General features: G+C 34.4%; 1 protein-coding gene and 1 pseudogene across 3 annotated transcripts; one reads left to right on the plus strand and one right to left on the minus strand.

Annotated features, from left to right (window-relative positions):
- The first annotated feature begins 6,899 nt into the window (after nucleotides 1-6,899).
- On the plus strand, nucleotides 6,900-8,415 carry LOC120207597 (annotated as a pseudogene).
- Nucleotides 8,416-9,709: 1,294 nt separating this feature from the next.
- LOC120206946 (putative transcription elongation factor SPT5 homolog 1) lies at nucleotides 9,710-17,788 on the minus strand. 3 transcript variants are annotated; one of them, XM_039206506.1, is made up of 22 exons: nucleotides 17,378-17,786; nucleotides 15,012-15,247; nucleotides 14,766-14,912; nucleotides 14,511-14,669; nucleotides 14,340-14,423; nucleotides 14,045-14,115; nucleotides 13,600-13,954; nucleotides 13,328-13,483; nucleotides 13,149-13,246; nucleotides 13,019-13,067; nucleotides 12,784-12,936; nucleotides 12,558-12,701; nucleotides 12,374-12,470; nucleotides 12,150-12,263; nucleotides 11,973-12,021; nucleotides 11,779-11,873; nucleotides 11,581-11,659; nucleotides 11,426-11,480; nucleotides 11,208-11,322; nucleotides 10,991-11,131; nucleotides 10,529-10,626; nucleotides 9,710-9,967 (listed from the first exon to the last, which is right to left on the minus strand). In XM_039206506.1, exons 1-22 carry the CDS (start codon nucleotides 17,697-17,699, stop codon nucleotides 9,728-9,730), a joined length of 3,057 nt encoding a protein of 1,018 aa, XP_039062437.1. In that variant the 5' UTR covers nucleotides 17,700-17,786; the 3' UTR covers nucleotides 9,710-9,727. The 3 variants fall into 3 exon arrangements, 2 of the variants coding, with proteins under 2 accessions (XP_039062437.1, XP_039062434.1); XM_039206503.1 differs by having other exon boundaries at nucleotides 12,102-12,263; XR_005524157.1 differs by lacking the exon at nucleotides 9,710-9,967 and having other exon boundaries at nucleotides 11,208-11,318; nucleotides 12,102-12,263; nucleotides 17,378-17,788.
- Between the last annotated feature and the right edge of the window lie 54,301 nt (nucleotides 17,789-72,089).

Consider the following 72,089-nt stretch of genomic DNA (forward strand, 5'->3'; position numbering starts at 1 on the left):
AGACATATAGAAATATATTGTTTTACAAAAGTAAGAGTAGTCGATCTTCCCTGATGCCAAGTCTACTTGTTTACGGTCTGTTGTTATCTGAAAAGGTTAAAATTTAAGGAATAAGCTAAAAAGCCTAGTGTGCTCAATACAACATATAAAAACATACTAATAAAATATATTTCAGTAAAATCGACTTATAAAACATGTTTTAAAAACATGAACACTACCCCCCATCCAATCACTCCGATCACGATAATGCATAGGTTCCCCAGAACCATACACCCACATGCACACCCAATAAGGACTTACCCTGAGCACAAAGCCGAGGAGCATGCGGTAATACTTTCTCCAATAATACCCTCAATGACAATAATAAATATGTATGTATTGGAGTGAAAACGGTAATTAATCCATATTCATAAATCAGGTACAAAATACCTTAACAAAAATCATATCAAAAATATGTGGTAAATCATACATCACATAAACAGTATTCCGAACAAATCAGATATCACATAAACAATATTCCGAACATTGGATATTGTCTCATAAAAATATTTAGTATCCTCTGAAATGTAAAACAGTTCAGATAGATAGTTTAAAACAGTAAGGTAACACTGTCAGGAAACACACCTGTAACAGTCTGAGTAATCGAATAGGAAAGCCTACTACTGAGTCTGTCGATCACGATCAACGGCAGTGCTAGATCCTACAAATCGAAAAAAAATCCATATTGGAATCCTAATATGAATAATATTAACCTTTATTTAAATAATTTATGAAAATCTATGGGTAATTTTCGTAGAACGTGGATCGGGCGGATCTGACGAACGAAAAACATTGGACTTAACTTACCCTCGTTCAGGTGAAACACGAGTTCCTTCATAAAAATATCTTATTGGATCAATTCCATAACCACATCTGAAATAAATAAATAAAAATGTTAAAAATACTAAGCATTTTTGGGTAAACGAGCTCGATTTGCAGCTTTCGGGTCAGAATTTGGCAAAACAGACTTCGGAATCGGACTCAGGACGTTTGATAAACATAAAATATGACTTTTCAAAAATTTTGACTTTTTTCTCAAGGTCAACGGTCAATGGTCAATGCTGGATCGAGTCAAATCAGTTCAGGTCAGCGGGTCGGGTCGGATACGGGTCAGGTCAGCGGTTCAGGTCGGGTCAGCGGGTTTCAAAGCTGTCTACAACGTGGTGGACATTCCCCACGGGCAGGGACAATACGTGGGGGCATGTGCGGTGGTCTAAGGGCTCTTAAAAATTCCACAAAATTTCCTATAGCTATTTTAAGGGATTTTAAGACACTTACCAAGTTCGATTCACAATTTTGAACGACGGAAAGCTCGATTCCGAAACCTCATAAACTTGATATTCCTCACCCCTTCACATGCCGGCGACAACGAAGATAAGAAGGACATTGGTGGACTCAGGACGATGCAAGGAACACGATGGTGTGGGAGGTGTCGAAAACGGAGTAACGATCGGTGACATCGATGATTAAAGATTCCTCTTATATATGAAATTATGCTGGAGAGAGAAAATGTGTTCAACTTTTCCCTTAGATTTGGGGTTATATCAACCCGTGAAAAAAATGGCAAAATTATGACATAGGTCCTCCATCTTTATTTACTTTGTATTTGAATCCGATATTAATCCAAAATTTCACTTTGGTCCCGAATTTATAAAAATTTATTCCTTGAAAAATTTTAGATCCTATTTTGGGGTGTCACATATTGGATGGGTTTAAACATAACATGGAAAAGGTTTCATCATAGTCTATATTATGAACTTGCCAAAAACTTTTAGCGATCAATCTCTCTTTATATGTTTGTATGTTATCATATATGTCGATTTTCATTTTAAAAACTCATTTGCACTCTATGGAATTAACCCCATCAGGTGGGTTAGCCAAGATCCATACTTGGTTTTCTGATATGGAATCCCTATGTTCTCATAGCATCAAGTCATTTCTTAGAGTTTAGGCTCACCACCGCTTCTTGATAAGTCCTAGTTTCATTTTGATTCATAAGTACATTTATTAAATTAAATTAAAATTATGATCAAATTGATAGACTGTATAAATATTGAGGATTGAATATGTCATTGTATAAATGTTTTTAACAGTCAAGTCAATTTTTTTGTTAAATGTTAATGACAAGTGGCTTAGTTGACTACAATTAAATAATTAGATGGTCTGATTGACAAAATTATAATATCGATGATCAAAATGAAAAGAGATAATAATTAAGTGATCATTGATATAGTTTACTCATTTAAAAAAACATATTCTAAAGATTTTAAATTAAAAGCCGGTAATGCGAAATGTGCTCTATGGGGGTGGATTTTGACATATGAAAGATGGAGGAGATGGAGGACGTGAGGGGAAGGCGTGCGGTGCTGCCCAATCTGAACTGCCTGCTACCGCGTGTTTAACCCACTTGCCACCGCGTGTTTAACCCACTTGCCACCGCGTGCTTAACCCATTTCCTTGTCTTGTCCCCACTTTCCTAGAATGTTGCTTCCGGTGTTTTCTTTGGGCAAAAATGCATCTAAAGCCCCTTTACTTTTAAAAAAATCAATATGGCCCGCGAATTACTTTTCACCTGACGTGACCCTCCAACTCATAAAACAAACTCAATGTAGCTCTTTAACCAACCTTTTCCGTTAGGCCTGTAAATGAACTGAACGTTCAGCGAACCGTTCATGAACTGTGCGGCGGGAAGTTCGTTTATGTGTGTTTATTTATTAAATGAACGAACATGAACAAGATTTTGTGTTCGTTTAATTAAATGAACGAACATGAACATAGGTCTCGTTCGTTCATTTACGTTCGTGAACGTTCGGTTATGTTCGTTCGGTTATGTTCGTTTATGTTCGTTCGGTTATGTTCGCTTATGCTCATTCATTTATGTTTAACCCAATCTTCTTAAATCAATTTTGGTGACCAATTTGTAAGTATCTTAAAAATATTAATTAATCTGATATTCTGATGACCAATTCCATAATTAACCCAATTTTATTCGAATATTAAATCCAATATGTTAACCCGTGAGGCACCTCACACCTATATTCATTTCCCCCATTTTTCCCCAAACCCTAGTGTTCACTAGAGAGTGGAGACGATCGCTGAAAGCTTCAAAACAAGTTATATTATAGTGCAATCTGAAGTTTTACAGATATGCTTTCATCTCTTTCTCTGTTTTATTTGACATAATAGTTTATATGTAAAGTTATTGCTGGTATCTTCACATCTAAAACTCAAGAAAACATTATACTTCTTTCTAGAAATAGATGGGAAGATAAAGGTGACAATCGGAAGTATATGAGCATCAGTAAAGAGAAAAATATATAGAATTTTCCAGAAAACAAAACAAAGGTTTCTATGTAATTTCTGCAAAAGAGTGTAATAGCGGAAGTAATGAGTTTTCCAGGAAGAACCCATTAATAAGTAGAAAATACACTTTGACAATGAACTTTTGTTTTCATAGTTTTTGTGTGACATTTAGTTGTGGAGTAGACTTTAGGTACGTTAAAATTTTGAATGGTGGTTTAGCAATAATATCAGTTACGATATGTAGCATCGAAGGGATTTCGGATCTATGTTATTGCCTTGTAGTCCAATTTGTACCGTTCGAAATCTTTATGCTGTTAAATTTTCTACTCTTCCAACGGAAATGACCATTATTAACAAATCTCACTAAAGTCTGACATTGATGTTACAAAACTTTTAGCCGACGAATTTATTAGAATAACGTAGTGGAAAATGATTGTTCATATGTAATCATGGACCACTAAGATAAATGTTATATCGTTAAATTAAAGTCGTGTGAATCATTTAATATCTTTAAAAGATCGATCGAAATATTTGATATCTTCAAACATTTCATCACTGCTAATCAGCTCTTACGCTATTTATCACTGTAGATTTAGTTGATTTGCATTGTCGACTATTTTTCATGAAAGAACAATGGAAGGTAGGGTCTCCAGCATTTATGTTCGTTTATGTTCGTGTTCATTTATGTTTGTGTTCGTTTATGTTCGTGTTCGTTTATTTATTAAATGAACGAACATGAACATACCTCCGTTCGTGGCATTCGGTTCGTTTACAGGCCTATTTTCCGTCGTTGACCATTATGGTGTTGACGTGACGGTCAACGGTACTGACGTGGTTGTTCACGACACTAACATGACGATCCACAGTGACTGATGATGTAGCAGATGAACTAAATTAATTTTTGATCTTGTTCAAGGGTCAAATTATTTAAAATTTAAAATATTAAAAAAATAAATATAAAAATACTAATAATAAATAAAATTACTAAAATAGTAAATATATATTTAAAATTCTAAAAATATTATTAAAAATTAGAAGAAATGAAATATATATCATAAACTATAAAATAATATATTATAATTTATTAAAAATTAAAGTACTTTTAAAAATATATATTATTTATAATATATATAAAACATATTGTCATATCATCGATGCTTATATATTCTTATTGGATTAGTTAAGACTTATAAATTTTGTATTTAAATATAATTAGGAAAAATAATAAGTTTTGTATCAATACACACATTTAATCATACTTTGAACAATCCATTCATAGTACAAAATTTGTAAGTCTTGACTAATCTAGTCAGAGTACTTTGTATAAGTGTTGATATAATTATATGTTAGATGTATGTATTATGTTTTTAAAAATGTTTTCAATTTTTTAATAATTCAAATTTTATCATTTTATATCTTGTGATATATATTTATTTTTTTAATTTTTTGTTTTTTAATATATATATATATATATATTTAATTTTTAGTATTTTTATATGTTACTATTTTTTATTTTTTTGAATATTTGAATTTTTTATATTTTAAATTTTAAATTTGAAATAATTTTATTTTTTTAAATAAGTCCTGAACTTTAAAATAATCAATTTGATCTCAAACAAGATAAAAAAAATTAATTTGTCACGTCATCAGCCACTATGAACCACATCAGCATCTTGAACCGTCACATCAGATCAACGAAGGAAAATGTCGGTCGAAAGATCACATTGGGTTTGTTTTCAGAGTTTGAGGGTCACATTGTGTGAAAAATTAATTCGATGGCCACATTGATTTTTTTTCAAAAGTACAAGGGCCTTAGATGACTTTTTGCCTTTTCTTCTCTTTTCTTTTTACCAACAGTTTTTACTTTCCAAACAATAATTTTTCTTCTATCAGCTAACAGAGATATTCTTTTTATACTTTTCATGAATTTGGTCATATATACTCGAATATTGTCTTTTATGTTTTTTTTTATCAAAAAATTATTCAGAGGATTGTAAATAGAGTTTTTGAACTCAAGAACCCAAATTATAAGGATAATAATATAGTCAGAGGAAGATTGTAACAAGGCTAGAGGGTCCAACATCTCAAAAAAAAATTAATTTCCTTCCATTTTTAAAATTTTAATTAAATTTTAATTTTTTATTTCCTCGATTAAATCTCAATATTTTATTTTTTTTAAAAAACTAATTGATCGATTCCTTCAAATAGACAAGCTAAGATCGACCTTTATATATAGGAAAATTCTAGAATGGATGTCAAATATTGATATTCACCATTAATTTTATAATATAAAATTTACAAATGGACATTAAACTATATCAAATTGATCATTTTAGGCATCAAACTTTCAAAAGTTATATAATAGATATTAAACTTTTGATATTTTTACAAAATGGACACAACACAATTATCTATCATTAAAGAGATGATGTGACATACTAAATTAATATAAAATATCTCATTTGACAATTTAACTATAACAAAAATTTCTTTTACTATTAATTTTAACTAAAATTCTAAATTTTATAATTTGTTTTTGAAATTATAACTTAAAAATATCAAATAATATATCAAAATAAAATTTTAGTTATAATTAAAGGGCCAAATGAGATATTTCCTATTAATATATAGCATGTCATGTCACTGCATTAACAATATTTCACAATCGCTGCCTATTTTTAAATAAGAGTAATCTATGTCAAATACCACTCATCTTTATGCTCGGAATTGAAAATGTCACTGACGTTTTCGATTTTGCCAATTTTAGCACTGACATTTATGTTTCACTTCAATTTTGCCACTCCGTCGTTAATCCGTTAACGGCACGATGACATGGCATGGACGGGTCGTGACGGTGATGATGTGGACGGCTTTTTTAAAGTTATTTAGTCCACGTAGCATCTGTATTACCTGAGAAAAGTTGGAGATTCGCTACCACAAAACTCTCATTTCTTCACCACCACAAAACTCTCCCTCACTCTGCCGTCCATTGTGTACGGTATCATCCGTTGCAAGAAGCTCGACAACCTCGTTGGCGATTCGCTCTCTGAAGACGAAAATCTTATAGCGTACCTTCTTATCTTCTTAATTTTCTTTGGTTTCTTCTTGCTTTGCCTCGTACGCTTTGTTTCCAGTATAATTTTTTAGTTGGTGTTGAACATCTCTGAGGGGGAATCAGTGGAGAAGCTCCTCAAAGATGAAACAAGGGTTTTCGTTTCTCTGTCGTTAATACCATAGTCTTCAAAGCTTCCACTGGTAAAGAATCCGCTCTCGGCAGACGAGGTGCTCATCCGGTTTTTCGGCATCGTTTTCCTTTTTCTGCATCGTTGTTTTTTCTTTACCGTGTTGGGAGGCACTGGAGGTGGAGTTAAATCATCATAGTTTTCAAAGGTATTGTAGAATTTGCGACGGGGCATTTGTTATCTTCGTAAACTTTCGCTATAACGTGACATATGTCTTTTTTTCCAGTGGAACTCCAATGTCGACGGCTATGATGATTCAATACGGCCACTCCAGTGGAAAGTACCTAAGTAACAACGAAGACCATCGGATCTGCCATGACTAAAGAGATCGGCGGCGAAAACAGCGTAACCCCAAGTGAAAAAACTTAGGCAAATCTTCTGAAAGAGCCAGCCGGTGTCAGAGCAATAGCCGTGGGTCATGTAGACGGAGGTTTGATGAGTTGAATGAGAAAAATGTTGTCTTGTGGAATGCAATGCTCGGAGGTTTGGTGCAAAATGGGTGCGCATACACCGATGAGGTCCTCGTGTTGTTTTCTCAGATGAATCGATCTGATTCTCACCCTGATGAGTTCACCTATACAAGTATCTTGAGTTCATGTGCTACCTTAGGATGTCTGGAAATAGGTCGCCAATTTCATGGGTTTATTATAAAGAACAAATTTGCATCAAATTTGTTTGTGGCAAATGCATTGGTTGATATGTATGCAAAATCTGGTGCTTTAGAGGATGCAAGGAAGCAATTTGAGATCATAAAAGATAGAGATAACGTTTCTTGGAATACAATTATTGTTGGATACATGCAAGATTAGAATTAGCTTGAGGCTTTTAGAATGTTTCGAAGAATGATTTTATATGGGATTGTTCCCGATGAAGTTTCCTTGACTGGTATACTCAGTGCTTGTACAAATGTTCAGAGTCTTGAGGAAGGGAAGCAAGTCCATTTTCTTGCAGTCAAATCTAGTTTAGATAAGAGCCTCTATGCAATAAGTTCCCTTATTGACATGTATGCCAAATCTGGGGCCATTGGGGATGCAGACAAAGTCCTTTATGATATGCCTCAATGGAGCGTGGTCTCCATGAACTCTATGATTGTTGGATATGAACCAAATGATTTAGATCGAGCAGTTATCCTACTAAAAGATATGCAGGTGGATGGATTGAAACCATCTGAAGTAACATACACTAGCCTTTTAGATGCCTGTAATGAACCTCATAAGTTGAACGTCGGAAGGAAAATCCACTATCTTTTAGATGCCTCAATGTATGCCAATTCTTGGGGGTTTCTCTCCTGTGCATGTACCTGAACTCCCTTAGAGATACAGATGCAGGAAATCTGTTTGAAGAGTTCAAAAACCGGGAAAGTGCCGTTGTATGGACTGCTTTAATTTCAGGTCATACGCAAAATGACTGCAATGAGGAGGCCTTACGCTTCTTCCGAGATATGCGTAGCTGCAATGTATTGCCCGGCCAAGCTACATTTGTTAGTGTCCTTAGAGCATTTGCTGTTTTATCTTCTTTGCAAGTAGGCAGACAGATCCATGCACTAGTTTATAATACCGATTATGTTTCAGACGAGTTAACAACTAGTGCCCTTGTAGATATGAATGCTAAATGCGGTGAAGTAAAATGTTCTGTGCAAGTTTTCAATGAAATGAATAGCAAGAACGGTATTAGTTGCTGGAACTCGATGATATTCGGGTTTGCCAAAAACAGTTATGCTGAAGATGCATTGAAAATATTTTTTGAGATGAAGCAAACACATGGAATGCCTGATGAAGCAACAATTTTATTTGGGGTTCAAACATTGTTAATTGGAGTTTTAAAATTTTAAAACTTTTATAGAAATTATAACAAAAAAAATATAATGTAGTTGAATGGTTAAGTATTCAATTTAATTTTAAGGGGTTTGGGGTTCAAATCCCTTTAGTTGCATAATATTTCAATAATTTTTTCAAGCAAAACGACGTCGTTTTGCTTGAATCAAAAATAGTTGTGTTGAAACGACGTTGTTTTTGTAAGGCATCCATGTCATCACCGTCACGGCCCGTCCATGCCACGTCATCGTGTCGTTAACGGATTAACAACGGAGTGGCAAAATTGAAGTGAAACATAAACGTCAGTGCTAAAATTGGCAAAATTAAAACGTCAGTGGTATTTTCGATCCCGAGCATAAAGATGAGTGGTATTTGACATAGATTACCCTTTAAATAAAATTCAAAGTTTGATGTCTATTTTATAACTTTTAAAAATCCATTGACAAATTAAATCATTTTAATAATTTTAATGACCATTTATAAATTTTACTATATTTTTATATTAGTAATGCATATCGTGCACATCATTAGTAATATACATCGACGTATGTCACTCACTCTAAATTATTTATTAGGTGAGAAGTTAATAAAACACCAAATAAGAAAATAACATCAACAAAAGATCGCTTGCTAAGTAATCTAAATAAAAGGCAATCTAATAAGTAAACTTTATTTTTTTAAATAGCATTCAAAATAAATTACTGCATTCAAAATAAATTACTATATTCAAGATTGAGAGAAATTGATTCCCTTAATCCTTTAATATAATAACATTTTAAATCTCAGTTGAAATAATAATTAATTAAAATTTATCTCTCAAATATTAAATTTAAATACTAAATAAATCTTAGATAATTTGTTCTTTTTGAATTAATCACTGATACATGATCTATCGACTATGGACAAACCTTCATGGAATCAAGAGGAGCCTTGATTCTCGTCATTTTTTTAAAAATATTAATTAATTAATATATATATATATAAATAAAGAAAAATCTACCAAGCCCCTCAATTAAAAAAATATTTATGGAAAATAGAAAATAATTAAATCTCCGCTTTAATAAATTTTTAATTTTGCCCATGCTACTAACCTATCCAAATCAAATTTTACAGAGACACACTATGGAGATGACCATCTTAATCCAATTTACTCCATTTGCAAACGTCAAAATTCAAACCTCTAACCTTGCTTTAAGAATCTAGTAATTCATCTCACTAATATTATTAATAAGAAATAATGAAATAAATGATGATTTACCCCAAGAAATAAGACACTAAAACAAGAATCATAATGTACATTGTCTTTTTTAATAGAGTTAAAGAGGTGGTTTAGTGCAATTTTGCAAGTATAACCAAGTCTAATATCTTGACATCAAGACTGTCATCTATCCTAACAATGCCATCCGTGCCATCCACGCCAATTAGCTTACCGGTAGCACCGCGAAGTGAGCCACCCATGATTTTGATCTTGTCCGATTTCCTTGGTGGCACTATCTCCATCTCACTTGGCATTGCGATTACACTATCACCACTTTCATGTGACCCCAAGGCTACCTTACATGGCCCATCCTGCATCATCATCCATCAATCCATATTATAAAAATAATATTCAATAACGGATAGCCATGCTTATAATCCCAACTCAGATGAATATTAGATACAACTATATGATAACTCGACTTGGATAACAATCACGGATGAACCGAAAGGAAAACAAGTGAGGCCAATCGCCCCCTTAAAAATTTCAAATTCTTAGATATTTACTTTGTATTTTTTATTGATAATATGTTTTTGCCTCCTACAATTTTTATAAGTAACCCTATCCTAAAATATTTTAAGTTAGCCTCCCAAACATAAAATCTTGCTTTTATCCCTAGACCGAAGGGCGGTGGCTGGGAGCATCACTCCCCATGAATATTTCTAATTATCATATATTTTAGATATTTTAATTGTATTTCTATTAATAATCGTCCCCTAAAATTTTATAAGTTCGTTCCCTCCTAAAATTTTATAAGTTCGCCTCCACATAAAATTTTGCGTCGGTTGTGTTCCATCCATGGTTTGAGGTTTCAACAAGAACTTTGTCCAATCAAGAAGAAAAAATGATCACCAAATTGAAATAAGACATACCGGAAACACCTCTTGGATGATTCCAAGAGTCTCGTCTCCAGATTTACGAACGTTGACCAAAATATCTGGCATGAACCATGGTCCTTCAGTGTCAGCACCTGCAGATAGGTGGATGTTAATTTGGATTTAGGGTAATTATAGTTCACCTTTTCTTTTATTTTCTTACACATGTAGAACCGTAAAGAAGATGATAACTCCAGATAAAAATCCCTACAGAAGTACCCGGGACCTAGTTTATTCAGTAAAAACTATTCAAAAATGCAATAATGGATCCAAAATTCTTAACAGAAACAATTAAAAAAATCCTCCAAGATAAGCTCATCAGCAATTGGAACCAATGTCTTTAATATAAGATTAATAAATGGATCTTATGAGAATTTAAATTCCTTAAATTATCTGCTAGCCAGTTTGAATGAAGATAGTTCACTTCTCTGAAAATGAAGAACCGAATAGAAATAGCACCTATTACTGGAGACATCATATCAAGACCAGTTCCTGGTGTCATTGGCTGCCCTCCAGGTGTACCCGGAATATAGGATCCCGAGCTTGGTGTCATTGGTTGCCCACTTGGTGTTGATGGCATATAAGGACTTGGAGCGTTGGCTGCACCAAACATAGAAATGAGTCGTACCAAAAAAAACACAAACATTCAAATAGGAAAAAACGGATAAAACAGTACCATAAGCTGAACTGCTATCTCTTGGTGTTCCAGTCTCGGTGTAATTACCGCCAGGAGTACCAGCCCAACCAGAACCAGGAGTAGGTGCTTCATATGCCCTTGAAGGACTTCCTGGCTGAAAGGAACATCGTTCCAGTTACTTTACATATCTGAATAAATATAATAAGAAGAAACATAGCTATTTCGCAGATAGCACTTAATTCTGCAAGAATCCTAACCTGATACTGAGGACTGGTTCCCCAAGAGGCAGGGTTTCCTTCTTCCCAATTATCCCTAATTTGCAGTCATCATAACAAAACAATGAATCAAATAACAGCATGAAAGTAAATCATTAATTTGGGATTCTCCAGATGACTGGAATCTACTCAGAGACATGGGTGGACTCATCGGTGCATAAGGATTCCAGGCCCTGTCACGCATAGGTGTTCTCATGCCATCATGGATTGGTGTTGCTGCAGATGACATAAAAGTAACTATATTATTATTATTATCAGTAACTTACTAAATAACATCGTCAATTAAAAGGTAAGTATCCAAAATAAAAGCATAAGAAAAATGCAATAAAAAATACCTCCAGGATCCCTCATAGGAGTCATGTATGGATGTAAAGGAGTTCGTGAAGGGTGCATAGGTGTTTCACTTCCCATACCATACCGGGATGTATCACTGGTGAAACAAAATAAAACATATAATGTCAGAGAGATATAGCAACATGTTTTTCATAGTCCGATAAAAACCAAGGAATTTTGAAGAAACCAAATTTACCGGTAGGGTGTTGAAATAACCACATTATCAGATATAAAATTGCAATCGACTGCAGACAGGAAACAAGTTCTATAAGCCATATATACCAAACTGAAGGAGAGAACATTTTAAACATTAATCTGGACTTGCCTGTAACGACTTTCATTTGAGACTCTAACTCAACTCGAACTGATTGACCTTTAATATCTACGACACGTCCACGGTAACCCTTATAAGGACCCTGGCGAATTTTCACAGTAGTACCAACCAAAGCATCATGGCCTCGTCTTCCACCTCTGTGCCTACCTCCGGCTGTTTGAAAGAGGCAAAAGTTAATAGACCCCAAGAAAATAACAATTCAAAGAAATTCGATAACCATAAAATTTTGATAAACAAGGATAGTAAGACAGTCAGCAACATACAATCGAATGGAGGACCTCCTCCCCTAGAAAATCTCCTCGGTGAAGGTGGTACACGGGGTTGAGCCTTGAAGCCACCAAATCTTGACAAAGAACCACCCTAAAATATTGAATCAAATATGCTACAATGAGAATGGTTCGAGTTATACATGAAATAACAATGAAAAGAACAGCAGAAAAGGCTTACATTTCTGTCACCATTAGAACGTGATCCTCCCACTAAACAACAAGAATCGGCTTTAGCACATATAAAGCCAGCATGCTCAAGGTGATGTCGATCATACACGAACAATACTCCTTTATATATGTGCTCTACAGGGCCTTGTTTCCCCTGATATGATACAGGAAAACAGTTTGTAAACTAAAAATACGTAAAATAACTAATAGGATAAATCAAATTCGAAAAATCTTACTTTGCAAGGTCCTTCAAGGATCCTAACCACATCTTTCACAGAAACAGTATTCCTGTATTTGTCTTGCACATTAAATTTCTTCTCAAGCTTGCATTTGATTTCCCTTAATTTTACAAGAGAAACCTCTGGTCTTTCTGGGACACCCTTAAGAACCTAAAAGAAAAATGTACAACACTAAGGGCATATTCTAAAAAGGAGCACTCAATACCATGTCATTCAAAAGTGGTTTATATACCTGAAATGCTTCACTTTCTACACGTATAATTACACCAAAGCTATTGTTACTGCAACAAAAGAATGAATGTGTCAGACTCGCAAATTTATTTAAAAGACTGAATAAAATATTTCAGCAAGAAGCTACTTACTCTAGTAGCACAAGGTCATGAAGCTCATACTCTCCAATTTTTGTAATACCAGTAGTTACTTCAGAGCTCTCAATAACATCATCAGCAAAAACACGGATCTAATAAAACAAAATGCCAATTATTTTTCAACTATGATAATCCTGAGATCAAAACCAGACTCAAAAGGATACTTCACTCGCATGTTCTTTGGTTGTATCAGATAAAATGATGAGCACATGTTGCTCAACCTTGACAACCATGCCAGTTGCACCTTCCTTTGTCCCAGACACAACCTTCACGTGATTCCCAGGCTCAAAGTACTTGCACAGCTCTTTCTCATTAACAGCAAGAGTTTTCTGCAAAAGATCATCAAAAGCTAAGAATGTCCTGGCATTTGGCAATACTGAACTTGCAAGCACACCAGCAATCAAAATATTAGTTCAAAGAAAACAAATAGTGACTGAATTCTTACTGGAAGGCCTTTCATTTCTGGTCTGATATGGACATTCTCTTCCTCAACCTTTTCAACCCATCCCTTTAAATTTTTTAAATCCCCCTTGACAACAATAACTGCGTCACCCTTCATGAAGTGGCCTTTCTTCCTGTTTGAGAACAAAGTTGACAAGCAGACCATTTCACCTCCACTTGTGCTAGGTGTCCGAAACTTTTCGAGTTCATCGAAAGTTGGTTTTATGTTTTGAGCACTAATTGACTTCATAGACACTGTTTTGTACAAGAACCCATCTTTAAATAACATGCCACCAATATTCTCAAAGTAAGCACCAGTAACCGGATCTCGCCTGCGCTCTACACGAATATGGAGTTCCCTACGAAAAAAATTAAGGAATATATGCTAACATGAACCAAATACATGTGTATAAAATTTTACATTAGAGGTTGGAATCATTTGAGACTACCTAACTTCATCAACATTCATAAAACGAGGAGGAGGGACAAAGGCTTTCTTCTGTGCAACTTCTCTTCCTTCCTGAATGAAATAGTAAATGAGTAGATCAAGGACAACAAAACAAGGAAAGAGAACTAAATAGTTAATACCATATCAGTTTACTTCTGTACTAACTGTGCAATTCTTAGATAGACAGCAAAACTTCTATGGCTGAATAAGAATATTAAAATAAAATTCAATTGAAAGGTATTAGCATTCACAGTCTATGAGATAAACACCTTGAGTGAAAGTAATCCATTTCATACCAATTTATTCGCAAGAGCCTGTAAGTCAATCCTAGGAATCAATTTCACAGTGACTCTCTGCCGCACATTATCCACGTCAACTACCTACAAAATGGAAATTAGGATTTAGGAGTCAGACTATAAAAGTTGAAAAAGAACTACTCGCGGAAGCGGCAAGGGCAAAACTCATACTTGAGCAAGATCACCCTTATATGTTCCAATCTTCATTCTGACCCAGGTATCTCTTGAAAGATCAATCGCTTTGCTTTCAACTGATAAAACATCAGTCATTTCTCTAATTGGAACAAGCATTATCTTTGTTGCAAATATATTACGTAGACCTTTGACAGCCTGCAGAAGATCAAAGTTGGTCAACAAATATATGTTTAGATATTTAAAGCTAAGCCAATCGTGAAAAATAAAGCCAAAGCGGCAACAATCGCATACCTGTCGCACATGGGCTTCCTTGTCTGCTTCAACATAAATGTAATTTTTTAGGTGATCAAGAGCAATAACAGACCTGATTTGCATTTCAGTTCCTTTATCAATGAATTTCTGCATGAGGCAAACAGCAGTCTCTCGTTCACGACCAATCTAGCACATAAAGATTACCTTAGTTAAATTCCATGAAACCATTTCTGTCCAACAGCAGAACTCCAAAACTTAAGTTGCACAGAAAAAACATTAGCATACCGCACATTTCACCATCCATAGCTTTGGATCTCTTACTGATGGTAAAAGTGCTTGCTGTTCCACATCAGTTGTCTCCTCATCATAATCTGTGTGACTTGATCTTGCATACCTTGCCTGAATGCTTCTCTCAAGAGCTTCAACATCTTCTTGTTCATCCTCTCTCAGTAATGGGCGACGGTGCATCCTTCTACCGACATCTTCGTCAGGTATATCAGCTCCATTGTCAACCAAGAAATCTGCATTTCCAGTTGTCAAATATATCAGTAATAGCTTGCCATGGAACTATCCCATACAGGTTTACCGTTCATTTAGATGTGCTGATATGAAATGCCTCTCCAGCCAAACCAAGTGGCATTTATCTTTTTGGATAATTGAAAGAAATATTGCTTTAGAAAAGCATTTTTAAAGGCAATGAAATAAAGTTCAATATATAAAAAAGTCCAAACTATACCTTTTTTTCTTATTTAGGTGCCTAATTTTTTTCGGTCAATGTAGGTGTCAACATTTTTTACGTTAATATTTTAAGTGTATGGTCCGTCACAATCGATAAATAAATCTATTAAAAATTAGTCAACTAATCAGTTTTTGACAGGTGGCCTAACTTTTTATTTCCTTCAACTCTAAAAAAATAAAATTAATAAATTTTCGAAAATCCCAACTTGTCTTATTTTTCAGAAAATATCCCAAATTCATAAAACTCCAAAATATCCCTTAATTCCGCCGCCAACCACCATCACCGTCAGTGATCATCCACTCACCCGTCGACTATCACCTGTCGATTAGGATGGATGTGTGTCTTAGAATTTAGGGTTTAGATTTAGGGATTTAGGTTTAGGGATTTTGGGGATTAAGGTTGTAGGTGACAGCCAGCGACAGGTAAGTAGGCAGCCAGCAGGGGCGGCAGCGGCAGGAGACGGCCGACAAGTGGGTTGATGCTTTGGGTTTAAGGATTTTGGGATTTTTTTTTTTTGATATTTTAGAGAATTTTTGGAGTTTTTTCAAAAATAATAAAAATTTTAATTTTTTTAAATAAAATTTTTAAAAATTTATATATGACATCATGTGTTACATTTTTAGTGGTTGACGGCATTTTTTTTAACAGCCGTGATGGACTAGGCACTTAAAATAATAACGTCGAAAACAATAGACATATACATTGAATGGAAATAGGTTTACTAAATGAAAAAGAGATATAGGTTGAGTAATTTTTTTATATTAAGCCAAGAAGAATGATATAAACCATGAGATATGGATGCATGGATTTCACTCATCATTTCTCTACAAGCTTTCGCTACTGCATGAGCTTATAATAACCAATCAACTTTAGGTGAAATTGACATATTTGTTAACCAAAAGATTCTCGAACACAATTTGCTAAAAACTAAGAAGTTCAACAGGGGAGGAAAAATAAAGTAAACCAAGAAATTCAATGGAATAATTTGAATATTCCAAATCAAGAAAAATTCTTAGAATTTGCAGAGGAACTGGTGCTAAGTATCCAACAGAGGTACAATTTACAGCAACAGAACTGCCCACAGAAGCGAATCAAGAATTACAGAAAAATTATTTCTTTTTCAACCTGCCTAGCATACAAATAGGGAAGGAGAAAGAAGGTAAGCTCAGAAATTTCAATTGAATAATTTAAACTCCAAAACGAAGAAAAATTCTAACAATTTTGCAGAGGAGGTGCTAGGTATCCCAACCCATGATTACATGGATATTAGAATGACATACAATCAACTAAAGAGAATACTGTTATTTAAACAAACTTAGAAGGTAAAGAGGCCTTTCAATAGATGTGAAGAGTGATATACAAAATGGATTCCAAAGACATTCAAAGAGAAAAAAGGTTCGAATACTCAATCTAAAATTTAAGCCTTTCGAGACTTCCGGATCTAAAAAAACTGATGCTATATCATTATATGTCAACAATAACGATTTTCAATTACATTTAACAGCTGCAAACATTACAGTAACATCTGCAACATATGATTCTGAAATTGTCAAAAGTTACTAATATAAATGCCACATACATAAATTTTGGCAATGTTCAGCAAAAAAGGAAAAAAAAGGGAAAAAAAAGCGGGAAAAGAATCTATATTCAATCCTAAATAGTAAAATATTATGAGGATTCTTGAACCAGAATTGAGATAAAGAGACCTTTATTAAAAGAGCATGTAATTGCAACCTCCAAAAATACCATAGTGAACTAGCTTAAGCATTGAAAGATTAAAATAATTTCTAAAAATGAACTAAACTTCATTTAACTGAACATAAACTCGGATTCGAGCACACTAATTTTTTTCACTTCAATAGCAATTTCGATCTCAATAAGACTAAAATCAAAAGAAAGCAGAGGAAGTTACCGTCTTCGCCCTCCTCTTCTTCCTCTTCCTCATCGCTATCCACCTGTGCTTCAAGATCAAAAAACTGAGAGCCAAAACGCGGAGCCCTGCTATGCTTTTTGCCGCCGCCAACGTAAACCTCATCGTCTTCGTCTTCCTCGTCGTCCTCCTCCGCCAAGTCATCGATGAAATCAGATCTGCGTCGCTTCTTACTTGAACCAGCTTGACCTCTCCCTACATCTTCATCCTCGTCGTAATCCTCGTCGTCCATCAACTGCTCCTCCTCGTCTTCGTACTCTTCGTCATCAACATCATCATCTTCCTCATCTCTTCGTCTGGCCATCGCAGTTACTCAATCAGTGCTCTGAGATTTCCTTTTGTTGATGACTTGAGAGTTCTGAAATGTTGAAGGAAGGGAGAAATGGAACCCTAGATACGAAGGGGTAAGCTTATTATTTTTTGTTCATTTCATAAAAAAATATAATTAATCAGACACGGTAGAACTTGTTATACTTTTATTTTTCGTTTTTTACAGATAAACGGGAAGGAGACAGGTTTTTTTACTTTGGCCCCGACAAGCGATGTATTATATATTTTAGTTAAGTCATTATACTTTTTAAAAAATTTAAAATTTATGTATATATTTTAAAATATTTGTAAAATATTAAATTAATTTTGTTATCCGTTTATACATTATTCATAAGTTGTAAAATTAATTTTGATTTTTTTAATTTTATTATTTATTTTTTATAAAAATGACTAATTTTATTAAATATATAGAATATTCAAATTACAATAAAGGTTACAACCACAATCGTAAATTAACATATAATAAAGATATTTTCCTAAACACAATAAAACTAGTCACTTAGGTTTATGTAAGGACCATAAGGAAAAGTTTAAAAAACTTAACCAAATAAACTCGAACAAAAGGTAAATACGAATAAATCTAACTGCATCTACAAACAAACCACAAAATGGATAGAGATATTTAAAGACCACCGAAAAATCGCAAATCAAAATCGAACGACGTAAAAATACTATCCACGAACGTAAATCGTATATCCAATTCAAGGGTCCAAATCAAGGAAAATCAACATGATAATAAATAAGTGTCATCTCGACCAATCGTGACGATTTCAAATTCAATCATAAAAAAATGATAAACAAAATAAACGGTCAAATGATAGAAAATATGTCATAAAGCCAGAGAAAAATTGTGCCATAAAGACAGAAAAAAGTGTCATAAATGTATAATTATTAAAAATTAAAAAAAACAAAGATACGCCATAATAAGCTGTAGACACTCATTTTCGTCTGAAGTTTTTTTAATATATAATAATATAGTATAATTTTTAAAAACATTTTCAAAAAACGTATAACATATAATTTTTAAAAAACGGTTATTGAAAACATATAATATATTTTTTAAAAAAATCGGTTTTTGAAAAATATATATATTATATAGTTTTGAAAACAGTTTTGAAAAACATATATTATATAGTTTTGGAAATGATTTTTGAATATATATATTATATAGTTTTGAAAACATTTTGGAAATATATATATAATAAATAGTTTTTGAAAACATGTTTTTGAAAATATATATAATAATTTTTGAAAAATAATTTTTGAAAACATATATATTATATAGTTTCGAAAATAATTTTTTAAAACATATATCATATATAGTTTTAAAAATTATTTTTTATTATTATATATTATATTAATTTATTATTTTAATAATCAATATCTTTCGTAGTTTTTTTGGTTTTTCAGGTCTAATAAATCCAAAGTCCAAAATGAGTCCAGCGAAGGTAAGGGTCCAAGTCAGGGTCTGCCTGACCCAGTAGGCCAAGATCGGGTAAAGCCCGAATACCCAGCAAGTCACTAAACCGGGCAAACAAGAGACCTGATGTATGTTAGGGTTTCATCTTCAAGAGCAGCACCGCCGGCCACAACAGAAATCAACCGAAACGTCCGGCCGAAGAACCTAGGACTGCATCATCCCGAGGTTTTTGGTCAACCCACAAACAACCACGAACATCGCGCAACCGTGGTAACAAATTCGTCATTTACGGGATCACAACGACTGGCCATGGGGTTATAAAAACCCCGGCCAAAAGCAGTAAAGAACCCACAACATAACCAAATAGAGCAACCAACACAAATCAATCAACAAGGAAAATCACAGAGCAAACACAATAACGAGATAAAACCACAAATACAAGCAACTAAACCACCAAGCAAAAGCAAAGCAAGAAACAACAACAAAAAATACGGATAAAGAGTGTAAAATAAAAACAGTAACCTTCGGTGAGAGTCGGAAGAGGAAGGGTCACTAGAAAAAGAAGAGGTTTTTTCGCCAAAAAAATAATAAAAAAAAACCATAACTTTTAGGCTAGATATGCTCCGATCTAGAGGTTATCGCGTTGTTTCGAGGTCATATTCGATATCGGGGGGTCAAGAGGAAGTTTGGGGGTAAGTTTGGTTTTTTTGGCCACCGGAGACGGTGGCCTAGCGACGGTTGGAGCGGTGGAGCTTCGTCGGAGTGGTGGCCGACCATCGAGCCTGGTTGAAGAATTGAGAGGTTTTTTTTAGGGGTTTATTTTTTTTTTGTTTGGTTTAAAAATGATATTTTTAAGGTTTTTTTGGCTATTTTTAGACGAGGAACATTTGTGCAAATAGGAGATAGTTAAATTATTTCTGTAATCTCTTAACTTTTGATGTGTAATTCATTTTGGTCACCTGTTATAAATTATCCTTTAAATTTTGAATTATTTCGATTTGATCCTCGATTATACTTCCTGTATTTTGCAATTTAATCTCCTAACCTTTTATTTTTCTCTTGCAGCTCATTTTTAGAATTAATTTGATCTATGAATTTTAATTCATTTCAAGTTGATCCTTTATTTAATTTTTCTTATTTGTATCTTGATTAAAATTTAATATTTTTTTATTTTGTTCTATTTTTATTTTCCCACTTTTTTTGTTTCATTTTGTTTTATTTTTATTTTCTCTTTTAATATTTTTAATATTTTATTATTTTTTCCTGAAATTTAATATTTTCTTCTTTTGTTTTATTTTAACATTTTTATATATAACATTTTTATTTTATTTTTTTAATATTTCCTTCTTGATTTATTTATTTATATTATTTTATTTGTTCCTTTTTATTTAATTTTTATTTGATATTTCTTTTATTTTACTATCTAACATCTTTTTGACTTTTTCAGTAGTAATTTCAATCGATCAAAGGTAAGTAATTTGAATTGAATTTTTAAATGTCGATTTAAATTTTAATTTCCGCAATTAAGACAACCGACAAATTAAAACGGTACCGAAAGGGCAGTTCAAGGGTGATAATCCTTCCTTGACTATAACCGACTCTCGAATCTAACATATTTCTGGTAAAGAGCAGATCAGGTAAGATGGTGTCCGATCAACCTAAATATTTTTTAAATGATCGGTGGTGGCTCTAACATGTTTTATTCAAGTCGAAGCCCAATTCCGGCCCCACCCGAAAGATGGTTGCTACAGCTTGGCGACTCTACTATGGACAGGTAATTAAGTCAGGTCATAATTAATTTTCGGTTGTCTTTTAAGGGACAAAACAAGTTTAAATTTTAATTTATTTATTCGATTCATATTGTTTATCTTTGATTATTTCTTTCAAATAAATAGTTGCACTAACGTTTTTTCAATGATTTCAGATTTTTAAAATTTCTCATCTCTGGCTTTACCCTAGCTCCGAACCCTTTTTAAGTGGGGGTGAAAGCGACGCCTTCAGAGAATTTATTCTCCGTATAGGCCTAGCAAGTAACCTTCGGGATTCATATACCTTATGTCTTCGTGTGAATTTATTCTCCACATAGACATAAGGGAATGTATCCTCTCGAGTTTAACTTAGTCCATATAAGCTTGTAATGGGCTTAGGACTAAGAGTCTGTCAAGCCCAAGGGGGCACCAACAAGGAGAACTCGGGTACCTTCTTTAGAACCTAAACCAAGAGACTATAGGGAATTAGAGCTCACCTCTAAACCTCATTTCAAAACCTAGGTTGTCTTGAATTAATTCATGCTTTACTTTCTGTTCAAAGCATGCGAATTGGACAAATATGCGGTTAGGATTTGCTTGAAATTAGCATGCAGGGTAGAAAGCATGTATGGGTAAGAATTAAAACATGTTGGTTAGATATCATGTGGGGTAGGACTTTTTATTTTCATTATTATTATCCTTATCTTACTAACTTTTTCCTTTCATTTTTGTTTTGTTTTATTTTTTTATCATTTATATCATTCAAAAGAGGTGTTGATCCACAAAAACGTGATTGTTAAACATAAATAGTTTGTATTAATGGACAAAGGGGTTTTAATACAAGAGGTGAAAAACGCATATGTCCGACTATGGTCAGAAAAGACTCAAATGGAAAAAGGGAGACAATCTGCAAGACAATTCAACCAAGAAGACAGTGCCCACAATCAAAGAATATGCTACTTTGTTGCATTGTGAAGGACTTAGAATGGACCAGTTTTACACCAAGCGCATCAAAAGTCAACTTTTCAAAAATGGGTTGGCAAAGGTTTGAGGGGCAAGACAAGAAAAAGGTTTCCAATGATGTTTTCGTTGGGAGCAGGCTCAGCAGAGAGTGAAAGCCAGAGATGCAATCATTCAAGACTTCTTGGAAAAGTAAAGAAAACGGCACATCACCTGCATGACTTGGTTAAAGAAGTCGGAGCGGTTCGGCAGGATATTAAATCGGTGACAGACGAAGTTAGAAAACTAGTTAACTTGTCAGAAGTTGTTCGGGGTCTAAAAGACTTAGTCAGAATGTACCCTTAAGGGGTTTTTTGTCTCTTAAGAAATAACACTTTTGTCTCAATAAAGATTATTTATAATAACAAAATTGTTTTTGGATCAATGCCTCGAAACATTTCATGTATCATGCATTCAGACATATTTTGCATTTTGTTTTTTCATTTCTTTATATTCCCATTAACTAACAGAAAAAATGTCTCATCAAAAAGGGAACAAACACTGGACATACCACTCCAAGCATTGGATACACCTCATCCTCATAACTCCCACTCAAAGAAGAAGAAGATGAAAGCCAAAATTACTCAACTCAAAGAGAACATGCTGAGGTTGCAAATGAAATTAGAAGAAAAAATAAGCCAGAATAATCAAAGTACTCTGGAAACGATCTCTAAGAGCCAAGAGTCTTTGGTCGATCAGATTGTTGCCAAGTTAGCTGGCTTACATCAAGCAAGTGTGCCTGGGACAGGTTCATCTGATGGGGTAGCTATGCCACCTACCCCACAAATGGCTATTCCACCTGGAATACAAAAGTGAATGCCTCATATGCTATAAAGGTATAGACTTTTGTATCTAACCCTGAGAATAATCCGGGTGATTACCATATACTGGATTTGGATGAGGAGGACAAGATAAAGAAAATAGAAGAGAAAATCAAGCAATTGGAGGATCAAATGAATGTGGTTAAAGGAGACCATGACTACTATGGAGTCGATGTCGCGGAACTCAGTTTAGTCTCAGACTTGGTTCTTTCTCCGAAATTCAAGTCCCCAGAATTTGAGAAGTTTGATGGGAATAATTGCCCGTCAGCCCACATCACCATGTTCTATCGAAAGATGACAGGATATGTAGGAAATGACCAACTCCTGATTCATTGCTTCTAAGAGAGTCTATCTGGTTCAACCATACGGTGGTACAACTAGCTAAACCGATCCCATATCAAGACTTGGAAGGATTTAGCCAAGTCATTTTTGGAACAATAAAAACATGTCAATAATATGAGACCAGATCGAGTATGGTGCAAAGTATGAAGAAAAAGCGTAACGAAAGTTTCAGACAATATGCACAGAAATGGAGGGATTTAGCTGTGCAAGTTCATCCACCCTTGGATGAGAAGGAAACTAGGAAGCTTTTCATGCAAACACTGAAGGCTCCTTACTTTGGGCACCTGGTTGCAATCACATCTGGAAATTTTTCTGACATAGTCATGGCCGGGGAGATGTTAGAAATGGTCATAAAATAAGTCAAGATCAAGGAATAGAAGGCCAGTAAGAAACCTCCTATAAAGAAGATGGATGGAGAGATTAAAAACATCAACAACTACAACGCCAATAAAGGTGTTACAATCTCCAACCCAAAATCAACTACAACTGTACCGCCAGGTACTTCTAGACAATATTCAAGAGAACCTAGGAAGGAAAGGGAACATTTTGACCCTATTCCCATGACCTACAAAGAACTTTATCAAAACCTTTTTGACACCCACGTAGTGTCACCATACCCGGTGGAACCCATGAAGCCCCCATACCTCAGGTGGTATGATGAGATTGCTCATTGCGAATATCATGGCGGTGTCCTAGGGAACACTATTAAGAATTGTTTCGCATTCAAGAGAATCGTGCAGAAGATGCGTAACAAGAATTGGATCGACTTCAACAACTCAGGGGCATCCTAATAAGGAAGAAGATCATTTCATTCCATCATGAAGTTTTATTCCATTTGTAGCATTTTGTTTGAATTTTTTTTCATCTCTTCTCAGTTCTTTTTGTAATGATATTTAAATGAATTTATGCTACTTTAAAGATGGTGAGCATTGAATCAAATTTACAACTTGAAATTCTTTGAATATCAGTTGAATTAAAAAAACTCTGTAAATGATTGGAGTTATAGATCTTTGACAAAGTGACATGATTAAAAACTGGTAAAACAATGACTCTTGACCTTACCCCAGAAGATACACTCATATTTCTCTTGCAGGGACTGAAATAGACTTCTCCTCTCATAAAGGAATGAACAAGAGGCTTGGTATTAGGCATGTATAGGAGCAGACAACATGGAGCATCTCTTGTGTATGACATTACTATACTTTTGTTGAGGACGTTCAATGATGATCATGATCCTTACAGATGTAATAGTCGAGTAGGTGAATCTAGTTTAGGTCAGTTGCTTGGAAATTGAACTCTAAAGATGAGATTTTTTTACTTTCAACAACACCTAGATTATAACAGGTTCTTCTTGAAAAGCTTAAGAAACTGAATCTGTCTACCCAAAATGTAATTATATGTATATAATAAAGCTGAGCTATTCAACTAAGACAATTGGTTATAGAGGAAACTCAAAAGCCCTACCTTTATGAATCGATTACATTCAGCTCAAGGGCATATCAAATTTACAGCATACCTCAAGGTGAGAAGGGCTATCTGCCAACGAAAACCTTCGAGTTCTATTACATTCAGCTCAATGGCATATCAAATTTACAATATAACTCAAGGCGAGAAGGGTTATCTGTCAACAAAAACCTTCGAGTTCGATTCTATTCAGCTCAAGGGCATATTAAATTTATAGCATAGCTCAAGGCGAGAAGTGCTATCTGTCAACAAAAACCTTTAAGTTCGATTCCATTTATCTCAAGGGCATATCAAATTTACTACATATCTCATAACGATGAGGGTTATATGTCAACAAAAGCCTTCGAGTTCAATTCCATTCAGCTCGACGACAGCGAGGAACTACTTTTCGGTTAAAGTTTAAGCTGATGTCTTTAAGTCAAGAAGAAGATCTGGGGCAATCTCTTAGCCTAGTACATCATAACTTAAGTCAAGAAAAGCTATCTGTCAACGAAAACTTTTAAGTTTGATTCCATTCAGCTCGAAGGCCTATCAACCACATAGTAGTGTCGATGAACTACTTTCCAGTCGAATTTTCAAACCAAGGTCTTTAAATCGAGGAAAATTCCAAGATTGACTACGATTTGGCAACAAGAGGCCACCTTCCGATTCAAATTCTGAACTACAGTTTCAATTTCATGAATAAGGATATCATTTCAAGACTGACTCAACTTCGCAACGGAAGAGTCATTCACAACTCAATCTAATAGGGAGTTATTCCTATTTGCAATATCAGAGTCAATTTCCAACTCCACAAAGGAGGATATTAGACTCAGGGACCCTTTCATACCGAATGAAAATTTGTGTCCTTTTATCTTTGTCATATTTTTTGTTACACGAAAAAGGACAAAGAGGGGCAGCTGTAGACACTCATTTTCGTCCGGATTTTTTTTAATATATAATAATATATTATAATTTTTGAAAACATTTTCGAAAAACGTATAACATATAATTTTTAGAAAACGGTTATTGAAAACATATAATATATAGTTTTAAAAAAATCGGTTTTTGAATATATATATATTATATAGTTTTGAAAACGGTTTTTGAAAAACATATATTATATAGTTTTGAAAGCGATTTTTGAATATATATTATATAGTTTTGAAAACATATTGGAAATATATATATAATATATAGTTTTTGAAAACAATTTTTGGAAAAAATATATAATAGTTTTTGAAAAATAATTTTTGAAAACATATATATTATATAGTTTCGAAAATAATTTTTGAAAGCATCTATTATATATAGTTTTAAAAATGGTTTTTTATTATTATATATTATATTATTTTATTAATTAATATCTTTTTTTTCAGGCCCAATAAGTCCAAAGTCCAAAATGAGTCCAGCGAAGATAAGGGTCCAAGTCAGGGCCTGCCTAACCCAGTAGGCCAAGATCGGGTAAAGCCCGAATACCCAGCAGGTCACTAAATCGGGCAAACAAGAGACCCAAGGTATGTTAGGGTTTCATCATCAAGAGTAGTGTTGCCAGCCACAACAGAAATCGATCAAAACGTCCAACCGAAGAACCCGAGACTACACCATCCCGAGGTTTTCGGTCAACCCATAAACAACTACGAACATCGCGCAACAGTTGCAACAAATCCCATCATTTTCGGGACCACAACGGTCGGCCATGGGGTTATAAAAACCCCGGGCGAGAGCAGCAAATAACACACAACAAAACCATAGAGAGCAACCAACATAGATCAATCAACAAGGAAAATCACATAGCAAACACAACAACGAGAGAAAACCACAAATACAAGCAACTAAACCACCAAGCAAAAGCAAAGCAATAAACAACGACAAAAAATATGGATAAAGAGCATAAAACAAAAACAGTAGCCTTCGGTGAGCGTCAGAAGAGGAAGGGACACCAAAAAACGAAGAGGATTTTTCGCCAAAAAGGTAAAAACCCATAACTTTTAGGCTAGATCTGCTCCGATCTAGAGGTTATCTCGTTGTTTCAAGGTCAGACTCGGTATCGAGGGGTCAAGAGGAAGCTTGTGGTTAAGTTTGGTTTTTCTGGCCACCGCCTCCGCTAACTGGAGTGGCGGTCGGCACGACGGAGCTTCGCCGGAGTGGTGGCCTGCCATCAAGGCCGGTTGAAGAGTTGAAAGGTTTTTTTAGAGGTTTGGTTTTTTTTTGGGTTTGGTTTAAAAATGATATTTTTTTTTGTTTTTTGGCTATATATAGAAGAGGGGCCTTTGTACAAATAGGAGATAGTTAAATTATTTCTGCAGTCCCTTAACTTTTGATGTATAATTCATTTTGGTCACCTGTTATAAATTGGCCTTTGAATTTTGAATTATTTCGATTTGATCCTTGATTATACTTCTTGTACTTTGCAATTTAGTCCCCTAACCTTTTATTTTTTTTCTTGCAACTCATTTTTAGAATTAATTTGATCCATGAATTTTAATCCATTTCAAGTAGATCCTTTATTTTTTTTCCTTATTTGTATTTTCTTTAAAATTTAATTTTTTTTATTTTGTTCTATTTTTATTTTCCCACTCTTTTTTATTTCATTTCATTTCATTTTGTTTTATTTTTTATTTTCTCTTTTAACATTTTTTATATTTTATTCTTTTTCCTGAAATTTAATATTTTCTTCTTTTGTTTTGTTTTTCTTTTAACATTTTTTTATATATAACATATATTTCCTTCTTGATTTATTTATTTTTTCCTTTTTATTTAGTTTTTATTTGTTATTTCTTTTATTTTACCATCTAAAATCTTTTTGACTTTTTCAGTAGTAATTTCAATCGATTAAAGGCAAGCAATTCGAATTGAACTTTTAAATGTCGATTTAAATTTTAATTTTCGCAATTAAGATAACCAACAAATTAAAACGGTATCGAAAGGGCAGTTCAAGGGTGCTAATCCTTTCTTGATTGTAACCGACTCCTGAATCCGACATATTTCTGGTAAAGTGTAGATCATGTAAGATGATGTCCGACCAACCTAAATTATTTTTTAAATGATTGGTGGCGGCTCTAACATGTTTTATTCAACTAGAAAACCCAATTCCGGATCCACCCGAAAGACGGTTGCGACATAAGCAAAGGAAAAACAATAAATATCGGCAGTCAATGATTAACACTAAAATTGATGTCGCCGCGATCATAAAGATGAAGAAAAGAGACTAACGAAAACTAAAAAAAGAGAGAAAAATAGGACAAATTCTTCAATGAGGAACTTAATTTTAATTTTATTATTTAAAACCTTTATAATTTAATTTTGTCATCGTTATATTATTTAGATTAGAATTAAAATTACAAATTTTGAAAACCCCTTGAAAAAAATAAAAAGAAGAAACTGATTAGTTCGAATCTATGTACGGATTTTTAATTAGAAATGGTTTTATCATTTAAATTATTTCATAAAATTTTAAAATAAAACAATTTATTATTGTTGTATAAATTTAAGATTGTAAAATCTCTTTATTATGAATAGATGATCGATACATCTCACGTGATTTTTCTCAGGTAGTTAGGCTAGGTTTGGGCCAAATATTTTTATAACTGGGTACCCACCCGACCCAGTAATTTTAATATATATATATATAGTTTAAATTATATTTTATTTTAGGTTCTTAATATTATTACCTTAAAACTAAATTTAAATCCTTAAATTCTTTCTAAGTTTGTATTAAGTACTTTTAAGTTTTATTTTTTTGCAAAAATATTTTTATTAATTTGTCGATACGAGATTCAAAGGAAAAAATCACGATCGATGTTAATATTTTTAATGTTTTCTTTTTGAAATAAACTTATATATATATCCTTAAAACTAACTTCAAATCACTAATATTTATGTATAGATTGTTTGTATTATGAACTTTAAAATTTTATTTATTTTCTATTGATTTTTTTAAAACATAAGTTAAAAAAATATGAACCGGATACACGTGACCCGAAAATGTGGGTACCCGAATTTTACGGGCACCCGACTATTGAGTATCAAAACTTAACAGGCAGGATCACAAGCCGACAAATATACTACTCAGAGAACCGAGTATCTGATACTTTGGAAACCCGAAAATACTGATACCCGAATTTGAACACCATTAGTGTGGGCAATTTTATATTAAATACCCCCATTAAACTGTAAAATTTTCATCATTTATAAGTGTAGATGTGCAGTATTGCAACTTGTCTTTAATTTGAGCCTAATATCGCCACATTCGATACATTCTAAACGGGGTAAAAATTGACCTGAAAATGGTTCGAAGGCATGATTTTGTGCATCAAGTACAATGTGAAATGGCTTCATAGGCATGTTTGAATGTTATTTCCGGGTTGTAAATAAAAACGTTCTTGTAATTTATAAGCATAGAAGCGTAGTATTGCAACTTATCTTTAAGTTGAGCCAAATATCATCACATTCGAGCCATTCTAAGTGGGATAAAAATTGCATTGAAAATGGTTCGGAAGCATGCTTTTGTGCATCAAGTATAAGGTAAAATGGCTTCATAGGCATGTTCGAGTGTTACTTTCAGGTTGTAAATAGCATATTTTTCGTAATTTATAAGCTTAGATGCCTAATATTACTACTTATCTTTAAGTTGAGCACCGAATATCGCCACATTCGAGACAGTCTAAGCGGGATAAAAATCGCGTTGAAAATAGTTTGGAAACATGCTTTTGTGCATCAATTACAATGGAAGATTAGAGCATAATGATAAATAAATCTAATAATAATAATCAAAATGATGCATTTTAATTATAATCAAATGTCATAGAAAATATTCAACAAAATATAAAAAATAAAATAGTAAATAATATCATAAAAGTTTAATATACAATGTAAATGATTAATCGTCAGCATCCGGAAGAGAGGAGGAATATGGACCCGAAGGGGGAAACAACACCGATGTATCGACATGGTGAATAACATCTTCAAAGCGAGTGGTCATGTAGTCATAAATAGACTCTAATGTGATGGGAGGACGAAGATGAACAACATCAGCGGGTGGTTGGACTCCATCAGTGGGTGCATCGACTCCATCAACAAGGGATCAACATTGGGAGCAATGTTAGTATGAGATTTGACCAAATTTCCATTTTGAAACCTAAAGCCTATTTTCTTAACCATAGTATAATCAATCTTACTAGATAGGGGCATAGGAGGATTAAAAGAAGTATTAACAGAATTAGTACGAAAAATAGGACTAAGGACATATACGTATGGCAATGAGATAGTAACATCGGGTCCTTTGAGGATAGTGCATGCCAAATAAAAAATGATTTTTATAATATTTGGACAATTAATGGTGCGAAAATGATAGATCCACCAATAGTCTAAGTGGCACATACGAGGGGTTCGATAACCCAAAGGACGGAGAAACCAAGTGATAAAAAGGTGCAAAAGACGTTCCTCAAATAAAAAAGATAAGGGATTATCATCATCAATAGTTTCAAAAGGAATAGCATCATCCTCACGACAATGACCATCAAAAGGAAGGTTTAAATCTGTAGCAATAGATTTTGAAGTAAGCTCAATATCGACACCCATAACAGAAGAGCGAATGGAAAATATTTTATTAGAAGGGATTTCCCTAAGTAATCTAGCATTGTAAAAGAACGATCGAACAACCTGAGGGTGAATAGAAGGCTTAATCGAGATGAATGGTATCCAAACCAATCAAGAAGGGTACGGTAAAAGTTGAATTCATATTCACTCAAACTAAGAAAATTTATATCAAAATTTCGTTCCGGTTGAATGGGACGAGTGATATATTGTGCATGGTAACGGGAAAGAGCTTCAGGGATTAGGAAAGCATAAGCTTTCAAAATTTTAAAGATTTAAAATTTGTGGATTAGAAGTTTGACCAATCCTAGGCCGTTTGGTACGACGTTTTGGAGCCATTAGAGGTAAGAAAACTTGGTGGCCCAAGAGTAAACAAAAAAATTATAAGAGATTTGAGGCTTAAAATGTTTATATAGGGTTTGTAAACCACTATGGTAGTTTTGGAAACCACCTAAGGTTTTATTTTGTTATATTTTTTTAACAAAATTTGGAAATTACTTTAAAAAATATATATAACATATAGAGCCAAAAAAAGTGACCTCAAGCCCTGTAGCACGCGAGGTCCAATGTAGAGTTTCGAAACCAACGTCTCAATGGTTTTTAAACTATTTGGGTAGAATGTAAAATTCACATTATGGTTGTATTTTAAAAATAATAAAGCGACCTCGCGCCTTGTAGATCAAGAGATCCGTTGAAATGAACAGCTTCAAACCCTCGTCTGAGTGGTTTCTATACCACTATGACATAATAAAAATTATTAACTTATGGTTTATTTACTAGCTATAGGGTTTTGAAACCACCATTGTATTGAAAATAAATTTTTAAAATGCACGCGTGTTTTCAAAGGACCTCGCTCCGTGTAGCACTCGAGGTCCATCTGTAGAAATTAAAGTCGCATCTTTTCAATGGACCTCGCGGCCGGTAGCACGTGAGAATCCTTTAAGTGACCGGTTTTGAACCCTATTGGAGGGATTCGAAACCACTTAGGAAGAATAGAAATTGATCTTAAGATTTCGAAACTCTTGAGAAAGGTATCAAAATCCTTTGGTAGTACGTAAAAAAAATCTTTGAGTAATGAAAAATATGTAAATAATTTATTAAGTTAGACCTCGCGTCGTGGAAGGCGCGAGGTACCTTTACATGAATTAATTTTCTGCGTCTTTTCAAAGGACCTCGCGGGTGGGGGCATGAGATACATTAACTAGCATCTTTTCAGGTGCGAGAAACGCTATAAAAGAGGCCCTCTACCCTATCTCTCTCATCACTATCTCTATCTCTTTCTACTCTAAATTTATATTTTAGTTCTGATATTCAAAATTTTTATTATAACGGCGGGGATATTGCAACTAAATGATAGACACATATTCAACTATTGGCAGAATAAACAGGTAAAATAATATTTTTCTACGTATTTTATTTATTTATTTTTAGTTATTTATTTTGTTATTTAATTATTTTTTTAAATTTAATTTGAGGCGGATCGAACGGATATTGGATTGTCATATCAACTGTTTGACTGCACCTAATCCATCAATTACGGCAGATTTGCACGAGGCCGGTTTTGGATACATCAACACTATAGCTAGTGATGGTGTGAAGTTGGATCCCGCACTCATAAATGCGTTGATCGAAAGATGGAGGCTTGAGACACATTTCATTTACCGTGTGGGGAGGCAACAATTACTCTTGAAGATGTTGCATATCATTTAGGGCTACTTGTTGATGAAGTCTCTATTATCGGTGTTGCGGAGACACCTACATCCTTATGTGGGCCAATGCTCTAAGTCAATCCGCCTAATAATGCATTTGATGGCGGAAAAATAAAAATTAAATATCTGGATGATAATTTCACGCACCTACTCGAGAATGCAAATCATGAACTGAAAAAGGTAAAAATATATTTTTTATTTATTAATAATTTTTTTATTTTAATTAGTTTATTTATAATAATTGTGTGATTGTATTTATTAATTTTTTCGCAATAATTTGCTCATGTGCATATATTACGAATTATTGGAGGGATTCTGATGCCATACAAATCTCATAATAAAGTGCATCTGATGTGGTCATCTGGACACTTGGCCAACTTCAAAAAATACAAGTTGGGGATTGAAAATATTGGCATTTTTATTTCGGGAGCTTTGTAAAGTTGTTAACCTTATGACAAATGCCATTGGAGGTTGTTTACTGTTGTTGCAGTCGTGGGCTTAGATTCGAATCTCGTTTGTATGCCTGATAGTTAAACCACCGGTCCCTTATACATTTCTACTACTTACAAGGTAATAAAATAAAATAATTTTAAATTTATATTATATATAATTTTTGTATAATATAAGTAACAAATATTAAATTTTTAATGATAGGTGGACTGCATCAACCTCTCACGCCCACTTTCCAGAAAGATTAGAAGATTTTAGAATTTTGATCGATGAGTATGGAGATTAGGTAATAATTTATAGCAAGTTCATATGTTTTAATTTTGCAATAAATATTTTTAATCGATATTTGTAGCTAACAGAACAACAACATTTATTTTTGTAGTTTATGTGGACATCGTACATAGACACTACTATCGCAGTATATTCCGGATGATGTAGTGGTTACTAGTGCACCCGTATGCATGTCGTCCATCCCGCTCATAATATACGAGATAGTCGAGTGGCATCCTGTCGATCGCATCCTGCGACAATTCAATTTTGTCCAAGAGATCCCGGGACATCCACACAACTTGGATGAGTTACATCGCGTGACTCGACAAGGGAAGATCGACATTGATTGGGCAGAGCGTCATGTAGTGTTTCAGAATGAGTGGATTGATAAATTCCAGATAAGGGCCACTGCTCAACCCATCTTTGACCACAGTGTGACATTTGAATACATGATGTGGTACGAACAAAATAGGATGCCGCATTTATTGACCGAGGAGGAGCGAGCACGAGAATTATATGTTCCTCCCCAAAGATGCCCACCGATGCAACGTCCGACGGCACAACGTCGAGGGGAATCAGGTCAAAGAATAAGAAGACAATGTGGGGCTTCCTCATCGGGAACAACACATGCACCTCCTCGACCATCGGTGCCAGCACCTGTATTCACCCACTCGACACATTCAAAATTTTACTATACGAGCACTCAATCATCATTATTTTAGCATATGGGGCCTCCTTCGAAAGTTTTTTTCACCGACGTATTTCAACAATTGAACTAACCCCTAGCCCTATATTATCCTATGCTTCTGTCTGCATCTGGATTGGCACTATTGGCGACTGACTTTGGATGCGATATAGTTGAGCAGACACCGTCGTAGATCATATTCTACACTAGTTCCAGTCCTAGTGGCAGTGGTACAGTCGATGGCGATGATGATGATGAAGAGGAACAAGAAGAGAATTTACATCTACATCGGGTTCGTTGTCCACCATAGTACGGTACAGGTGGACATAGGCATCATTAGTTAGTTGGTTTTTTAAAATAAAATATGTAGTGAACTTAAATGATTGATATTAATAAAAAAACTATTTTCAGTTCATCAAACTTTAAATATTGTAGCTTTTATATAAACAAACCCCAATTAAATAATTATTTAGTACAATAATGCTAATAAGACAGTTTTTTTAAGGAACCATATTTTTTTATATTTAAAACATTATTAAAAATAATTAAAGAATCGTATTGACCTCGTGGGTTCGAGAACGCGAGGTTCTGGATGATAAAACATGTCATGTAGCTCCTACCACATTAGGAATCTTCAACGACCTCGCGTTCTACAGGACACAAGATCATTTAACGCTAGCACGTTACGGGGTACGAGGAACTCTATAAATCGGGGCATCCATATCTCACCTTTTTTATATATTAAAATGAAGATTGTTGAATTGTGGGGAAATTTTAATTTCGAAAACAACATATTTGCGAGTGACGTTTCCGGCAACTGTGACTCAAGCTCGTCTTTAGATTCAGAGGAGTGGAAAAAAGAGGCATTGATGTTTATAGTTGACGAATACAAGAATAGAAAGAAAATCGAAGAACAAGAGAAGAAGAACATGAATATCGAGAATAAAAAAGAAGAAGCACGAAGACTTACCAATCTGACGTATCAAACGAATTCGAGAGAGATTTGAAAAAAATATAAGAAAAAAAATGAAATGTTTAGTTTGCAATTAATTGGTGATTTAATGAAAGAGATATTGTATTAAGTAAAATTATATATAACGTGTTTATTATTAATTGTTGGTATCATTTGTTTTGTTCGGTGCAAAAATATATTTTATGGGAAAGTTTATTATATATAAATTTAAGGACTTTTAATAATATTTTAATAACAATACATTAAAGTAAACAACACTTAGTTGAAACGAATAGAAGAGGAATCTGTTTCAGTGGTTTCGTAGTCTGTAGAAATGTCTGATGTTATGTATAATTCCTCAATTAGTTACTCTTTCTCTCGTCGTTTACGGTCGTAACGTTGTAAAACTTTGTCTTTCATTTTCTGAAAACAGAGTTGGTTCTTCTACGTTGCTTAATGAAGCTGCTACTTCCTCAAATTTTACATACAACTCCATGTTCATACTACTGACTCGTGTGTAACCCCTAAACATCTTTCGAACATCGCTTGCATTTGATGAGGTCAGCATGTAATAGGCTTCAGGGCTATGCTCATCAATGGGAATTTTTGCTTCCAACGAAGTATTTGTTGTGTTTTAGATTTTTTAATATTGGTTGAAATCAAATCATATAACTCATCTTTCTTAATATTGTTGTTGAATGAAATGTAGAAATAAGTTCCGGAATGGAACACCGTTATCGAAAATCTTACCATTTTTTAAGCTCCATTGAAATCAATTTGTATAACATCATAGTTTTCATAGCCAGTATCAAACACGAACCTCGCACCATGTAGGACGCAAGTCCCAATACCAAGTCAGTAATCTGACAAACTCGAGTCTTGCAGGACGTGAGGTCTACGCTTATAAATAGATAATGCCTCGGTTTCATGCATGCAAAGAGAGAGAAATAATTTAGTGGCGTGCTTGGACATCCAACAAGTATTATGTAACATCTTTATTCATTGTGAAATTGAAACAATCATGTTAAATTATAAATAAAGTACCCTCTTATGGTGACATCCCATTGTTTGTTGGGAAATCGTGCTTTATAAAGGGATTCTCTTATGGTGGTAAGACTTATTTAGACTTTTAAGAGCTACAGCTCAAGTCATACCACCATATAAGGATGCCTTTTTATAAGGCACACTTTGAAAAAAGAGGTTTTCGGAGGAACTTCCCTTTCCCGATAAAAGGCAACACTGGCCTTCTTGGGAAACTTGTCTGTCCATGAAACCCACATTCTATTTATAGGAGACATTGTCTTCTGATGGCATACTATTGCTAATTGGGGTTTTTTGAGAACCTTCTTTTGTCATCGAAACCTTGTTTTCTGACTTGTAACGTTGATCTGACAAATGGTAACAAAGAACACAACTACGAACAAGCATGGATTAAGCTTTTTCTCTACCATGCATTATAGTTGGAGTCTTCTTAGCTTTTTATCTTGCTTAATGTATCGAGGCAACGAAGAACACAACTACGAACAAGCATAAGCTAAGCTCCATATATTGTAGTATGCAAAGAAATCAATTAAACTTAATTGTCAATTTGTCGACAATACTTATGTAAAATTATTTTTCTTATATTGAAATTTATGTTAATCAGTTCGTTGTAGTACGTATGTTATGTTACTATCTTTTATCCATTTTCAGCCTGATTAATTTATTCTTCTATTGTATGTAATTAATGTTATTGTATGTTCTGCACCAACATGGACATTCACATTGTCACTAACACTCTATTTGAAGATTTTCCACACCAAAAATATACACATTTTTTATTTAAATGTCATGTAAATTAAAAATGTGTTACATATAAATACTTTAAATTTATCCTAAAAGAATAATAAATGTGTTGAACATATAATATTTTTATTTAATATAATTCAACATAATTATTTATAAACATGGACCTTGCATGTTTCAAACCGTGAGATTAGTCAAAGTTGTCACGTCAGCAGGATCTTGTGTTCTCTAAAACGCAAGGTCCATTGGATTATTCACGTTAGCAGGACCTCGCGTGTTGTAGGACGCGAGTTCTCTTCCCTCTCAATAACCGTCCATCAAAGTGAACACACATAAAGAAGAAATAAATCAATCTCCAAGAGAAAGAGAAGGGAATGAAGAAATCTCGGCAAAAAACCAATAGAAGGCAAGGAAGAAGGAAAGTGATCAACAACCAACTCAAAATATGTCTAGTACAAACTATTACTGCTTTGATGTGCTATGATGGCGAAATGATCGATTATGCGTATCTCGATGTCATCTTTCAGTCGTCACATACCGTGACGATAACACTACCATTGAGATTGACGTATAAGAAGTTGATGAAGAAAGTGAATAAAAATGTCCCACACTCTCGCAGTCAAAACTGTTACCGTTGAAGTATCGACTACCGACGTCGTTAGAACCACGTCGTTAGAACCACTAACCTATACGCTCTACACCATTGAGGACAACAGTGATATCAATTTGATGATTCACACTCACTTGGTGTATTCATTTGGAGGGCCCATAGAGTTGTATACATTGTTTTCTGATGCTGATGAAGGTATCAGTGTCCCAAGTTGGAGACGGATAGATTTTGACTTTGATCTTAATGTTCACAGTCCGAAAATAAATTTACGAAATGACTTCAAATTATTAAGCACAAACGGTACATGCAACAACTTCAGTGCATCATCGTCTTCTATGCCAAGACATTCTTGCGTTGCTAGACTCGAGTTTGACTTGAACATGCCTCTAATACAACATTCTACGTATAATCCATACAATATGGGTGAGTATACATCATTTTATCATAACGAAATGAGGTCGCTAGATAATGAATCATTTAAACCGTTCGATGATTTGTCGTATGGACGATATTCAAAATATTTTTCTACTGTGGATATCTCCTCAACATATATGGGTCGACATTCTTATGTTGGTGTTGGTGATTTAGATGTTGGTTATATAGTTCATTAACTTTCAAGTTAATGAGTCTGAACTATTCCAATTTCAGGTGGATTATTCAGAAGAATAACTGATAAGGGAGCCCAACCGCAATGGTGATGAGTTAGGCCTGTTCTATGAAGAACCAGAAGACCTTGACGAACAAGAAGACAACGAAGAACACGCTATGGCTACTAACATTCCACATGATTTCAGGCTTATTTTTTATTACCAGCCACTATCCCACTTTACAACAATTGATACTGAAGTATACAATGCTCTGAAATTTTTCCAATTCTCACAGATTGAACAATACAATCAACATGGTGATGGTGAACTATTTATTAGAATGACTTTTATGACAAAATAACAAGTCGTGGCGTCGATTAAAAACTACAACATACGTCGCTCAGTGACATCAATTGTGAAAAAGAAAGATGTAGACAATTACATTATTGAATATCTATACACGAAACAGGGATGTAATTGGAGGGTTCGTGTATCACGGTTAAAGATGGTGAACAACCTTTGGAAACTCATAAAATACATCTAACCACATATATGCACTGCCAATATCCTAAATCAAGATCATCGTAAATTGGATATGCACATGTTTGTGAAGCCTTCATTACGTTCCTCAAAGCAAATCCACTTGTAATAGTTTTGATTTGTATTGCTTCTATTACATTGTTATATAGGTACACAATTGACTATCACCGAGCATGGTTTGCAAAGTATCAGGCCCAACAAAAATTATTTGGCCAATGGGAGGAATCGTATAATGACATGCAGCCATGGCTTAAACTAATGAAGAAACACATATCGAGAACGATTGTGAAACTGGAAATAGTACCAACATACGAAGATGATCGTGTCATACAAGGTGTATGCCAATTCTATTAGTTCTTTTGGACATTTCTATTGTGTTTTCATGCATTTCGATGGTTCAAATCGACGATACTTGGTTGTACGGCTGATACACGTAAATATTGTTATTGGCAGTTACACAAGATGGCAACAAAAAACTATTCCCATCTCCTTCATAAATGTTGAAAAGGAAGATATCGATTCTTGGGAATTCTTCCTTAAGAACTTAAGAAGATATGTTCTATCACCTATTATTTGTGATAGAGTTGATGGGATATGTCTTATTTTTTACAGAGGAGTGGGCATCAAATACATAATAGAGTGTATAGGCTGATCTTGACAACCTCCATATATTTATCACTGGTACGACATATTATAACCAATTATTTATAGAAGTACAAGAGTGAAGATGATAGCCTAATTGTTCTTCGAATGAGTACGTCTTTCACCCTTTTCAGTTTAACATATCTTTTTATTTTTTTGTTCAAATTAATTATTCAATTTTTTATAGGCCATATATATTTCGTTCTGAGGTTGACAAACTTCTGAAGGAACTGAGGGAGAGGAATTTTGAAGGTTATAACTACCTGGCTAAAATCTGACGCCAGACAGAATAGTGATTATCCTGTAGGCTAGCTCCGACAGACGATTCACAAGAGAAAATTCACCCAAAAACCAGAGAAAAAAGTCTCTAGGGTTTAATAAAATATTATAAAATCAAACAATGCCAAAAAGCAGTCCACAAGCCGGACTGTTATAGCAAAAAATCGTCTTTATTCGAATTTTGCCAAAAATAGCAAAATCCTGAAAATCACTCTAAATTGAAATTCGAAATAAAATAAGCAATCTCCCAAAAATCCGGCCTAAATCGGATTTAAATTGACTTCCTAATTAACAATCGAAATATTACCATAAATAGTAAAAAATAACTAAATCTAGTGATCCGGAGGGGAAAACGGCAGAATTTGAGGTTGAAAAAAGGTCACATGGAGCATAGCTCGATTTGGAGAGCGTGCGCGTCGAAAAGAGCTTTCTGGATTGGGGTCTTATGCACGATTCTGACACCTGTAGCCAAAGTTATGGCCAAAAGACTGAAACATACTCAAAACGACACCAATGAGGAACATGTCACAATCAATTCCCGCCTTTGTGCTGATCTGCCAACTCATGGTATCTCAGCACCATCAACGTGCAATCTGACAGCTCAGCATCATCTGTCTCCGATCCCCCTGCATCAGTCACCCCGGGTTGGAAAGAACTCGTCCTCGAGTTCAGAGTAGTGTCAACAGGATCCACAAAACAATGACTCAGGTGCTTCACATTAAAGACATCAGAAGTCTTCAAGTGACTGGGAAGTCGCAACCTGTAAGCATTATCATTGATCTTCTGCATGACCTCACAAGGTCCAATCTTCCGATCCTTAAGCTTATTATACTCACCAACAGGAAAACGATCACGAGTTAATACAGCCTAAACAAAATCACCAACATCAAAAAGTACCTGACGACGATGATTGTCGACCCGAGTCTTGTACTTAGTATTGCTCTCATGAATGGTCTGTTTCACCTGCTCATGGATACCCCGAAGATACTTTGCCATCTCATATGCTTTAAGACTGAAACGTCCTATACGTGGAATAGGGGCTAAGTCCGACACCCCGGATGGGTTCTGACCATAGACAATCTCAAATGGACTTAAACATGTGGTTCTATTTTTTGATCTGTTGTAGGCAAATTCTGCCTGAGGCAATGCCAAATCCCACTGCTTCGGCTTCGTTCCTGCCAAACACCTCAAAAGGTTTCCCAAACTTCGGTTCACCACCTCGGTCTGGCCATCCGTCTGGGGGTGGTAGGCGCTACTAAAATTCAACTGCGTTCCCAGTTTCCCCCACAGGCTCTTCCAGAAATGACTGATGAACTTAGTATCATGATCTGAAGTGATGGATCGAGGAACACCATGTAAACGCACAATCTCCTTGAAATAGAGATGGGCAATCCGGTCAGCATCCATAGTCTTTCTGCAAGCTACAAAATGAGCCATCTTGGAAAACCTGTCAATCACAACAAAGATAGAATCAGAGGCCCTTTGGGTGCGGGGTAAGCCTAGTACAAAATCCATGCTGACATCGAACCAAGGAGTTTCAGGAACAGGTAAGGGAGTGTACAATCCCGCATTGGTGAGAACTCCCTTAGACCGCTGGCACACATAACAACGATCCACATAATGGGCCACATCACTAGTCAACTTGGGCCAATAAAATTCAGAAGAGATAAGGGCCAATGTCTTATCTCGGCCAAAGTGTCCCTCATTATGGAGTTCACTTATAATTTGCTGCCTTAATGAACAATCTGGAATGCACAACTGTAATCCACGAAACAGATACCCATTATGCAAAACAAAATCATGACGGTGACCCTCAGTTACCTCCTGAAATATCCTTCCAAAGGAAGGATCAGCTGCATACATATCTATGAACGTCTCAAATCCTGCAACTTTAGTACTCATGGTGATGAGAAGTAAGGTACGATGGCTCAGGGCATCTGTGACGCGGTTCAAACTCCCTGCTTGGTGCCTCAGCGTAAAAGTGAATTCTTGCAAGTATGCTACCCACTTGGCATGACGTCTACTCAGCTTGTGTTGGCCATTGATGTACTTCAAGGCCTCATGATCGGTAAATAGAATAAACTCCTTCTGTACTAGGTAGTGACGCCAATGCTTCAGGGACTGAACTATGGCATAGAACTCCAGATCATAAGTAGAAGAATTTTTCTTTGATCCCGATAGCTTCTCACTGAAAAAAGCAACCGGACGACCTGCCTGACTTAGAACACCACCAATGCCAACGCCAGATGCATCACAATTTACCTCGAACACTTTGTCAAAATCTGGAAGTGCCAAAACTGGAGCCTCGATCATCTTCTGCTTGACCAGTTGAAAACTGGCCTCTGCCTCCTCAGACCACTGGAAATCACGCCCCTTGAGGCACTCTGTGATAGGGGCGATCAGAGTACTGAAATTTCTAATAAATTGGCGGTAAAAAGACGCCAAGCCATGGAAACTTCGGATGTCATGTAAGGTTCTTGGTCTGGGCCACTCCAAGACTGCATCTATCTTTGACTGATCTGCATGAACACCATCAGTAGACACAACAAAACCAAGAAAAGTCACAGAAGTAGTGAAGAAAGAACACTTCTTTTGATTGACAAACAAGCACTCCGTTTTCAGCATCTCAAAAACAGCACGGAGGTGATCGAAGTGTGAAGTCCATGTCGGACTATAAACGAGGATATCATCGAAGTAAACTACAACAAATTTCCCCATAAAAGGCCGCAAGACCTGATGCATAAATCTCATGAACGTACTGGGCGCATTGGATAACCCAAAAGGCATGACCATCCACTCATACAACCCTTGTGGCGTTTTAAACGCCATCTTCCACTCATCTCCAAGCCTTATTCTGATTTGGTGGTAACCGCTCTTAAGGTCAATTTTGAGAAGACCTTAGAACCAGATAGCTGATCCAACATATCATCTAGACGGGGAATTAGAAATCGGTACTTCACTGTAATTCTGTTGATCGCTCGGCTGTCAACACACATACGCCAAGAACCATCTTTCTTTGGCACTAACAGAGCAGGGACTGCACATGGGCTCATACTCTCTCGGATATAGCCCCTCTCCAACAACTCTTCCACCTGTCGCTGCAACTCTTCAGCCTCTTTGGGACTGAGGCGATATGCTGGTCGATTTGGCAAACTTGACCCAGGAACAAGGTCAATTTGATGCTGAATATACCTCATAGGTGGTAGTCCAGGAGGAAGATCCTCTGGCAGCAAGTTAGAGAATTCTGCTAGCAGCCGCTGCACCTCTACTGGTAAATCTGTATCCACGTCTACTGCATTGTTCTCGCAAGGTAGCAAGGCATAGACCACGCCTCCATGCTCAATCTCATATAAAACCTGGACATAGAAAGCAGATTAGTATTATGGGTTAATGGGGTAGGAGTAAGTCCTTCCCGCCGGGGTGCCAACACAATCTTTTTTCCCTTGATGCTAAGGGAATATGTATTCTTCCGTCCATCATGAATGACACTGCGATCATACTGCCAAGGTCGACCCAACAATATATGACACGCATCCATAGACACAACATCACACCAGGCATTATCAAAATATTTTCTACCAATTGAAAAAGACACGAGGTATCGCCTATCAACTGTTACCTCACTGTCTTTATTTAGCCATGACAACTTGTATGGCTTAGGATGACGGTCCGTCTTCAACTGCAATTTCTGGACAACCTCCTCGGACACTACATTCTCACAACTGCCGCTGTCAATGATCATTTTGCAGACTTTATCTGCAACTGTGCAAGTCGTGTGGAAAATATTGGTTCTCAACCACTCGTCCCCTGAATCGCCCTTGGGGGTAAGTAGACTCTTGCGAATGACCAGAGTCTCATGACCATCTCCATACAGCACATCATCAGTCTCATCATCGTCATACACGGGTTTGCCAATCTCCTCAGTCTCGTCTTCCACGTTTTCCTCAATCAACAAATTTTTGCCCTTTTGACTAGCAGGCTTCCTGCAATCAGTCGCCCTATGCCCTTGTTCACCACAACGAAAACATCTAATAGTAGGGTTAGAATTACCTTGCGGTGGCTGCTGAGCAGGACGAGACTCCTGAGGGCGAACTGGTCGACTGTTGTGATCGCTCCTGATCACTGGTCTCCTGTTTTGCTGTTTTTCAACAGCAAGTGCACGCTGGTATGCTTCCGAAACACTCCACAGTGAATGAAGGCTGAGGACATCTTGCAAGGGCTGGCGTAAACCCCCCAAATATCGCGCCACCATCTGCTCCTCCATCTCAGATAAATCGTTCCAGGCGACCAATTGGTAAAACTCCTCCGTGTAATCATCGACTGATCGCGTGCCCTACCTCAACGCATGAAGTCGCTGAAATAAGGTTTGCGTGTAGCCGAAGGGAAGGAAGTGGCCCTTCATCTTCTTTTTCATCTTCTCCCAATCAGTGATCTTGGCTTTGCCATGTCTTTCTCGTGAACGTCGTAACTGTTCCCACCACGCAGATGCTCTGCTCTTGAGTTTGATGGCGATCAGTTTCACTTTCACACGATCGGGGACTTCCTTATATTCAAAAATACGCTCCACTTCATTAATCCAATCCACGAATCCCTCGGCCTGTAACATACCAGAAAACTCAGGGAGATCGACCCGAAAACCAAGGTCTCCATGACGCTCCTCCCGACCACGGTGTTCCCGGAATCCTGCGCGATTGTGATATGGGTTTTCGAAAGTGGAATTGGTATCGTGATCAGAGACCTCACGATCCTCGAAATCCTGCGCTGCCAGGCGCTGGGTTAATTCTGCGACTTGCCTCTGCAAATCCGGAATCATCACATCCTGAACGCTGCGATCACGGCGTTGGGCTTCCTCATTCAGAACCTGCTCACGACGACCACGACCATGACCTCCAGCCATTGAAACTGGTGAAATTTCCCAAGAAGATGTTGAAGCTCTGACACCAACTGACGTCAGACAGAATAGTGATTATCCTGTAGGCTAGCTCCGACAGACGATTCACAAGAGAAAATTAGCCCAAAAACCAGAGAAAAAAGTCTCTAAGGTTTAATAAAATATTATAAAATCAAACAATGCCAAAAAGCAGTCCACAAGCCGGACTGTTATAGCCAAAAATCGTCTTTATTCGAATTTTGCCAAAAATAGCAAAATCCTGAAAATCACTCTAAATTGAAATTCGAAATAAAATAAGCAATCTCCCAAAAATCCGGCCTAAATCGGATTTAAATTGACTTCCTAATTAACAATCGAAATATTACCATAAATAGTAAAAAATAACTAAATCTAGTGATCCGGAGGGGAAAACGGTAGAATTTGTGGTTGAAAAAAAGGTCACATGGAGTATAGCTCGATGTGGAAAGCGTGCGTATCGAAAAGAGCTTTCCGGATTGGGGTCTTATGCACGATTCTGACACCTGTAGCCAAAGTTATGGCCAAAAGACTGAAACATACTCAAAACGACACCAATGAGGAACATGTCACAATCAATTCCCGCCTTTGTGCTGATCTGCCAACTCATGGTATCTCAGCACCATCAACGTGCAATCTGACAGCTCAGCATCATCTGTCTCAGATCCCCCTGCATCAAAATCCCAAGGGATAAATGACTTTGATCATTTGATGGGGGTCGGCGGTATGATCACATGACAACAAACTTAGCTGAGGTGATGAATTCATCACTAAATGGAATGCACCATTTGTCTATCACGTCTATTGTTAAAGTGACATATTATAAGTTGGTAATCCTTTTCGCAACCTTAAGAAGTCAAATAATTGACTAGATGATAGGTGGCCACCAAATCCACCCAAACTTCCATAGAAAATTACAAACATTCTAGCATCATTCAACCACCACGAGCACAACATGCTTCTCTCACACACAGGAATCATTTCGTGTTTCGAAATATGCAAGGCCATTGAAAGGCATACAACACAATGTATATGTGGTTAATTTAAAAGAAAAAACCTACAAGTATGGAGTCTTCCAAACTTTCAAATACCCGTGTACACACGTCATTACTGTTGCTTCTTCTATTTGGATGCTCTACATGCAATTGGTTGATCTGGCTTACTTACTTGAAACCATATCCAAGGTTCATGAATATGAGTTCCCTCCCATTGAAAATGAATGGGATTCGAATGAAGCTGATGATGATGATGAACCTAAAATACGACCAGATTATGCATTGCGATGCCATAAATGAATAGGGTCGTCCACGTGCAACCAGGATTTTTTATAAAGAGGATTTGGTCGAACAACGAGAAAGAACCAGACAACTGAAATAATACTCGGTATGTAGGAATTCCGGACATGCGAAGAACAAATGTCCCAATTGCTCAGGCCCTCGTATCAATTAATTGTGTATTTTTGTTACTTATTTTTAATTAACAATTTTTTTGTAGTTTTCAAATGGTTTCCAACCATTTTCAACGTTGTGTTACATTGTAATTGATACACAAAAGCAAGCTTTCGAACCACTTTCAACATAATTTTTATCCCACTTACAATGTCTAGAATGTGGCGATATTATGCTCAACTTAAACATAAGTTGCAATACTAGGCCTCTAAGCTTATAAATTACGAAAAATATACTATTTACAACCCAGAAATAACACTCGAACATGCATATGAAGCCATTTTACCTTAAACTTAATGCACAAAAGCATTCTTTCAAACCATTTTCAAGGTGTTTTTTACCGCATTTAGAATGTCTCAAATATGGTGATATTAGGCTCAACTTAAAGATAAGTTGCAATACTAGGCCTTTGTGCTTATAAATTACGAGGAAATCACTATTTACAACCCAGAAATAACACTCGAACACGCCTATGAAGCCATTTTACATTGTACTTGATGAACAAAATCATGCTTTCGATCAATTTTCATGCCTATTTTTATCCTGCTTAGAATGGCTTGAATGTGACGATATTAGGCTCAAATTAAAGACAAGTTGCAATATTGTACATCTACGCTTATAAATTATGAAAATTATACACTTTGCACCCCATAAATAAGGCTCAAACATGCCTATAGAAACTGTTGTGTGGGTTGGAAATCCACGGTCCTCGTGTCCTACAGAATGCGTGGTACATTAACTCTATCTCGAGAAATTTCCAATTTCTCGTTTACCAGATCGTGGTCCTGACATTTAGGAAAACACGAGGTATTATATCAGACTATTTAATGGGCCTACATGGAAAGTATGGCCATGTAATATGGAACATGTGCCTTGGGGAACGCGAGGACATGAACCGCATTTTGCAAACTATGAGGTTGTCCTACGTTGGCCATTTGAGGGGTATTTTTCTAAATAATGGTATGGGGGCATTTTTATAAATAATTATTTAATAGAGGTTTTTAATATAAAATTACCCTTAGTGTGGAGGGTGTCATTTTCTATCAATGGATGAAGAATGAAAACTCACTCTAACAAATTATCTCATATTTGGAAGAAGTCAACTTCTATAATGTTATATTCCTTTATGGATTTAAGATGGTACATCCATTGGAAAGTGTGTCTATAGAAGGGTGGAGACCATAAATTTATTCATTTCATTTTGCATGTGTAGAGACCATAAAAGACAACTTCCTTGCTCATGTTGAGCAGCAGGAAAAAAATTCCCTGTATAAGAGTCTCACCATATTATTTTCTGATATAGGGTCAATGCTACAGTGTCAAGGAGAAGACGCCAAAAACATGGTGTGACTTCAATTTTTGGGGGAAGATGCATGCATTTCCATGCGTCTTTAGCTTTCCCAAGGTTAATGACACATAGCAATCTTGGAGTTTTCAGTTGAAGACTCCATGCACTCTTGGAGTCTTCTGAAGATATTGTAGCAATTGCCCTAGTCTGGGAAATAATGTTTGAGATGGATTATTTTTGGTAACATGTTTTTCTCAAAAACATTATTTTATCCATTATCCCCTTAAAAGACGTTGCAATCTAACTTGGTGTCCAGATAGATGGAAAGACAACCTTGTCTCAAAAGATTATTACCATAAACTCTGGCATTGTCCAACTTTATCTCAAAGTTTGGTTGGAGTAATTTATACCTTATTTTAAAATATATTGTTAACATTAGCAAAAAAGAAAACATAAAAAATGGATAAGTACATATAATTGAATGATATAAATTAAAACTTACATATATTTAAAATTTCACCATAGATCTCTTTGTTATGAAAGTAATGCATACAATTTGTCATAATATATAGATATGGACTACGAAATATACATGTAAAGATGTAAAATGACTTATTGATTGTTCAATTGTTGATAGAATTATAAATATGCATGTAGCTCAACAATTGTAGTTTTAGTTAATTCATGTGTTCCAATCATGGTCGTTATATCCCATTATCTTCAATACATATTGCATAATATACATGTAAATATGCATATAGGAAGAGCCTCGTTAAAAACCCTCCATGAGCCTAGGATAGAGGAAAAAGAGTGTACCTTCCAAGTCAAACCATGCATTCAATCAAACATCATAACCACTACCATTCAACTCAGAAACAATCACCCAAAAAATAGTACACTCAAGCCCTTTACACAGGCTAGATCACTAAATTAGGACATTCAAAATGTCTATACTTCAAACATGGACAACGCATAATAATTTTCTACATAATTTCTTTTATTTCATGTAATGTAATGATTGTTTTGAACATCATTAATATAATTTTTTAGATTATAGGGTAAAGTATACAAATGGTTCCCTGACTATAATGTGATACTTTGTTGGGTCCCTCTACTATTAAAAGTTAAAAAAAGTCTTTGGACTATAGGGTGTTGCTTTGTTGAGACCCTCGACTATTAAAAGTTACAAAATGGTCACCCGACTATTTAGTATGTTCATTTTACGTTAAAAAATTAAAGATAATCTGAGTTGTATGTTAACCTGATGAATGAGATATGATAAAATTTAATCCTAGAATCTAAAAAAACTATCATATCTCAGTAAACATGTTAACTTCCAGCTCAGATTTTTGTCAAATTTTTAACAAAAAAATAACGAGTTTGGAACATACTAAATAGTCGGACATGTTATGGAAAATGAGGTTAGAGTTGTTTTTTTAGTCTAAAAGAACTATAAATATGATGTTCAAAAGGGACATCACATTTGTAGAAATAAAGAAGAGGATAGAAAGAAAAATTTGAGCTACAGTTGATGGTTTGAAGTACAAGTTTATGGTATGTCCAAATCTAGTTAGATATGTTGTAGTAATACTTGAAGAAGATTATGATATTGGGACCATGATTGGATTACATGAGTAAACAAATATCGTAGTTATTGAGTTATTTTTTTATGTGCATAAGATATATGAGTTCTTGGGTCATCAAGAAATGTTGTTGGAAATTCATCTCAAATGACTTTCAAATGTGAGTTTGAGGACACGACATATAGGTCGATAAATAGTTTTATGGTGCTATTGGAAAGTGGAAATAAAGTCAGTATGACATCTGCAACAACATAGTATAGGGTGAGAAACATACATCATTCAATATTGACTATTGATGTTGATGCTGAAAATCGATGAAGATAAATACATGATAATTCTAGGGAAGACAAAGAAACTGAGGAACTCGTTTTGGTCAATGATGATAATTTTTGCGGTGGTGGCGCAATTGACTTGGCGATTGATGAAGTTCTGACGCCGTATCAAAATACCCATCACATGTATGAGATAGATAATGATGCGATGAGGTCACCTGAATTTCCAGACATGTCATGTTTACCTCCATACCACATGGATGAATCATTCAAAAATTCGAGTGAGTTTTTAGTTGGGATACAATTTAGAGGGAAAAATGAAGCTATATTGGCGATTAAAGAGTATTACATCAAAGGCCATGTTGATGTCCATTTTACAAAGACTAACAAGAAAATCATATATGCGAAATGTGTTAAATATGGCCCAGAGTACAAGTGGAAGATCATAGTATCAAAAATTTATAGGCACGATGCTTGGCTCATCACAAGGTACAATGATCCTCACATATGTTTACGAAAATCTATCAAACAAGACCACCGACTATTGGACTCTGATGTAATTTGTGAATATGATAAAGTATTAGTTGAAAAGCCAAGGATCCCTTGTTCAGTGTTAGTTGCATCTATTTGAAGCCAGTTTAAACACCATGTAATATACAATAAGGTTTGAAATACAAAGTTAAAGGAAATGAAGCTGACGTATATAGATTGGGATACATCGTATAATGAGCTACCAGATTTGTTACAAGCAATGAAGCGATACATCTCGGGAACCATAGTGAAGTCTCAAACCATTCCTGCATACGACGAAGAATGTCAACTTGTTCCGGGGAAGAAAATATTTTATACTCTTTTAAGCATTCAAGTCATACATAGAAGGATTTCCATTTTGCAAATTTATGGTCCAAGTAGATGATACGTGATTGTATGGTCAATATAAGTATATATTGTTAATAACAGTTGTGCAAGATGGTGAACGAAATATCTTCCTAATTGCATTCATCATTGTTGAAGGAGAGACAACTGGGGCTTATGATTTCTTTTTGACTAATCTACATCAATATGTCATTCGAGAAGTTGGAGTTTGCTTGATATCCGATCAAGGAACAGAAAATTTGGTGGTAATTGAATGAACAAGAAGTCGTTGGATACCTCCTCATGCATATCCCCCATTTTGTATTTGTCATATTTGTAAGAATAGTATCGATCAGTTTCATAGCGCCCGCATTCGTATCAATATAGTAAGCATGAGTAAATTTTATTTTCAACATTTGTGTATTGATTTATGTGTTTTTTAATTGATGTTTAACACAATATATATATTATGAAACATGATACGAACTACACCAACCAAATTTTGATAAGATATTGGAGAATTTGAAGGTATTTTATGATGATCTGCGTGTTTGGAATTGGGCTTCGAAAATCCTAAAAAAAATGGTTGCAAGCATATGATGAGGGTCGACAATACGAACACATGATAATAAACCTTGATAAGGTCATTAATTTAGTACTAAAATGTACACGTCATATTCAAATAGCGAGAGTGGTGAAAGAGACATAGTTTGGGTTGGCTAAGGTTTGGTTCAATAAAGGGAAGGAGATTGAGTGTCTCATAAATAGAGGTACAACTTGGGCTCCTATAGTGGTGGAAGCAATGGAAGCAAACGAGCGATTGTAAATCTCAATACTTGTTCATAACTTTGACCGAATTGGTCATACTTTTGTTGTGTCATACATACGCCGCAATGAAGAAGAAGAATGACAAACATTTAAAGTTTATTTACTACACAGATGGTGTAATTATGGTCCCTTTCAGGCTTGGAGATATCTCTGTGTTCATGTAGTCGATGCATGCATGTATGCTGGTATAAGAACATACACTTATGTTGATTAATGTTTTCACCTACAGAGGCTATTAAATGTCTATAACTATGCTTTCGGATAGATCCCAAATGAATCATATTGGCCGAAAAAGGATCATGATGAATGACCGCCAAATTCAATGCCTCATAAAAGTCCAAAGGATTGAATTGAGTCCAATCATATTCATACCAGTATGGATTTCCATAGTATAGAGAAAGGTCAACCGAAGAGATGCGAATTATGTAGGAGTGAAGGTTATTAAAAAAAGTATCCAAATCTATCAAGATATAGACCTCATCAGTAATCATATATGTATTTATATTTGAATGAATATTTGAATTTTTTATTTCAATTTGAATGAGTGTGACCATATTTTATTTGAATGAATGAATGGGTTCAGAATGTTTGATTTTTCATATTTATTTATTTTTGAATTAGTGTGATGGATTTTCACATTTTATTTGAATGAGTGTGATAAAGTAAACGAAATTAGATCATCTAATTTGAATAAATAACATTTATTTAATGTTAATTTTTATACAAATAACAATGGACTCTATAATTCTAGCTAGTGTTGGGGTGTTGTGGAATAATAATGTCGAGGCAGACGTCGAGTGCGTTGTAGACATTGCAGTTTCTCATGAGTGTAGTAGTCGTCGTCCTCATTCATTGGGGACATATGATCTCGCATCGCCTAACGGTTGTGCTGAGTTATTATCCTCGTGTAATGTTTATGTTTCATATTGTTGAGATGAACTTCCACTCCCACTCAGAATAGATTTTTCGTCTTAACCAGTTTTTTTTCTTAAATTTCAAAATTTGTTACCTTTCCCCCAACGTTGTCAGGTACGACTTTCTATTATCCCAATAATAATGAAGGTAAGACAAAGTCTGAGAATCAAAGTCACCATCTTGAATGGGATCAAGAGTTGACAAGTATGAAGCTATGTTGTTCCAAGCATTAATGTAGTTCGCATGCTTCGCAACTCAATTCACGTTGTGCTTACCCCATCAATCTAATCTATGGAGATGGTAATGATCCCAAAGAATATGCATAATAGGGTGGTAAAAGTCGAACGACCTCAACACTCTATCCAAAACGTGCATCTCAACAAAGAAAAATGAATCAATGGTGTAACAACACACCAATATTGACAACCATCCTCACACATACAATAAATATTTTCCTCTATGTACAACCTCCAATTAAACTAAAAATTTAAATTTTATAAAGATTAATTAGGTAAAATTATAAAATTATAAATAAATAAAATAAAATAAAATAAAACAATTATAATAATATAATATATACCTCTTCTTTACTATAAATGTCTTTCTTCAACCTAAACTCTATAATATTATGATGCACTAGCCCCATTCTTTCTATTTTATGCCTCCATATGTATATCAATAAAAAAATATTTGTTAATTATTTTTAATCAAAATAAATAAATTCTAATTTAGTTTTAAATTAAAATAGAGAAATATTACCTTTCGGCAAGAGAAAAGTCAATCGCAGTTTGACTAATCAGTGTTAAAAATAAAAGTCTGTGTCAAACTCATGATTGTAGTAACATTAGACATCCACTGATTTTTTTTGTATTAATATTATTTACGATTAATGATGTCTTGCGCATCTCATAGTACAAGAACAACAATATCGCTGATCCTCAACTATACTGACGAGTATTCTAAAATTTCTCAAAAATGGAAGATACTACATGTGAACCAAATTACCGGATTTATTCGACATCAAAAAGCCCTCAATCAATTGTAATATATATGCTCAAGTTGCATATAAAATTTCTTGTTGGATATTATTTCTTTTGAGCTTAAATTGATTCTCTAACCATGATATCCTCAAACGCCACCCTTTTAAATCTAGGCTTATTGTTGTCTGCCCAAGAGACTCATTGCAAAGTATTTTCACATTATTGTAATCATTTTTCAACACCATCGGTGTAGATACTCATTTTATCCTGGATTTTATTCGAATTTCATCTTTATATACATATATATATATATATATATATATATATATATTGGATGTAAAGGATTATTGGGTTAAATATGTGAAATGCACATATTATATATATATATATATATAGGTCTGTATTATATATTATATATTATATTATATATATTTTCTCACGAGTATATATATATATATACACATTTATGTGTCTATATAGGTTTGTTTACTTATATGATTATATGGTTATATGTTGAAAACATTTTGATGTCTTGATATGACAAACTAAGTATAAATGAATTTTAAGATTTTAAAAAGAATTTTATAAGTATATTCGATTCAATTAATCGAATATCAAATTATTACTCTAAGTCGTTCAAGATCAATTTCAAACCTTACTAAATGTGTAAAATTGTGTTTTATACTTAATATATTTTTGAAATAATTTTCACAAACTATTTTGAACCAAAATCAAGCCTAAAATCAAATTTTCAAAGGGATACACCGATGCACCAATCCATGCATCGATGCACCAATGAATAAATTGAACATCGAATGCATTTTATGCATCGATGCACATATCATGCATCGATGCACTCAGGGTTTTATGAAAACATCGAATGCATTTAATGCATCGATACACAAGCCATGCATCGATGCACTCAGGCTATTTTGAAATATCGAATGCACTTCATGCATCGAGGCACTCTTAGTGCACCGATGCACTAAGGGTCCAACGGTCAAAATATTTGAATTTTACACTTTATGCACCGATGCACCTTGTGTATGCATCGATGCACTAACGCTCCCTACTAATTTTATTAATTGTTTTCACACTCAAACGTCTCTATTGACTCCACTAATCATCCCCAACATTCAGAATCAATTGAAGGAGTATTTAAACAAGTTCTGAAGCCTTTGATCAACAAGAAATCATTGAGAAACAAGAGAGAACGCATCAAACACAAAGTTTGTGCAATTCAAGTCAATTTTCCTTTCAATATTCATTTTGCTTTCAAGAACACAATTTGTGCTCATTTGTAATCATCTTTGAGTGTTCTTATCTTGTTCTGGAATTGTGCAAACATATTACCTTATGAGGTTTTCCTTGTAAGTTTGCAAATTTGTGTATTTCTCTTTGAAAAAGAGTGTGCTCAAGAATTGGGGTATAATTCTTGAGGGAGTTGTAAGGTTACTCTTTGTCATCAAAAGAAAGAACAAATTAGTGAATTTTTTGGAAACCCTTAGTGTGGATAGCTAAGGTAGTGGATGTAGACTTTGGTTGAGAAAGTCGAACCACTCTAAATCGTTGTGCAATTACTTTCAATTTTCTGCAAAAGCTTCCACCAAATTTTTAATTGCCAATTCACCCCCTCCTGGCCTATTCCATCGATCGATTAACTCAACAATTGGTATCAGAGCTTGACTCAATTAAAGGTTTAACCGCTTCTTGAGTAGATCTGGGAAGAGTTAAATCGATAAAGATGGCGTCCACTTCCAGTTCATTCTCCATGGAAGAATCCAGACCGATTGGCGTGCCTCCACACTTCAATGGAACAAATTATCGTCGTTGGAAGAAGGTTATGATTATATTTATCCAAGCATTTGATATGGAAGCTTGGATGATGATCGAGAAATGATATTCTTCTCTAACAAAAAAGGAAAAGAAGTGGAGTGATCAAGAACGGAAGAAAGCTCAACAAAATACAAAGGTTATGCACATGTTGTGTTGTGCAATTGATCCTAATGTATATAAAGGAGTTTTTTCTTGTTCAAATGCCAAGGATATGTGGGATAATCTTGAGGAGATCTATAGAGACAAGGAAGAAGAATAACCAATAAAGGTGATGTCTCTATTAGCTCTCACAGAGCCAAAGGTATCTTCTAGCTCAAATAGATTAAATTCAAAATCTTTTAATGAGTTACAAGATGCCTATGATGAATTATTTTCGGAGTTTGAGACCATGAACTCCAAATACAATAAATTGATTTCTAGATTTATTGCTAAAAATGATCTTCTTTTGAAAGCTAAAACAGATTTGGAAAATCAAAATGAAATATTGAGAAAGGAGTTAGAGCTTTCAAAAATAAAATCTGAAAACTTTGAAAAAGAAAATTTTAAATTAAACAAACTTCTTCTAGAAACGAAAATGGATTTTGAAAATCAAAATGAAATCTTGAAGAAGGATTTAGAGCTTTCAAAAATGAAATTTGAAAGTATTGAAAAAGAAAATTTTGATTTGAAAGTTAAGCTTGAATGTTTAACAAAAGAAAAAGATATCATTTTAAATAATTCATCTAGTTCAATAATGACAATATGTTCACATTGTCATTATCATGGCCATAAGGAACATATTTGTCCTTTAAAGAAAGGAAAATGATTTAAAATTAGACAAGTATGGGTTCCAAAAGGAACAAGAGGCATTGAAACTAATGTTCAATGATCCAAAGCAATTTGGATACCAAAATCTACTTAAATGTCTCTTGTAGGTGTGTGGGAGCAATGATTATGAAGATATTCAATATGCTCTAGCCACACATGAAAAAGGAATAGGTAACCTCTAAACTTAATGTTTTTATTTTATTTGGTTGCTCATTTAGTTTATGTATGCATGAGGTTTTAAATGTTGAATAATTCTAAATGATTATATTTTATCTCATGTATGTCGAAAAATATTGTATGATGAACATAATAATTTTTGGTAATGTTTTATAAAGTCTAGTTCATCATATTATTTTTTGGTCAAAATTGTTTTTGATATATCTTTAACAATTGATATCAATTTTTCAAGAACTTTGGTTTTGCAAAATTTTGACCTTAAAATGTTTATGCATATATTTGTTTTTGGTTTTAATGCATAACATTTTCAAAAACCTTATGCATGTGCTTTTAATCTCGATAATCATCATTGCATAATGTTTTGTATGTGAATGGATTAAAGTATAATCTGATTAGATGAATTTTACAAAAGATACAATGTCTTATTTTTAAATTAAGTGTTTGCAAAATTGATTGACATTGCATCTACTTTGATTATGCTTGTTGGTCATAAAATAGGAAACATTTACATGGTGCATTTAGATTCTATCAATATGACTAATTTATGCCTAGTTGCTAAGGATGAGAATGATAGTTGGTTATGGCATAGGAGACTAGGACATGCTAGTATGAGTGTTTTGCAACGGCTAATTCAAAGAAATTTAGTTCGAGGGTTGCCTAAACTTAAATTTGATAATGATAAAATATGTGATGCTTGTGCAAAAGGAAAAAAAAGTGAATTTCTTTTAAATCCATTAATGACGTATCCACTAGTAGAGTATTACAATTGATCCATTTAGATCTTTTTGGGCCAACTAGGACTACTAGCTTGGGTGGAAAACAATATGCATTTGTCTTGGTAGATGACTATTCTAGATATACTTGGGTTCTATTTTTAAGTACTAAAGATGAAGCATTAGAACTTTTTAACACTTTTTAAAAAATAATCCAAAATGAAAAAGGTTACTCTATCACTAGTGTTAGAAGTGATCATGTCATTGAATTTAAAAATCTTGGATTTATTGAGTATTGTAATTCTAATGGTATTAGCCATAATTTTTCAGCACCTAGAACCCCTCAACAAAAGGGAGTTGCTGAGAGGAAAAATCGAACTTTAGAAGAAATGGCTAGAACCATGCTTTGTGAAAACAATTTGCCAAAATATTTTTGGGCGGAAGCTACAAATACCGCTTGTTATGTTGTAAATCGAGTAATGATTAGGCTAATTTTAAAGAAAACTCCATATGAAATTTTCAAAAATAAAAAGCCTAACATTAGCTTAAATTCTAAAAGTGATGAAGGAATTTTTCTGGGTTATTCCTTAAATTCTAAAGCTTATCGAGTATTTAATAAAAGAACTTTAGTTGTAGAAGAGTCTATACATGTTGTTTTCAATGATAATCCCCTTCCGATGAAGGATTCTTGTTTGAATGATGATGTAGGTATTATAAATATAAATGACGTTGAACATGACATTGGAGAACCATCATCAAAGGAAGAAATGAAAGATGAGGAAACTCAAGATCCTCTCGAGAATCCAACCATTGAAGAAAGGGAAGTATCTTACCCAAGAGAGTATTACTATGTCAAGGATGGTGAGATTATAGGTGATACATCCAAAGGGGTAACAACTTGATATTCTCTTAGAAATATTTGTAATTATGTTGCATTTATCTCATGCATAGATCCTAAGAATATCAAAGAAGCATTAAATGATGAACATTGGATTATGGCTATGCAAGAAGAGTGAAATCAATTTGAGAGAAGTAAAGTATAGACATTAGTTGAAAGGCCTAGTAATAAATTTACTGTAGGTACTAGATGGGTATTTAGGAATAAGCTTGATGAGAGTGGTAATATAGTGAGAAACAAGTATAGACTTGTTGCTCAAGGGTATACTCAAGAAGAAGACATAGACTATGATGAAACATACGCTCCCGTAGCTAGGATGGAAGCAATTAGAATGTTATTAGCATTTGCATGTTTTCATGAATTTAAATTATATCAAATGGATGTTAAAGTGCATTTTTAAATGGTTTTATAAAGGAAGAAGTGTATGTGGAACAACCTCCTGGTTTTGAAGATTTAAAATTTCCAAATCATGTTCTTAAATTGACAAAAATGCTTTATGGCTTAAAACAAGCTCCTAGAGCTTGGTATGAAAGATTGTCAATCTTTTTAATTGAAAAAGGTTTTTCCAAAGGGAAGGTTGACACTACATTATTTTTAAAGCATAAAGGTAAAGATTTATTAGTAGTTCAAATTTATGTTAATGATATAATATTTGGTTCTACTAATGAGGTTCTTTGACAAGAATTTTCTAAGCTATTGCAAAGTGAATTCAAGATGAGCATGATGGGGGAGCTCTCATTTTTCTTGGGACTCCAAATCAAGCAAAGAAAAGATGGCATCTTCATCAATCAAGCTAAGTACGTCAAAGATATGCTCAAGAAGTTTGGACTGGAAAATGGGAAACCTCATGACACTCCAATGAGCTCATCAACAAAGCTTGACATAGATGAAGGAGGTAAATGTGTGGATGTTAAATTATATAGGTCAATGATTGGCTCTTTGCTTTATTTAACCGCAAGTAGACCGGACATTATGTTTAGTGTTTGCTTATGTGCTAGATTTCAATCATGCCCTAAGGAATCGCATTTACTAGCTGTTAAGAGAATCTTTAGATACCTTAAGGACACTCCTAGTTTAGGACTTTGGAATCCAAGAGACTCTACCTTTAGCTTGCATGCCTTCTCTGATGCGGATTATGGAGGTTGCAAATCAGATAGGAAAAACACCTCCGATACTTGCCAATTCCTTGTAAATATGTTGATTTCTTGGTTTTCAAAGAAACAAAATTGTGTAGCATTATCTACGACTGAAGCATAATACATTTCAGCTGGTAGTTGTTGTGCACAAGTTTTATGGATGAAACAATAACTTTTTGACTATGGAATTGAAGTAGGTACCATTCCTATCAAGTGTGACAATATTAGTGCTATTTGTCTCACTAAAAATCCCATCCATCACTCTAGAACTAAGCATATTGAAATTATACATCACTTCATTAGAGACCATGTCGCTAAGGAAGATGTAGTTCTAGAATTTGTTGTTTCTTTGCACCAATTAGCAGATATCTTTACAAAACCTTTAGACAAAGAAAGATTTTGGACACTTAGGAGAGAATTAGGTTTAACTAACCTATCTTCACGTAGTGTTTAAAATGATTTTAGCACTTTTTAGAATAAATGAAAAATGCTTATAATAATAATTTTTTATTGCATTCTTTGCTATCAAATAGGAGGAGTTTATGTTCTTTGGTTAAAATTAATTTTATGTTCAAATGTAGTTTAAGGATTAATTTGATTGATTGAACATGATTAATTTTCAATATATGAGTTTCCTATTCCACTAGAGCTAATTAATTTAGCATTTTGAGTGTTTAAAACAGATTTTTGACATTTTTGTGCTTAATGCATCGATACACCTAACAGTGCATCGATGCATCCTTGAATGTGCATCGATACACCATGAAGGTAAACCGATGCACGCCTTGAATGTGCATCGATGCACAAGGTCATGCATCGATGCATCTGTTGGGTTTTAGGGTTTAAAAGGCTTATTTTTTCATTTGTTTCAAACCCTAAAACTACACCCTCTTCAGTCGCACGCCTCTCTCACTCTCTAAATTATCCTCTTACTCCAAAATCAACATTTTTTTATCAGAATTCATCCTCATTTCATCTCAAAGTCCTGCTACTATCATTAAATCGTGCGAAACAACCTCTCATTCTCATCTATCCAAAATTTTCAAGGTATTTTTCTAAAAACCTCTATTTTATCATATTTTGATTTTAGAACTAGTTTAAATTAGTTCTAGGATGAACATTATATCGGGCATTGATTGTTTGATGATTAGAAACTAGATTTCACAACTAATTTCATCAAAAACTCACAAAGTTTCAATAAATTTTTGAATTTTTGAAATTAAAAAAAAAATCGAAAATCTAAATTTAATTTTTAAATTTCATTTAATTAGGTTGTTTTCATGAAAAAATATACATGTTATAATTTTCAAACATTGTTTTCTAAATAGTTTTTCAAAACTATGCCCATTAGGATTCCGTTTAGAGAACCTTGAATTATTACGGACTCAATTGAGTTTTGGGATTGATTATTGTGCATACATGTGTTTCAAATTGCAGGTTTCATTCCTTATTCCGATTCTTTAAACCATGTCAAATCCAAAACGCCCTAGAACTTCTTCTAGTTGTTCTACCCGACCTGCAAATCCCGTTCCTCCTCCACCTAATAGTCTTATAGGATCCTGTTTTAATATGCATGAACGTCGTAGAGATGAATTGTACTCTAGGTACATAAATTCTTTCCAATCCTATAGAATCCAGGAAGAGCGTATTCCTTCTCTTTAAGCCATGATAGATATTGACTTCGAATACCTTCCGATTCTTAAAACTTGGAAGTTTGATAAAATGTTTCACCTCAAACCTATCGTCTATCATCAGTTAGTCCGCATTTTCTACTCCAATGCGGTATGCATTCAAAACCAAACTCAATGTGGGACTATAGCAATTAGATCCTATATTTTAGGCCAATATATTAATATTGACCCCGAGACTATAGCTTTCCGTTTTGGGCTAGATGATGATGGTTTATACAATGAAAAAGAAACTGTAGAATATTCGTACATTCCTAATGCTAGTGTCAGTACCTTACGCACTCATCATGATCGTTTTCTTCATTTGATGATCTCTTGGTGGTTTAGACCATCCGGAGGTAGTACTCCACTCTTCGTACTAGGGATTTATGGTGGATGCACTGTATCAAGAATAAGATTAAAATAAATCTGTCACACGTTATATTTAGTGAGCTAGTGGACACCATAAACATTATTCCTTCAAAACATGTTGAAACATTAGTTTATGGATGTCTTCTTAATAACCTTTTTATCAAACTCGGTCTTAACGACTCTCTTGACAATCTTATCCCTCTCCAAAACCAAATCAATCTCACCTCGTTGAAGAAAGCATATTGAAATCAGGATGAGGAAACTGGTCTATGGGTCTTTTGACCCAATAAGCCAACTCCGGGAGCTAGTTCTTCACGAGCTGCTCCTAGCTCTTCTCATGCTCCTCCTCCGGAACCGGTTGCAGATGATGTTCCCGAGCTTCAAGGATTATTTCAAGACATTGACGATCCCTACAATGTGCCAGCACCATAAGAGGACCAAGTGCCTCAATGTTTTCTTTCCTTTTTGAAGACATTTGATCTACGATTTGCTTCCATCGAATCCCATTTGACTGCTAACAATGAAGCGATGAATCATCGCTTACACTCTTTGGAAGCTCAACAAATGGAGTTTCAATGGCATATGCTTGCTCGTATGGATGCTCTCTCTCTTGAGATGCAAGCACGATTTCCTCCTTCTCCCGATCCTCCGATGGAGTAGATTTTTCCTTGTTATGCTTTCTTGAATTTAAAACTTGAATTGATTTTGATGTTTCTGGATTATTTATTTTGGGTTCTTAAATGTTTGAATGTATTTGGAGTTATGATTAGGATGATTGGATATTTGAACTTATTATTATATATATATTTGGTTTGGTTTGAATTTTCTTTTTGAGCTTAATGTTTATTAATTTTTGCATCATTTACATGTTAGTTGCATTATGATCAATAAAATCATTTCACATTTGATTATGAATATTGATTATGAAACTAATGGCTAACCTTTCTCTTGATATTTGATCTTAGCAGCTTAAGCTATATTTATTTATAATCATTTGGTTGTGCTTTTCAAAACCTTATTTAAAACATTTTAAAGTCTTTTTGATTTAACAAAAAGGGGGAGAAATATTAAGTGTTAAATGGGAGAAGTGTTAGAGTAAGGGGGAGTAATTTCAAATTTGATTTTTATTTCAAAATTTATTTTCAAAGAAAATCTTAAAATTACTCAAATGTTTTGTTATATCAAAAAGGGGGAGATTTTTGAAAACATTTTGATGTTTCGATATAACAAACTAAGTATAAATAATTTTAAGATTTTACAAAGAATTTTATAAGTATATTCGATTCAATTAATCGAATATCAAACTATTACTCCAAGTCTTTCAATATCAATTTCAAACCTTACTAAATGTGTAAAATTGTGTTTTATACTCAATATATTTTTGAAACAATTTTCACAAAGTATTTTGAACCAAAATCAAGCCTAAAATCAATTTTTCAAAGGGATGCACTGATGCACCGATCCATGCATCGATGCACCAATGAATAAATTGAACATCGAATGCATTTTATGCATCGATGAACATATCATGCATCAATGCACTCAGGGTTTTATGAAAACATCGAATGCATTTGATGCATCGATGTACAAGCCATGCATCAATGCACTCAGGCTATTTTGAAACATCGAATGCACTTCATGCATTGATGCACTCTTAGTGCACCGATGCACTCTTAGTGCACCAATGTACTCTTAGTGCACCGATGCACTAAGGGTCCAACGGTCAAAATATTTGAATTTTACACTTTATGAACCGATGCACCTTGTGTATGCATCGATGCACTGATGCTCCAAACTAATTTTATTAATTGTTTTCACACTCAAACGGCTCTATTGACTCCACCAATCATCCCCAACGTTCAAAATCAATTGAAGGAGTATTTAAACAAGTTCTGAAGCCTTTGATCAACAAGAAATCATTGAGAAACAAGAGAAAAAGCATCAAACACAAAGTTTGTGCAATTCAAGTCAATTTTCCTTTTAATATTCATTTTGCTTTCAAGAACACAATTTGTGCTCATTTGTAATCATCTTTGAGTGTTCTTATCTTGTTCTAGAATTGTGCAAACATATTACCTTGTGAGATTTTCCTTGTAAGTTTTCAAATTTGTGTATTTCTCTTTGAAAAAGAGTGTGCTCAAGAATTGGGGTATAATTCTTGAGGGAATTGTAAGGTTACTCTTTGTCCTCAAAAGAAAGAACAAATTAGTGAATTTGTTGGAAAATCCTTAGTGTGGATAGCTAAGGTAGTGGACGTAGACTTTGGTTGAGAAAGTCGAACCACTCTAAATCGCTGTGTAATTACTTTCAATTTTCTGCAAAAGCTTCTACCAAATTTTTAATTGTCAATTCACCCCCCTCTTGGCCTATTACATCGATCGATTAACTCAAAATTATATCATTATTATATATATGTAGCGTGTTTAGGTATATAATTATAATATTATATATATATTATATTACATGCGTGCGGATATTAAATATGTCAACAAACCTTTTCGTCTGGGTACAACACTCTCAACAACCCCGATTTAGTGGGATTTATAAACAAACATAAAGTTAGAGTTTTACTATGATTCAAACTCCTAAAAATAGGATAAAGTTTTACTATGATTCAAACTCCTAAAAATAGGATAGAGTTTTACTATGATTCAAACTCCTAAAAATAGGATCCATAAGCATTATAAATAGTCATTGTAACTCAGTATTGTAAGACACAATTCATAGACGAAATACGAACAGAAAATTTGTAGCAATCAAAGCATTTTTTTTGCAATGTTTCGAATGCAACAAAGGTAAAAAACCTTACATTTTTCGGTTGTTAGGCTTGCATGTATTGTTTGTTTCTTGTTTTCGATTTGTAAAACCACAAAAACTCAAAAGGTCAATGACTGGAGGGGTTTTTTTCAAAACTAACTTTTTAGATCTACGGAACCCCGAGGCTATTTTGTGAAAATCGTTCGGATATTTAGAAAAAGGAGTGGAAGAGCTTTAAAAAATTCAATATTTTTTATATTTTATTTTTTTCTTACTATTATTATTATATATACTTCATTATTATTATTATATTATTATTTATTTTGTTTTATATTTTTTTAATTTATTATTATTTTTTAAAACATTTTTTATATGCATATTCATTATATTTTTTTATCTTATTTTATTTCATTTCTCTACCATTATTATATTTTTCTCTCTCTATTATTTATCTATATGTATTATTATTATTATATATATATATACATTTTTCCATTTATTTTTATTTGTTGCAAATATTATATTTATTATTACATATATACATATATTTTATTTATTATTCTTATATCCTTCTATTTTTATTTTCTTTTATTTTCTTTTATTACTATTTTTATTACTATTATTATTATTATTATTATTATTATTCTATTTTTATTTATTTCTATTTACCCTTTTTTTCCTCTATTTCATTTTTATTTTTTATTTCTTATCTTTATTTTTTTATCTTCTTTACATTTGTTTTATTTATTTGTATTTTCTTCTTATTTTTTTATTTACTCGTTTATTATGTATATATTATTATCATTGTTATTCTTTTTTCTTCATTTTATTTTTCTTATCGTATTCATTTTTATCTTCACTCTTTTTTTTATTCCTTTATTTCGGTCATTTTTTTATTTTCTTTATTCTATTTATTTTCATTTTTTTATCTAACACGTTTCTTGACTCTCTTAAGGGTACACCTTTAAAACTATCTAAGGTAAGTAATTGAGATCGTATTTTTACCTTTTAATTTTAAACTACAATTTTCTTAATTTAAGACAACTGGAAATTGCATAGTACCGAAAAGGCAGTTCAAGGGTGCTAACCATTCCTTGACTGTAACCGACTCCCGAATCCGACACATCTTTGGAAAGACTCAGATCATGTAAGAAATAGGGTATCCGATCAACCCATTTGTTTTAAAATAAATGATCGATGGCAACTACAATTCGTTTAATCCAAGTCGAAGCCCAATTCCTGGGCCCAACCGAAAGACGGCTCCGACAGCTTGGCGACTCTATTGGGGACAGGTAAGTGAGTCAAGCTAAGGTAATTTTCAGTTGTCTTTTTAACGAAAAGGGTAAGTTTAAATTTTAAGGTAGCATTTTGATTCTTATTGCTTACTTTTGATTATATTTTCGAGTAAATAGTTGTACTAATCGTTTTCTAATGATTTAAGCCTTCAAAGCTTGTTTCTCACGTAAGGCTCTAAACTTGAGTTCCAAACCCTATTTAAGTGGGCGTGAAAGCGACACCTTTGTGTGAATTTATTCATCGCACAGGCCTAGCAAGTAGCCTTCGGGATTCATATACCTTATGTTTTCGTGTGAATTTATTCACCATGCGGACATAAGAGAATGTGTCCTCTCGAGTTTAACTTAGTTCACACAAGCTTGTAATAGGCTTAGGACTAAGGGTCTGGCAAGCCCAAAGGAGGCACCAGCAAGGAGAACTTAGGTACCTTGTTAGACCCTAAATCGAAAGATTACAAGGAATTAGAGCCCACCCCGAAACCTCATTCCAAACCCTAGGCTGCTTTGATTTTATTTCTTGCTTTACTTTCTGTTCAAAGCATGCAAACTAGACAAATATGCGATTAGGATTTGTTTGAAATTAGCATGCGAGATGGAGATCATGTCCGGGTATGAATAATAAGCATGTGGGGTAGAATCATATGGGGTAGGATTTTTCATTTTTATTATTGTTTTGATTTATCTCACTAACTCTTTTTATTTTTGTTCTCTTTTATTTTAATTTTCATCATTTGTATCATTAAAAAAGAGGTGTCGATAAAAAAATGTGTTCATTAAACATAAACAATTCGCATTAATGGACAAAGGGGTTGTAATACAAGAGATGAAAAACGCAGGAGTCCGGCTATGGTCAGAAAAGACTCAAAAAGAAAAGAAGGACAATCTGCAAGGTAACTATGTGTCACATTCTTTCAAGAAGACGTGGTGCCCACAATCAAGTACATCACAAGTCAACTTCTCAAAAATAGGTTGACAAAGATGGCAGGGGCAAGACGAGAAAAAGGTTACTGACCTCGAGAGTCCCTTCAAAGATAACAAGAATAAGATGACAAAACGATAGCTGAATTGGAAGCCATTGTCGACAAATTCAAGAAACAATCGAATGAACTTCAGATAATCCCTTTGATGGAGGATTTTAATGGTGTTTCCGTTATAGAACAGGTTCAGCAAAGGATGAAAGCTAGAGATGCAGTCATTCGATACTTCTGGGAACATGTACAAAAAGCATCTCGTCACTTCCACGGTTTGGCCAGAGAAACCGGAGCGGTTCGACAGGGTATTCGACCGGTGACAGATGAAGAGATAAGACTAGTCAACTTGTTTCTGGTTTAAAAGATTTAGTTCGGATGTACCTTTAAATATGTTTATTGTCTCTTAAAAGATAAAACACTTTTGTCCCAATATGGATTATATATAATAACAAACATGTTTTCGGATCAATGCCTCAAACATTTCATGCCTTTTTGCACTTTGCATCTACATTTCATTTTTAATTATTTTTATAAACATGAAATTTCTTCATGGAGGATTTGACGAAGTGTTCTTAACCACATGACACCACGTGAAAGCAAGATTTTAACAATTAAAAGAAAATTTGAAATCAGTACAATGGGAGCCTGATCAGCTGATTATAGGACTAAGCCTGCCAGGATGATCTGAGAAAAGAGTCCACATATCCTAAGGGCTACAATGTTGAAGTTGTTTGCAGTTACCACATAGGAAGCTTCATAGATTCATCTAAGAACTGTGAGCGCAAGATCCAAAACCTGATGGATTCAGGGGCTTGGACAGTCGAAGAAGGGGGCATGACATTTACCATTTGCATTGAGAGCATTGTTTTGTTTGAACACACTTTTAATCTTTCATGTTTGTTTAATCTTTTAAACGATTGAATTTATGTTACCTTCTAAGGTGGAATAATTGAACAAATTTTAATCTTTAGTTCTTCGAATATTTAATGAATTAAGGATTCTTTTAATTCTTCAAGAATTATAGATTTTTGACATATGGCAAGATTAGACCTTTCTTATCCTGTCTCAAATCCCAAAATAAAATACATTGATTCTTTACCCAAAATAACTCATGGTCATTACCAAAAGACCAGATTTTGACATTATCACCCTTTGAAACTTTTGAACCTTTCTTTGAGTCAATAAAGTCCCACCATTTTCTTTTTAGACTCAAAATTGACCTTTTTATACCATTTAAACCCAAGGCATTGAGTTATTCTTTTGAACCTGAGCATTCTTCTAAGACACAACTTGGGGCATCTCGCAGGGAGCCTGAACATTGAGACATGTTGGGAGCAAGAAGCAGAAAGAAGAATTCATTTGAAATAATTCTATCATGCATTAATTACATTGTTTTCATGTGAATAAAATTAATCCTGAAAATCTATCCCCCTGGGGATACCTTTTCTGTGAAGACTTCCATGTATGAAATGATGAACGGCTTTCTTTCTTCATCCCTTCACAACAAGAGAAAATATACATCCCTTGTGTCCTCTTTTGAGCCTATATTATTTTTCTTCTGATTCAACCCTAACCAAAGATCACCCTCTATACTGGGGGCAAGGTGGAAAAAATCAGCTCACATGAGTGAAGACGTCAATCCAAAGGAGATACCAAATGCCAAGTGAGAAGATCCAACCAGAACAAAAAAAGAGAAAAAAAAAACAAAGGAAAAAGCAAAGAGAAAATAAAAAAGAGAAACAAAAACCAAGGAAAATTGAAGAAAAAAAAAGACAGGACACATATGCAAAGATTCTCTCGATTCAAATGATGCGTCGAGATTCAAATTATGAGATTGATCAAGCATAATCATTCCAGAATCACTTCACTCGAAGATCATGGAGCATCTAGAGAAAATCAAGAGAAACACATATAAGCATATTCAAATTTAGCAAGATAGGATTGAAGGCATCCGAATGAATTGATCCTTGGTTCAATACCCTGAAACACTTATTTGAGTATATTTACCCTTTTCTTTCATAACTATAAACCATGGCCTACATTACGTGCCTTAAAAGTCCATTTTGATCATACATGGATTTTTGAACAGAAGAGACTATCTTCAGATTACATCCCGTCCATCAGGATTAATCTTTATTTGCAAAAAGTTTTCTAAAATCTTTAATGTATGATAGAGAAAAATAACAAAGGGGGGTTCAAGATGTAAATTCTGATTATGCCTTGAAACCAAAGGAGGATTCGATTTGAAAACCTGAAAAGGTGGCTCGAATATAAAAATTGTGCAACTGAGGCGATCATACAAATTCCTTGATAAGGCATCGCCTAATCTGAGTGTGACCATAAAAGCTGGGAGTTGGAGAACACTTTCAGTAAAGGAGCATGCGAGCTACCCCATGAAACCATTAAGAATCAAATAAACAAAAATATCAAACCGTTGACCAAACACAATAACCTGAGACTTTTTTTCCTTGTTTAACCATTTCCCAAAGATAGCTTTGATCTTGGCTCTTGTCAAATAGCTATAATTTATTGAAGGATTAACAAAGAAATTAATTCTTTGATATCCAATGAACTCTAGTTATATGATTAGTCTCAATTGTAAAACCGTGAAAGGGGCAATATTTTCAAAACTTTTGGTTAAACATTTTTCGAAACTCTTTTAATTGATATTTTCATAATGTTGAAAATAAAAGAGAAAGAAGAACATTTTTTCAAACAAGACAATCCCTCTATAGTGGATCTTGGTAAATGACATGTGGCTCTCAAACACTAATCTCATGCTTAGAATCAATATTGAAGCAAGAAATGAGGAACAATGGGAGTACCTTTGAAGATTCAACATCAAATGTTGGGGCATTTTTGGAAATTCAACATCGATTATTGGGGCATCTTCGGGGATTCAAAATCCTGATGCGAACGATCAGATCTTCCGAAGGTCTTTCCTCCACATGCAGGAACCAGCAGACAAAAAATGAGATATTGTTCGAGGAATAACACAATAACTAATTCATTATGTATACATTTTAGAGCATCATATTTATCATTTTATTCACATACATAATTTTTGCAGCTTTAAAGTCAAATTTCAACTTCAAGGCGAAAGATACTTGATTCAAAAGAGTTTGTAAAAAATCGATGGTGGTTGCTTAACTCAGCAACAAGGAGCTACACCTCAACTAATTTTACATATTGAAAGATTGACAGATCTTAGAATCAACTTCATACGAGTTCGAGAACTAAATCAAAACGGATACAGTTCACGTTTTCAAGCCATATTTCAACTCCACGATGGAGGATATCCAGCTGACAAAATTTAGCTTTCCCATGAAGGGGGGTTATCCAAAGAATTATAATCGGTTTAGACCCACGAATAGGGACCATCCTTCATTTAGAGGAAATTTACAACACAACTTAAGTCGAGACAAGCTGACTCCCAACAAACAACTTTTCAGTTTCATTCATAGTCAATTTCAACTTCACAACGAAAGATATTAGACTCGAGACAACACAAGCTCAACTTCACAGCGAAGGGGCGACTGACTATTAACAAACAACTTTTCAGTATTATTTAGAGTTAATTTCAACTTCACAGCGAATGATATTAGACTCGAGACAACACAAGCTCAACTTCACAGCGAAGGGGCGACTGACTGTCAACAAACAACTTTTCAGTTTTATTCAGAGTCAATTTCAACTTCACAGCGAAGGATATTGGACTCGAGACAACACAAGCTCAACTTCACAGCGAAGGGGCGACTGACTGTCAACAAACAACTTTCAGTTTCATTCAGAGTCAATTTCAACTTCACAGCGAAGGATATTGAACTCGAAGTGACACAATTTGCTCAAGAATAGATTTCAACTTCACGACGAAGGATATCTAACTCGAAGTCAAACTTCACAACGAAGGGGTCATCCATGGTTTCAACTTCACGGCGAAGGGAATTGTGTCCACCCGTAACATACAATACTTGGATTTCAACTTCACGACGAATGATATTCAAGTCAAGGCTCAACTTCATGATGAAGGGTCATCCACGATTTCATCTCCACGACGGAGGATATCGTACCCACACATCCACGATTTCAACTCCATAACCGATAATATCGTGCCATTTGAGGCTCAATTTCACGACGAATGGGCTTCCCAGTTTCAGAGCCAATTTCAACTTCACGGCGGAGGATATTGGACTCAAAACAATACAAATTACTTGGATTTCAACTTCACGACGAATGATATCTAATTTCAGGCTCAACTTCACAACGAAGGGCCTACCCGCGGTTTCAACTTCAGGACGAAGGGAATCGTGCACACAAGCAACATCCATCTCTATATTGGATTTCAACTTCACGACGAAGGATATCCAACTCAAAGAAGGAGTGTCTTTCAACAAACTTTCTAGTTTCAGAGTCAATTTCAACTTCACAGCGAAGGATATTGGCCTCGGAACAGCGCAACTTACGTTGGATTTCAACTTCACGACGAATGACATCCAATACCCAGGCTCAACTTCACGACGAAGGGGTCCTATACGATTCCAACTTCACAAACAGATTGACCCAACTTCATGACGAATGATTCATCTGTAACACATCAACACCAAAGTTTTCAGGTCAAGTTTCACCTTCACGACGAAGTATCTTAAGCCAGAAGACGATTCAGAGGCCACTCGCCAAGAGATTTGAGTTCGATTTCAACTTCACGACGAATGATATCATGCTCAGAAGCTTCAAGTTCAACTCAACCTCACGACAGAGGAGTTATCCGCAACTCAATTCGACAGGGAGTTATTGAAACATCATAGTCAATTTTCAACTCCACCGAACGAAAAGCGTGTCTTTTAATCTTTGCCCTATCCCCGTTACATGACTATAGGAAAAGAGGGACAGTTGTCAACACACCTTTTTGTTCGGGTACAATACTCTTAACAACCCCGATTTAGTGGGATTTAGAAAACAAACATAACGTTAGAGTTTTACTACGACTCAAACTCCTAAAAATAGGATAGAGTTTTACTATGATTCAAACTCCTAAAAATAGTATCCATAAGCATTATAAATAGCCATTGTAACTCACTATTATAAGACACAATTCATAGACGAAATACGAACAGAAAATTTGGAGCAATCAAAGCATTTTTTTGGGTAATGTTTCGAAGGCAACAAAGGTAAAAAAACCTTACCTTTTTCGGTTGTTAGGCTTGTATGTGTTGTTTGTTTCTTGTTTTCGATTTGTAAAACCACAAAAAATCAAAAGGCCGATGACCGGAGGAGTTTTTCGAAACAAACTTTTCAGATCTACGAAACTCCGAGGCTATTTTGTGAAAATCGTTCGGATATTTGGAAAGAGGAGGGGAAGAGCTTTAAAAAATTCAATATTTTTTATTTTTTTCTTACTATTATTATTATATATACTTCATTATTATTATTATTATTATTATTATTATTATTATTATTATTATTATTATATTATTTATTTTGTTTTATCTTTTTTTTAATTTATTATTATTTTTTAAAACATTTTTTATATGCATATTCATTATATTTTTTTATCTTATTTTATTTCATTTCCCTACCATTATTATATTTTTTTCTCTCTATTATTTATCTATATGTATTATATATATATATATATATATATATATATATATATAGATTTTCCATTTATTTTTTATTTGTTGCAAATATTATATTTATTATTACATATATACATATATTTTATTTATTATTCTTATACCCTTCTATTTTTATTTTCTTTTATTACTCTTTACTTACTGTTATTATTATTGTTATTATTATTATTCTATTTTATTTATTTCTATTTACCCTTTTTTTCCTCTATTTCATTTTTATTTTTTATTCCTTATTTTTATTTTTTTATCTTCTTTACATTTGTGTTATTTATTTGTATTTTTTTCTTATTTTTTTATTTACTCGTTTATTATGTATATATTATTATCGTTATTATTCTTTTTTCTTCATTTTATTTTTCTTATCGTATTCATTTTTATCTTCACTCTTTTTTTTATTTCTTTATTTCGGTCGTTTTTTTATTTTCTTTATTCTATTTATTTTCATTTTTTTCTAATACGTTTCTTGACTCTCTTAAGGGTACACCTTTAAAACTATCTAAGGTAAGTAATTGGGATCGTATGTTTACCTTTTAATTTTAAACTACAATTTTCTTAATTTAAGACAGCTGGAAATTGCGTAGTACCGAAAGGGCAATTCAAGGGTGCTAACCCTTCATTGACTGTAACCGACTCCCGAATCCGACACATCTTTGGAAAGACGTAGATCATGTAAGAAATAGGGTATCCGATCAACTCATTTGTTTTAAAATAAATGATCGGTGGCGACTCCAATTCGTTTAATCCAAGTTGAAGCCAAATTCTCGGGCCCAACCGAAAGATGGCTCCGAAAATATATATATATATACGAATTATGGCTAAATTTAAATAATAATGATATCAAATTTCATTTTTTTTAAATGTGTTGGAAGATATTACAAAACCAAGAGGCCTAAATCTAATGGCCCAAAACCTTTAAACTGTTTAAGATTTGGAAGAAACCCCAACTGCCCCTGTTGTCATGTGCCGCCAGAAATCCAACCGTTGGATCAAATGGATCTAACAGTCCACATATGGAGAAATTAGGGTTTTACCTTTGTGATCTCAGCCGCCGACACCAGTGGATTTCAACAGTCAGATTTGAAATAATCCAATGTTCCAGATTTGGCCAAGAACAAACAACCGTTCAAGGATCTCTGGCGTGGATCTGGTCCCCACTCCTCATACGGTGTCACCTTGATCGTACGACCATTCATGCAAGCCCGGGCAGCCTCCTCTGTCATGACAGTGGCAGATGACAGAGGGATTTACACCACAAGGCTCTAAAAAGGACGAATGGATTCCTCTCAACCATTGAATCGAATCATAGAGCCAATATCAACGGGAAAAGTTACCGTAGATGTTCGATTTGTCCGGGTGTTCAAATTTTATTTGGGTTTATTATTATTAATTATATTATATGCATAGGTTTGTATATATATATATATACATATATATATATACATGATATTATGTAACTATTAATATATATACGCAAATAACTAATTAAATAATATAATATATATGTGTATTATATTAGTACTAAATCTTATTAATTTCCTTCTTATTATAGGCCTACATCGGACAGGCCTATTTACAAGGCAATATTACATTCAGGCCGAATCGGAGCAGACACGAAACAATTACAGACCTAAAGGAGAATCCTCCTAGTAACCCGAAACAAGCCTAGCAAGCCCGAACCTAAGCCATCCGAGCTTCTAGAGGCCAGTTGTCCTATTCCTCGTGCAACTGTTTCGACGTGCCTGCAACAAACAACCAAAAAGAGAGATCATAACAGATTCTTTGGTCAGAGATGCATGAAAAAGGAAAAGGAAATAAGCAGATAAAAAGGAATTCATCACAACGTGGGGTTATAAAAAACTAAATGAAACAGTTTGTAAGGGGGTTATTTTTTTTCATATTCGAGAGACGGGGAAAGAGGAAAGGGGCCTTTTAGTCTTCATTTTCTCTGGGAAAAACAACAACTGGTAAGAGGCTTCTTCTCCCATTTTCGAAAAGAAAAAAAATAGTGTAAGAGTGAGGTTGTTTCCCCCATATTCGAAAAATACAATGAAAATAGATGAGGGTTTTCCCTTTATTTTTACACGAGGCAATACATTCTTTTCGTTTTTTACAGAGAAAAACCAAAAAAAAAAATCATCCTCAGCTAT

This window comes from Hibiscus syriacus, unplaced genomic scaffold (assembly GCF_006381635.1).
Source record: "Hibiscus syriacus cultivar Baekdansim isolate YM2019G1 unplaced genomic scaffold, ASM638163v2 tig00000477_pilon, whole genome shotgun sequence".
Taxonomy (NCBI): Eukaryota; Viridiplantae; Streptophyta; class Magnoliopsida; order Malvales; family Malvaceae; genus Hibiscus; species Hibiscus syriacus.

Coding starts and splice junctions, on each gene's coding strand:
- LOC120206946 (XM_039206503.1), bottom strand. CDS start 17,699: ATGGCCAGACGAAGAGATGAGGAAGATGATGATGTTGATGACGAAGAG. Junction 14,913..15,011: donor TATGGATGGTGAAATGTGCG/GTATGCTAATGT, acceptor TTTATGTGCTAG/ATTGGTCGTGAACGAGAGAC. Junction 13,068..13,148: donor CATGACCTTGTGCTACTAGA/GTAAGTAGCTTC, acceptor CTTTTGTTGCAG/TAACAATAGCTTTGGTGTAA.